General features: G+C 29.9%; 6 protein-coding genes, 1 non-coding gene and 1 pseudogene across 9 annotated transcripts; 4 read left to right on the top strand and 4 right to left on the bottom strand.

Moving 5' to 3' along the window:
- Positions 1–9,837: 9,837 nt before the first annotated feature.
- LOC114164385 (branched-chain-amino-acid aminotransferase 2, chloroplastic) lies at positions 9,838–16,374 on the bottom strand. Its single transcript, XM_028049036.1, has 10 exons — positions 16,088–16,374; positions 12,983–13,047; positions 12,690–12,861; positions 11,832–12,008; positions 11,597–11,728; positions 11,400–11,498; positions 11,080–11,196; positions 10,815–10,910; positions 10,277–10,389; positions 9,838–10,085 (listed from the first exon to the last, which is right to left on the bottom strand). The coding sequence occupies exons 1-10, from the start codon at positions 16,157–16,159 to the stop codon at positions 9,971–9,973; spliced, it is 1,158 nt and encodes a 385-aa protein (XP_027904837.1). The 5' UTR covers positions 16,160–16,374; the 3' UTR covers positions 9,838–9,970.
- A 17,389-nt stretch (positions 16,375–33,763) lies between these two features.
- LOC114164426 (homeobox-leucine zipper protein HAT22-like) lies at positions 33,764–36,610 on the top strand. Its single transcript, XM_028049095.2, has 3 exons — positions 33,764–34,350; positions 34,874–34,953; positions 35,951–36,610. Exons 1-3 carry the CDS (start codon positions 33,865–33,867, stop codon positions 36,273–36,275), a joined length of 891 nt encoding a protein of 296 aa, XP_027904896.1. The 5' UTR covers positions 33,764–33,864; the 3' UTR covers positions 36,276–36,610.
- Positions 36,611–38,600: 1,990 nt separating this feature from the next.
- Positions 38,601–42,355, bottom strand: LOC146883984 (endo-1,4-beta-xylanase 1-like). Its single transcript, XM_085666515.1, has 7 exons — positions 42,276–42,355; positions 42,022–42,122; positions 41,840–41,924; positions 41,140–41,465; positions 40,829–41,006; positions 40,113–40,649; positions 38,601–39,967 (listed from the first exon to the last, which is right to left on the bottom strand). The coding sequence occupies exons 3-7, from the start codon at positions 41,879–41,881 to the stop codon at positions 38,852–38,854; spliced, it is 2,199 nt and encodes a 732-aa protein (XP_085522641.1). The 5' UTR covers positions 41,882–41,924; positions 42,022–42,122; positions 42,276–42,355; the 3' UTR covers positions 38,601–38,851.
- A 1,836-nt stretch (positions 42,356–44,191) lies between these two features.
- Positions 44,192–47,761, bottom strand: LOC114163722 (endo-1,4-beta-xylanase 1-like). Its single transcript, XM_028048017.2, has 6 exons — positions 47,605–47,761; positions 47,423–47,507; positions 46,723–47,048; positions 46,413–46,590; positions 45,701–46,237; positions 44,192–45,555 (listed from the first exon to the last, which is right to left on the bottom strand). Exons 2-6 carry the CDS (start codon positions 47,462–47,464, stop codon positions 44,440–44,442), a joined length of 2,199 nt encoding a protein of 732 aa, XP_027903818.2. The 5' UTR covers positions 47,465–47,507; positions 47,605–47,761; the 3' UTR covers positions 44,192–44,439.
- Positions 47,762–52,330: 4,569 nt separating this feature from the next.
- On the top strand, positions 52,331–53,479 carry LOC114162255 (zinc finger CCCH domain-containing protein 23 pseudogene; annotated as a pseudogene).
- Positions 53,480–60,561: 7,082 nt separating this feature from the next.
- On the top strand, positions 60,562–65,499 carry LOC114163078 (protein EARLY FLOWERING 3-like). 3 transcript variants are annotated; one of them, XM_028047149.2, is made up of 6 exons: positions 60,563–60,942; positions 61,039–61,532; positions 61,738–62,190; positions 62,272–62,579; positions 64,131–64,182; positions 64,308–65,499. In XM_028047149.2, exons 2-6 carry the CDS (start codon positions 61,317–61,319, stop codon positions 65,325–65,327), a joined length of 2,049 nt encoding a protein of 682 aa, XP_027902950.2. In that variant the 5' UTR covers positions 60,563–60,942; positions 61,039–61,316; the 3' UTR covers positions 65,328–65,499. The 3 variants fall into 3 exon arrangements, with proteins under 3 accessions (XP_027902949.2, XP_027902950.2, XP_085523013.1); XM_085666887.1 differs by having other exon boundaries at positions 62,251–62,579; XM_028047148.2 differs by having other exon boundaries at positions 60,562–60,942; positions 61,738–62,579.
- Positions 65,500–65,997: 498 nt separating this feature from the next.
- On the top strand, positions 65,998–66,077 carry TRNAL-UAG (transfer RNA leucine (anticodon UAG)). The gene has a single exon. It is a non-coding gene; the product is annotated as a tRNA-Leu (tRNA).
- A 582-nt stretch (positions 66,078–66,659) lies between these two features.
- On the bottom strand, positions 66,660–71,431 carry LOC114164469 (protein neprosin-like). The gene is made up of 7 exons (XM_028049158.2): positions 71,242–71,431; positions 68,571–68,657; positions 68,013–68,252; positions 67,737–67,898; positions 67,575–67,628; positions 67,316–67,459; positions 66,660–67,241 (listed from the first exon to the last, which is right to left on the bottom strand). The coding sequence occupies exons 1-7, from the start codon at positions 71,395–71,397 to the stop codon at positions 66,855–66,857; spliced, it is 1,230 nt and encodes a 409-aa protein (XP_027904959.2). The 5' UTR covers positions 71,398–71,431; the 3' UTR covers positions 66,660–66,854.
- Between the last annotated feature and the right edge of the window lie 658 nt (positions 71,432–72,089).

Below are 72,089 nucleotides of genomic sequence, written 5' to 3'. Positions count from 1 at the left end.
CATAATATTAAAGTCATGAATATTAGAGTCATGAATTAAATCTTATTTTTACAAAGATTATTTATTGTTGAGTCTATTTATTGTTGAGTCTATTGTTTGGACTGTTACGAGACTATCATTAATATTTATTTCAACATGGATTCATATTTGTTTTGAAAATTCTGGTATTCGGTCTCATGTTAAATTATATATAGAATTTAATTGAAACACAGTTAACATATGTTCTAAGTGATTTTTCACATTTTTTATTGGAAAAATTGAATTTGAGTCTAACAATTGAGTTGAAATAATTTTAGCTAGCGTTTTTAGTCGGACCAAAAATTTATAAATAGTGTTAACTTGTTTTTATAATTAAATATTTATGTATAAATTGTATTAATTCAAAATCACTTAATCTCAATTAGTTTTGTAAAATCAGTTTCGTTGGAAGTTAATGTTGTCAAAACTCATCCACAACACACTAAATCTATCTACAATCACATTCAAACAATAATACACGTAACCTTCTTCAACTATTTAGATATGGGATTTATAGCATTGTTAAAAATTGTATTGTTTTCTTACATTCAGTACTTTCTTCAATTGTCTAACAGAAGAGAAGAAGGAAAGAGTTGAAACTTGTGAAAAGTTAGCATTCCAAACACTTGTGCGTGCGTGTGTTTTTCATCTTAGTAGTTAATGTTATCGCACATGCATGCCTTTCTTATAGGGTGAAAAAAAAAATTAGGGTATTCTTCCACTGGGAATCCCAGATGATATTACAAGATTCTGACATTTTCTTAAGAAATTATATCTCTCAACAAATTTTTTTTTTTTTCAGATGAGATGTTGAATAGTTAATCATACGCTTAAGACACAAAAATATCTATTTAATTAACGCACGTGCTTTGCACTAACATTTTGAACAAGAAAAAACAACACTTAAAAAAAAGTGAAAATAACTCTTAAGTTGTATTTGAAAAGAAAAAAACTACATTTTTTGTTTGGAAGTAATACTAGAAGAAATATAGATGTTAATTGTTGTTGTTCTTTGAAAGAGAAAGGCTTGACCGTAATTAATGATCAACTAATTTTGAAGTGCGGGTGCTTGGAAAAGGATACTATTAAGAGGGTAAAGTGGAGAGAAATTATTAGATAATGAATACCCAAGACAATCTATGCTTAGGAATTATGACATGATTTATTTTTTCATTTATAAAAAACAATAATCAAGATCATTATAGTATTATAAATAATATAAGTGTTCTATTACACTTTATAACTTTTTTTAATCTTTCTTATTTCATGGTTTAATAGCAAATATTTTCTGAAAAAAAAAACTTATTTTAAAAATAACTCTATATAAAATGTTATGTGCACATGTATATTAGCTAAATAATAAACTAAATGAATACAAGTTTATTTAAATAAAACTGTATTATATATGTTTATTTTAGCAAATGACAATGAAAATTAAGAGTAATTACAAAGTAAATTTATTTATAAAAATAAGTGAGAATGTACTTATCAAAAATTCAATATTTACAAAAAAAAAAGAAGGACAAGTTCTACATTTACTTAAAAATGAAGAAAGTTAAATAATATATAAGAAAAAAAAAAGACTAATAAATTTATTATTTACATATTTTGAGATAAAGTATCAAAGTTTTTGTTTAAGTCTCATTATTACCGAATCCCACTCAAAAATTATAAATACTACAAAATTGAGAAAGAGGATTAACATAATATTATAAGAAAGAGAGAGTAAATATTAAAAAAATATATATATTAACATATATATCACACTTAATTCATCATCATATTTGTAATTTTTCTTTTTCGCTTATTAGTTGATTATATCTACCACGGAACTTTAGGTTCACATTCAGCAATAGTTAATAAATTTGTAGGGTCTTGAACTCACTAAACTTCTCCGAAATGAGAAAATGAAAAGCAAGATGTTGAAAATTATGATGAAGTATGAAATCCATGTGCATTTTATAATTGAAAGGTTATAGAGTTTCTAGAAGGAAAGAAATGAGACCTTAGCGGCATTGAAAATATATGAAAAATCGTTGGTTTTGGGTTTTGGTTGGTGAACAAATGACCAACAAAGCAACAACATGAGGACCGAGGCAGAAGGTTGACCACATTCATTACACTCACTATCAAACATGCCAACGATTAAACTCAAAAATTAAACTTTATCTAATTTCTTACTGTTAACTTTTGAATAAATTACAATTTAAAGTTTTTTTTTTGCTATTATTTTTTCTCTTAAAAGTATCGTGAGGACATATTCAACATTTTCTTTCTCATCCTCTGTACTTTACTTTATATCTTTGTTATTTTTTCGATTAAATATGATTTTGTCCTTCAAGTTTAATTAAAATTTTTGATTAATTTTTTTTTAAAATTTTTGATTAATTTAATTTTTTATTTTTAAAAAAATGTAAACTTAGTCATTTTAATCAAATTTTGTTAAATTTGTTTGACATTTCAAGTACATTTTATGATATTATTTGAATTGTTTACACCCGTTTGACACATCTTCGCTTTAATACTAACTGAAATATTATCATAAAATACATTTAAAATGTCAAATAAACTTAACAAAATTTGGTAAGAAAAACTAAATCCCTAAATTCATACATTTATAAAAATGAAGGACTAAATTGGTATAAAATTTCAAAGAGAGACTGATTTCAAAATTCTGTTAAACTGGAGGGATCAAAAATATATTTAACATTGTTTTCTCTATCACATTAACAATAAATGTTGTTTACTTTCAACCCAAAGTTTGATTAATATGAATTCCATTAGGACTCATTATATTAAGTCTGAGAAGTTACAGCAACAGCCATGACTGGCACTTATTGCATTGTTTATTTTCAAGTGAAACTTTAACTAACCTGCACAAGGAATTACAGAGTCAACGAAGTGTTACCATATAAAAATAATTAAGATTTCGTTATACATAAGGAGAGACCTAACTAAAGCTAGGTCTATATGTATGATGAAGATGTTTTGAAATTGAATAAAAGAAAGATGCAGTCACTAGTGCAGAATTCTCATTTTACCTCGCCTTATATGCCTCGGTTGGCTAGGAACCGAAGCATATAATGGCGCGGTGGCATTTTTGCAATTACAGCCAAGTTTTAGGCCTCGGTTCTCCAAATACCTGAAGCCAAAGAAGGGTATAGGCCGCGGTTCGCTCAAAACCGGTGCCAAAGAGGTGTTTAGGCCTCGGTCCATCAGGACCCGAAGCCAAAAAGTGGCTGGAAGTCAGGGTATAGGCCTCGGTCCAAGGAGAACCGGTGCCAAAAGGGGTCAATGGCTTCGGTTCTTCTAACAACCGAAGCCATAGGGTTTATTTAGGGTTCGAAAATCGCGAACCCTCTTCTTCCTCCCCGCGCCAGCCTCTGCAACTCTCTCTCTCTCTCTGCTGCCTCTCTCCTCTGCACCACACCTTCCGACCAGTGCAACCACCACGCGACCTCCTCCTCCGGCCACCATTTTGTGTCTCTCTCTCGCGCGCTCTCTCTCTCGCGCGCTCTCTCTCTCGCGTGCTCTCTCTCTCTCTATTGTGGTTTCTATCGTTGGGACTTCCGGCAAGGGTGTTCCATTTTGATTTGATGCAGGAACGTTATGCAGGTTCGAATCTGGTGCTGCAATGGATTTGGTGCTGCAATGAATCTGGTTCACACGCGTTCATGGCGGTCCGGTGACAATGGCTGACGACATCAGGTTTCCTGGAGCTTTCATGGCTTTTTTTGCAGTGAGCGACTTCAAGAGCGGTGTTGTTTCGTTTCTAGTGCAGGGATGGCGTTGCGGCAACGAAGATGCTGGTGCGTGGTGCTGATTTGTGGAGGTTCGTTCATGGTGTTGCTCGTCGCTGTTGTGCGTTGCAGGTGCAGTGGCTATGGTGGCGGAGCTTCTCTTCTCCTCTGGTAGCTGCTGGTGCGCGAGTATAGAGGCGCTGTTGCAGTGTAGTGGTGCGTGGAGAGAAGATGGAGGTGCTGCTCACGAACGGTGGCTGCTTGCGACGTTGACGCTGCAGTGCGAGGCTGATGGCAGTGGGAGGCGCTGAAATGGTGGTCCGGCGATGTGGCTTGTGCAGGTGCGTGGTGGTCGTGACTAGTGGTGGCTGCCGGCGAGAAGGATGGAGGAGATGATGATGTGGCAATGTATGATTGGCCAGATTTAAAAAAAAGAAGCCCATATGGCCTCGGGTGGAACGTAAAACCGAGGCAGAAGGGGACTCTATGGCTTCGATTCTTAACCGAGGCAAAAAGCTATGACTTTTTGGCCTCGCCCCAATATGCTTCGGTTCCCGAACCGGTGCAGAATATTGAAAATAACCGCTACCAAAAACCCTTTCTGCACTGGTGAGTAAAAACAAAAGGTTGAAGAAAAGTGTAATGTATAATGGTAAATAAAGAATTGAAGTGTAACGACAGATGTTTGAGTTGATGAGTTGGATGATATAACGTTGTAATAATTTCCATGCTTGATTTGACATGCAAGTTTGAAAAATCAATCATTTTTTGACAATCTTGTTCCTTAGTAGTAAGTAATACAGCTGAAGCCAACTTTAGTTTTAGTGTATAATATTTCGACAAGACAAAAATAATGTTATTGGGTTAATTAATGGTCGTGTAGTATGATCAAGAAAAAGTGTTCCGAGGAGAAAGAGATGAACACTTAACTCGAGGTTACTTTACATCTGAAGTGGACTTTGTTTCATACAAAAGAGAGAATATAAAAAGAATTGAAATAAAAAATAATAAAATAAGGAAAAGTTAATGTAAAAATTTAGAAATATTTTATTAAAAGGAAATACAAAAACTTTAGAAAATAAAGCAAGAGGTAGTGAAAATACGTGAAAAGAAAGAGTATAATAAATTCTATTGTATAACTTAATTTTATTTATTATTTTCTTCTTTAATTCTCTCTTACCAAACGCATGGTGAATAAGTAAAACTTTCAATGCCATTCTTTCGTGTTTACATGGGGAAATGAAAAGAGGTGTATCCAAGAAGATTGTTTAACAAGTCAATATGAATCAAAGTCTATGAAATTTAGATATGAGATTAGGATATTTTATTTTTGAATCAGGATAAGCTTATAAATTTATATATATATATATATATATATATATATATATATATATATATATTTGACTTAATTAAGTTTCAAATTTTTGGTAAAATTTTGGATATTTTTAATTAGTTGTTGTTAAAAAAATTATATTTTTTAATTGAGTATTTATATTTTAATTTTTCCAATTAAGAATCTTGTGTGGTTGTTATATTATCTCACTATTCATATATTTGTCGGTGGATAATAAATGTTAGATTCCATATATAAAAAAGTATGGTAAAATGATAAAGTGATTTTTTTTCCTTTCGACTTCACTAAAATAAATAAAAATCATTTATCATTTTATATTAATCATAATATTATTTTATTTAATTACAAAGTCTCACATAGAGATAAGTACTAAAATAATAAAGTAAGATAACATTTCATGTCATCTAATTTAATAGAAAAATTAAACAAGGATATAAAATCAAATAAGAAATATAAAAATTTGGAATAGTTTGATAAAAAAAATTTAATATGAACTACACTGAAGACATTATAAACTTCTAAATAATATCGTTTGAAACATCATTCTAAACTTTTACATCTCAATATGCTGCCCTTCTAATAAATATTATAAATTTAATAAGCCTTTAGTAAAATAATAAGAATTATTTTAAAGATATGAAAATAAATTTTTTCACTTTCATTCCATTAAAAATATAATTGTTGTGTAATAAATAATTCATATTTTGAATTTTATTAAAATACACTAACACAAAAAAGCCTTTTAACGTCCGACATTTTCGACCTTTGACGTCTGCCCAAACACCGACGTCGTATCGGGTGACGTCAAAATAACGTCGGCAAAATAGCAGACGTCACTTGACATCGGTCCTTTTGGGAGTCCGACGTTATCCAACGTCGGGGCCAGTAATAGCAGAAGTCAAATTTTGCACCAGAAAGAGGGAAAAAACTGAGCAATTTAACGTCTGTCAGAGACTATCAGACGTTAAATAACGTCGGCCCTGCAACAGTCAGACGTTAAATTACGTCGGCCCTGGTACAGTCCGACGTTAAATTACGTCTGTCAGGGCACACCAGACGTCAAACTGCACCATTTTTTTTAAAAAATTTGGCTGTTTTTACAATATCCACACACCTGAAAATCAGAAAATTCCCAGAACAATTTCATAAAACTTTCAGCACAATTTTAGAGTTACAGTTATATATAATAGAACTAAAGTTTCAACATATATTCTAAACTAATATAAATAACAACAAACTAAAAGTTTCAACATGAAATTCTTGTACAATAAAGTTTTTAAAACGAGTTCTAATTCATGTGGTATCAATTCCATCTCTCCAATAGATATGCTGCCCATTCTTGTCTTAGTGTGTGGATAATGTCATCTGGTAGAGGTGATGGATTCTTGAATCGCTGAAAAAGTAATACAATTTCATTATGTATGAATATCATTCTTTAAAGTTTGATATGATTTATAATATGTGAAAGATATATATAATTACCTCTATCCATTCATCTTTAACTGCAGCTCGAATGATTGTTCTTATCCAAGACATGACATAATATCCACATTCCCATGAATCTTCTTGCTTGTTACACTGAACATTACAAATAAAATAAACACATCAAAGTCATAAGTTGACATACAGAAATTAATAACTTTAAGTTGACGTTAAAGGCCTTTTTTGTCTTTTATATAAAAGATTTAAATGTTAAGGAGTCATCAGAATGTAACTATTTTCCTTTTCACTAGAAAAATAATTTTGTCTCCAGAAAAATTATCAAAGGAAATAAAAGAAGAAGAAAAATTGTTAAAAGAAACATTCTTAAACTAGTTTAGAATGGGTTCGAGTAAGTTATTAACCTTCTATAATAAGGTTAGAGATAAAAAAAATTAAATATATTATCAAAGATCTCATGATATTTTTTTATGCTAAACTAAAAAATTACATATAAGAATAATTTATTTATCTTACATTAAGGCCATAAAGTATTCCAGAATAGAAAGTACTCTTTAAAATAGTAAAAAAGAATTGAAAAAAAAATACTAATTCAAATCAATTATATGTGCATGTGCATAGTTTTTTTTTTCTTGCTGTGTATGTTAAGTTTAAGTGCAAATCAATTGACATGAAATTGTTTTAGGTTAATAAGTGATATTATTATCAAATTTGAATTTTGAGTATAAAATTGTATTAAATATTAAAAATTTTCTTATAGTAATCATCCTACCTTGTCAAATAAAATAAAATAATGTTCAGGATTTTGTTTGGATTCCCAATTGTTTCATATCATTTAAAAGTAGAAGAGATAGTTTAAATGTTTGTTTTGCCTTCAATTATTTAAGGCGTTTTTTAAGAAAAAATAAAATTATGACATGAGTTTTATGTCTCAAACCCAACAATGTCTCGTATGTAATAATTAACTCTAATTATGAACTTGAAATATGGATGTTGTTTGTGGAAACAAAAACTCATTTTTCCCTTGACTAAGAGTTTATTTTGATATTCAAATAGTCCATGATTGGAGTTTGTTTCTGATATATAAATAGTTTCATATAACTTAGAATTTAAGTTTAAGGAAATTTGTAATTATCTTTTTCATTCAATTTTCTAAGATGTTTTTTAAAGATAAAACGTTGAGATAATTTTAGGATGTGTTTCTTTGAAAATATGGATTTGGAAGAGAATGTGAGGATGATTTGGATGGATATGCATAGATTTGGATGGATATGAACCAATTTGGTTCATCTCCAAATTAACCAAATTTAATTTTTATATTAAAATTTACTTTTTTTATTAAATATTTTTATATAATATATTAAAATTCACATTATTATAATTTTGATATAAAAATTAAATTTGGTCACATCTTCGATAAGGATAAAACTGATCAATTTTAAACAAAATTGGGACTAAATTGAACAAAAATAACAAATATAGAGAACAAATTGAATATAGAACATTGACTTTGATACGTGGCACACTACTGGATTGACACGTGGACATTTAAAACAAATTCAAAAAAACCACGAAGTGACACGTGGCAGTCAATGTTCATGGCCGTTAATGATTTAAATAGTGTTAACAAAAGATGACCTATTTGAACATAAAACCAAAATTAGAACTTATTTGACAAAACTTAACAAAAATCGGAACAAAAAGGTATTTTAACCTTAAACTTGAAAACAAAAAATACCTCAAAGCAATTATTAATCTTAACAATGTATTTTAAGGAATTTGAGGTCGGATTAAGATTTTAAAAAGTATGTTAATTATAATTTTGTAAATTTGGTAAAGCTTTCTTTGCTGCACTAGTCTACTTCTTGTGAAGAAATTAAGTATTCCCACTGGACGTAGGGGTTGCATTTGGTTAAAAAATAACGAAAAAACACACAATTGAACTTAAATAAAGAATATAGGTTTGGTTGATATAGGGTCATATTCAGCATTGAAGGAGAGAAAGAGGTATGGTTGTGATAAAGTGAATGAGGATTTGGAATATTGCAGAAGTTCCTCGTGGAAAACTTGTTGGCAGTGAAAAACGAGAACGAAGGGTTTGAATAGTCCTACAACTTGACTTTTTTCATGATATGATTGGATTGGTGCATTGAACAGTTACTACTATGCTATTTATACTACATGACGGCTTTGAATATAGATCTGCATGTAGGTCCTGTTTGGCTTATTTCGTTCATCACCACTCTGCATCAATCTTTACTCGGCCCACCTAAATATATAACTGTAGTCTCATCAATTTAGATCTTTTAAAAACATTAAATGTCAGAGTTAAATTAATCATTTTCGTTTCTGTTCTTATCGAAAAATTCAGATAGGATGTAAGATTTTTATGGTTACGATAAACCTAAATAAGATGCTTCTTAGGATTGAAATATTGAAATATAGAATAATATTTATGTGTAAAAGACTCTCTAACACTCAACTAAATAAGATAGTTAAGATCTTTTAATAAAAAAAATAAGTATAAAAGAAAAATTAAGGTGGTATTTATCAGATTTTTGGACTCAAGGATCCAAATGCTATAACTCATAAGTATAACATAATATCAAATAATATAGATAAAACAATAATTTACCTTAATTACGTTATAATCATAATAATACTGTGTCATCGTATCTCTTATATGAAGTATTATGTAAATATATTATATTAAGAAGTATTATAGTGTAATTAAACTACTCTAATTTGTCATAATTAATTATTATTAATACGAGGATATTAAATTTTGTGGAAGTATCTTCAGATACTTTTATATTATTGAGCTTAATATATTTTATTGAACAGTATTATCGGACATGGTACGTGCAATTTCTACTTATCTTAAATTAAAAGTTCCATTCATCTATTTTTCCACACAGAAAAATTTAAACAACATTTTAATTTGATGATCGCATATATTTGAGAACTCATTTTATATAAAAACTTTATGAATCAGCACACTTGTAAAAAAACTCATTTTATTTTCTATAGATATCTCATTTATCGTTAAAAAAAAACCTTAAAAAGCTCTTCCTTTTAAGTCACACAAATATAACATGTTCGTTTTCAAAGATCTAATGCATGTTTTGACTAGAACTACATTTGAAAATAAATATTTGAAAAAGTGATAAAAATACATTATTATTTAAAGATAAAGTAAATAAAGAGCGCAATTCATATGTTTAAAATTGATAATGACTTGTTTAGAAAAATTGACAATGATTTAATATTTTTGAGAGTGATAAGTTTTTATGAATATAGGAATATAACATTATTGGATAATGCGCATATACATACATAATATCCTTTTTCTAAAGGAAACAGCATTATATCTGCCATTTTTCATAGATTTAAAGTAAACAATCGTGAACACCCTTGCTTAATCTACTTCAATAATCCATCCCTTCTTATCTTCAATAGTACCAGTTTGAATTCCTGAAATGGTATCGTTCAACTCTTGACAAATGGTTCCAGAGCCCGTTATATATTCCATCCTGCATGTATACAACTTGATGTTTCAGCATCATTTTTAAAGATCCGGTGTGCCAACATTCAAAATGTAAAATAACATTTAAATCAGAATTTATTGAGGTTGCAATATATAGTTTTAGAACTTAATTTATCTCACTACCCTGCATTTATATTGTTTCTTAGTTAGGTGGATGTGGATGGCTTCGTATTTTACCTTTTATCCTGATATGTGATACTCCCAACAGGGGCAACACCTACAGCAGTTCCTGTGCAGAAAACTTCATCAGCCTCAATCAATTCATCCACACCAACAGCACGCTCTTCTACCTGAACCAAATTGGTCAATGTAACAACATATCTCAAATAACAGAAAGTCACAAAAACAATACAAAACTTTATAAAATCCATGATGTGTTAGCCAGTGTTTCGAATATCAGGCCAAAACAACTGTCTTGTGGTCATTTTTGAGCTTTTTAAATTTCATTGTCTCCGGCTAACTAGTTTTTTTTTATCACTGTTTGTATTATCTTTGAACCAACAAGATAGATAGATCAAACAGTAAATGTTCACGCCTTTCAAACTCAGTACTCATATACATAACTAGTATATAAGTAATAGTTTCAGCACTCACTTGAAGCACAATAGAGAGATAGATTAAGGACTCTTCAAAACTTTAAAGAGCATTAAGCAAGAAACAATTAAAGGATAAAAAGTTATCACGTAGAAGAGACATATATGTAATTATATAATACCTGATAGCCAAGATCACCCGCAATTTCAATGACACTTTTTCGGGTAATTCCGGAAAGAATAGTCCCATTGGTAGCAGGAGTAGCGATGCATTTTCCCTGTGAAGTAGAAGCAACTAGTTAAATCAGCCTGTTGTAAACGTATATGGCTGAAGATTTGTCCTTAGAGTAATTTTATTAAATCGTTTAAAATGTGCACAACTGAGAAAGTAACACTTTACCCAACTGCAATTACATTGAAGGGGAACATGAATAGTTGGAAGAATACCTTGGCAATAAAAATGTTACAAGAAGAGACCTCCTCCAGATTTTTCTTGGTGGCCGAATCAAGGTACAAAACATCTGAAAATCCTCTTTTCTTGGCTGTAGTTTGCGCCATCAAAACCTACACCTCAAGACGAAATGCAAAATTGAGCACTCTATTACAAGATCTCAACCCCTTGAAGTTCACATTTGATTAATTTAGCTTGTGTGTGATGGGTTTCCTAGTTAAATTAATCCAGGATCTACTGCTAAAGAAAAAATAATCCTCTATTATATACACGAATCGATTGACTTTTGCTTTTGAGTGAGACGTGAAACGCATACCGGTGCATAATTGGAAATGGTTTTAACGTTTCCAGTGCCGCGGCGAGAAGCACGGTCAAAGTTCTCCTCAACGTGCAAGTTGAGCGGAGCCGAACCCTCCTGTGGTACGCATAAAATAAAGCACTCCAAATGTTTGAGAAAAAGTTGAAGTAATTGTTATGTGTAGCACAGATAAAGAAAAGGAAGTTTTGAGAGACCTTGAAATAGTTGCGAACAGGGGAAGCGTATATGAGGAATGTGTATTCTGGTGCGGGAGCCAAACCCAAAACTGGACCCGTTCCCAAGAGCAGAGGCCTAAGGTACAAGGACCCTTTTCCCGGTGGAGGAATCTGTTTAGATTTTACAATTATCAGTTCAATTACACATTCTGTGCCTTCTATTTTTAGAATTGAAACTGGAAGTGATTAATAGTTGAATAATTAGTTGTCGTACCCAACGTTTATTAGCCAAGACAGTTTGTTTCAAAGCATGAACGAAATGGTCTATGGAAGGAGATGCCATGCACATTCTTTCTGCACCCATCTTCATTCGAATGGCATTTTGTTCCGGACGGAAGAGTAGCACGCGTCCATTTTCTTTTCTGTATGCTTTTGTTCCTTCAAATAATCCCTGTTTTCATATTTCAACAACAATTCCACCATTCCAACATAATATCAAAGAAAACTAAGAATGACTATATATATATATGGTCCACGTTCCATACCTAATTTTAGAAAAATCAAGTATTTATATTTATAGTCTATAAAGTAAATACAAAATTCCTATAAAAACAATATTTATCGGTACAGATACATATCTCATCTTTAAGAGAAAATATCGTAAGAAAATTTAAAACAATTTATCATGCGCTTGTTCATAATTCATGATAGAATTTGTTGAAATTTAAATGTGATAATTCATAATATCGCCTAGGCAGTAGGTGGAATTAATTGCATCTAGTCTATAAGTAAGGCTATATCGTACACGTGTCTATGGCCCAACTTAAGGTCTATGACCAAACTTAAAGTTTGGTTAACCCTTTATTTTTTTCGTGTATTACGGAAAGCTAAAGTTGGATAATTGCAGAGTCTTTAAAGTTTAACGAGCTAACTTGTTTAAATAAATGAATATAAATTGTACTTTTAAAATACTATTGTCATATTAAATTATATATCTATTTACTTTTAAATTGTTCATCCACAAACAGGTAAATATCCATATTGAAGTATCAAAAATGGCAACACATATATAAAGTTAAAACGTAAGTTTCTTAAGAAGAGAATAGCAGATAGAATTGGAAATGACACAGACCTGACCATAATTTAGGACTCCAGCAGCGGGGCTGAGTTCGATATTCCCATAACGGCTGAGTTGGCCTTCTCGAAAATGTTGTCCCTCACAACATTTAGTAATGTACATATAATCAGTAGCCATCAATCCAAATCCAAGGCTGTCCCAATCCACATCAGCATACTCATCATCACTGTGTTTGTTTTGTTTTTAATATAAACAACAACAAAGAGTTACTCAATAAACATTATTTCAGAAAATTATTCAAAATGAACCATTACTTATACTGGTAATACATGATATAGCTATTATACCTGTAAGAAGGGTTGGGACTCTCAAGAGGGTAGGGCTGAGAAGTAAACCAATTGTATGTTCCAATCTGTTACAAAACAACGTAAGATAACAATTCAAATAGATGTTTTAACCCACTTCACAATGATTCTACCCATACTCTTCATTTAAGTTCTTATTTAGGTTCGGGAGTAAAAGGTTGGTGCCCAATTTTCCATTTTTAAACAAACTTCCACCTTTTTTCTCATTTAATTGCACTTTTATCATTCTTTTAATTTGTATGTAGTTAGCTTGAATTTTCTTCATTGCTATTGTTCAGTTCTCTGATTTGTAGTAGTTGCTGTTAATTAATTTTTTATTCAAGAGTTAATAAAAATTACAGTAAAGGTATAAATTATGTTTAGGATTTTGTTTTTGAGATAGAATTTTCTTCAAGTTGTGAATAGAACGATTTGGATGCGTATTGAATTAAATGTGAACTAACCATATTTATATATAATAAATTGGTTTAGATTTTAAATAAGAATAATCAGCTAAACCAATTAAGAAAACTAATAGATTATTTAAAATGAATGAATTCCATTTGATAATCACTTAACTTGTTGAATAAAAAAGTAGAGAACGTGGCAGCAGAAACGTATAATTTGAGAACACTAAAAAGTGAGAAAAGAGAAAAGAAAAACAGAACACGAGAAACATCTTCTCCAAAAGGATAAGGGAGGTTGAAACATGTCCTCATGGGCATGCATTAATGGTAAGGAGCCAACTACAATTAAAAACATTATCTTCAATTTCATTTGTTGATGATAATAAACTTCATTTAATATTCTTAACTAGATTAATCATGCCGACAAAAAAATGTATAATTAAATTATATTTTTTTTTTTTAATTATTGTATAAAAATTTTAAAGAAACACAAATTAACTCAATACATTACCAAAAAAAACTGAATGTCGCAGGACAAAATTTTTAGAATAATGATTTAAAAAAAACAAAATAAAATTTCATTATATATATATATATATATATATCAAACTTTAATTATTAATATTAAATTGTCTGGTGAGAAATATAAATTATAAATATTAGTTTACAAATTTTACAGTATGAACCAAGCATTATCTTTAGAATGACTTTTAAAATAATTATTATAAAATTAAAAGAAAATCCTAGTGTATATAATAATTTATAAATACATGGAATAATATAAAACTTTCTTGATATATTCTTTATTGTTCATGAGACTCATCATCTAACTTGTTAATTAAAAAACAAACAAACAAATTATTAATTTAATAATAAAAGATAAAATGATAATTAAATTAATAAGAAACAATTTATTAATGATAATTATTGTTAGAGATGAAAAATAAATGTGTTCTATAAGTATTATTTGTTTCGATTATGATAAAAAAATCGTATTAACAGAATACAATTGACTTGATACAAGTATAAAAATTAATAATATTTAATTTATTTGGATTCGTTGACTATGAGCACAACCTTCAAAAAATTATATATTCACTACTTTAGCTTATCTTTAATTCTCAACTATGTTTATTTTACACAAAAATTTGTTTGATATATTATTTCTCTAAAGAAAAAATTATTCTCTCTCAGTAAGTTTACTTAGATATTCTTTCTCTCATTATAATTTTAATAAAAAAAATTTGTGATTTTATTCAACCAATATATTAGATTTCAAGAAATATTTTTTTTTTAAATTTCATTATAATATATAGTTTTTACAATATATATATATATATATATATATATATATATATATATATATATATTCATGTTAAATTCGATCGAACATTTATTAATATCATGTACATCGATTTTTATATTTTAAAATTTTATTTAATTAATATTTAATAAAAAGCAAGAGAATGAGAAAAACAATATGAAAAAATTTCTAATTGTTATTATAAAAAAAAAGTTAAAGTAATTTGTTTTTAATTAAAACTATTTTTTTTGTCTAAATTTAAAACTTAATGAATATAAGTTATTTTAAACTCAATTATTTTAATTTTTTTATTTGTCAAACCCAGACCTTGACTATTATCGAAGTTAAACGAGTTAAATTATATAAACAATAAACAACTCAAATGTTAGTAGGAAATATATTAAAAAAAATAATAAAATTGGGTTATGTTTATTTATTTTTAAAATTTATAAACCAAAATATATAAAAGTTTAAGATAAAAATAAATTTTAATTTTACATCAAAATTTAAAAATTAAAAATATATTTAACCTTAAAAAATATTTTATCAAATAAAATTTCAGAAAATAAATACATATTTAAACTTAAAAGAGAATTTTTTTATTCATCAAGTACAAGTAAGAGCTGTAAAAAAAGTGAAAATGGAAACATTAATTATCATTTTGATTGAATCTCCAAAGCACACAAACTTAAAGGGGAAGAATATTCCATTATCATTCATTTAACTGGAATTTCATATTAAAAAAATCCCATTCAGTGAAAAATACCCATATTATCCTTTTAATGTAAATAACAATAACATAATTATAAAATCTGCTTTAGTCTTTTATATTATTTAATTTTTATCCTATACTGTTCATTCAAAACAGAAAAACAAAATTCAATCCTAGTGTTCAAAACGACAACGAGTTTTTAGGCGCACTTGAAGATAATACACACAGTCGTCTTTATCTCTCTCTTTGTCAGATGAGCATCGGCAGAATTTGTACTGTGGTGCAGAGGGCACAATGGTCCATCAAATAATATCTTTGTATCTTTGTACTATTAAGAAAATTTACAACAGTCATGTGGTTTGTCTCTTCTTTACCCAATAGTGAGGTATAAACTTAGAATCATATATGTAACTAGTTAGATGCATTGTAGTGCATTTGAATTCAAATGTATTGTTTCAAGTCATACTTCTGATCATTATGCAATTGTCTGAAAAGATTATATGAACTACATATACATTAATGTATAACGAATGTTAATGTCATTCTACGGCATATGCTAAACTTGTTGTTTTCATAATAATCATCTTAAAAGCCTGTATCTGGAACAGTATACGATGAACCGCATTCTTAATAAAAGGAAAATTATGGTATGGATGCTAAAGATAACGTAGGAGAGTAAGACAGACCTTGGAGAACGCAGAAGCAGAAACACTCTGAGGAAGCAATTTCCTGAAACTGGGAAAGGATGTTCGAATCATTGTGGTGGCTACAATGGTGAGGGAATTAGGATCCGAAAATTAGCACTGGTGTGTGTGTTCGAAACACTGTGAAACTGAAACGCCCAAATTATTGAGAAAGAAAGAAGATATAATGGAAAAATTGGAGAGAGAAGAGGGGTAACAGGTATAGCCAACTCTGCAACCTAAAATACTATTATTTATACACACTCACGAGTTTCTTCTTTTGGTTTGACATTGCATGTGGAAAACATATTTTAAACTTTATATTAGAGATTGGACCACTCAGCTACTTCTCCTAAAACACGAGTAAGATTAATTAATTTTTAACTGTAATTTAATCCCTTGGTTATTTTCTTATATATTAATATAAAATGCTAATACAGTAGTTAAAATAATTGAAAATTTGAAGATAAGGATAATGAAAAGTTTACTATCTAATGTTGTGGTGTAAAAGGTAAAAGGATGAATCCTAGAAAGCCAGCTCCGATAGAGGTGGCTGTACGTATCCAAAATCCATTGCCCATTACATTACCCATATCCACGTGGATCCATATCCTCTTTAAGCTGTTAGTGGAAATTAATTATTCATAAATATCTGATAAAGTGGAGAAACACATCAAGCCAAATCCAATACTTCAATTTTATTTTTGATTTTATATTTTTAATTAATAATTTTTTTTTTTATATTTTCAGTGATTATATATATTTTTTACATATTGAGTTCCTATCTTTTCTAAAATCTGATTCAATGTAATTTATTCTATTAGATTTATTTTAGGCGTCAAAATTTAAGTAAATTCTATTTTGAGAAAAGTCATATGTCAAAATTATAAAATTTATAAAGAGAGACGTAACACTTTCTTCGAAACGATGTGAACATCAACCTAATTAAGTCTATTTTAAAAAAACATAGAGATTTAATAAAATGAAAAAATATAAAAATTAAAATAATCAAAAATTTAGATCAAATTAAAATTAGGTTATTTTAAAATAAACGCAAGCAATATTTTTTATCGGAATAATTTAATTAGAAAAAAAATATAATCTATATATAGAAACATGAAAATAAAATTAATATGCACTATGTACACTTTAAACATTTAAATATTTCATTTATTTTAGTCTAAAATTAAATTTATAATTTCTACAAAACAGTTTATTAATTGTCAATTTAAATACAGAAATTATTCATAAATAATTCATTTTAAGCTTGTAAAAAGTTTGACTGAATTCATTTAGTAGAGGATTAGTTTCTCATTCAAACTTTTTGATTTGCTTAAAAATACTTGAAAGAAAGTCAATTAGAATAGTTGAAAGTTCAATGTCAAAATAAAGAATCTTAATCCAATTTTAGTTTAGTAACCTTTAAAAAAGGAAGCAATTTTAAAATTTATTTTATCTTTTATATATATATATATATATATATATATATATATATATATATATATATATATATATATATATACTATTTATTCATACATTTCTAAGCCTTATTATCTTTTTAAAATACCTTTTTTTTTATTTTCTGATTTCTTATCATTAATATTTTAGAGTTGGCCTTCAACCTTTAGAGAATGTCACTAAGAGTGTAATAAGATTAAGATTAATTTTGACTAGTCAAAATTTCAATCAGAATAAATATTTATCTTTTTTTAGTATACAATCACAGCTTTCAAATAAAAACTATCAATCTCTTAAACAACCTTTACATGTCAGAATAGTAAATGTTATTTAAAAAGGGATATAATTTTAAAATAACATATTTTCAAAAATATAACTTTAAATTTTATAAGACAATTTATAAATGAGTGACATTATTATATACTAATTAAATTATTTATTTTTTTATAACTAATTTTGTTTAAGTTTAAGTTAGTATATTATTTTACTCTAAAATAAAGGAAAAAAATTACTAATGTATTCACATAAATGGGTAATATTTTTAAAATATAAAAAATATTAATTTAAAAGATAAAATAAATACAATGGTTATTTTATTAAAAAAACAAAATTATTTATTTTAAAGTATAAAATAATTGAATACCATTTTATAAGTTTTTACCACATAGATTTTTGTTTTTTCCTTTTGAAAGCTAGATGGCAGCATAAATGCAAGTGTAGGTGGATATTATAAGATAGGGTACCTGGTCACCCATATTTGGTCCAAACAATGATTCGAATTGATTTGAAATAAATTATTTTAAAGTTTAAATATTTATTTCTATTATTGCAAGTAACTCATTCTAAAATTATATATATATATATATATATATATATATATATATATATATATTTTAATGTATACACCATCACTTTAAATAAGTTGGTTGGGTTTGAAGAATATTGAAGGTTTATTTTTTCTTTATCAGAAAAGAATTAGAGGGTTTGAATTGCTTAGATGCATTTGAGTTTGGACATTTTTGGACCTTATGGACCTAGTTGACTGTAAAATTTTGGACTTGTGAGCCCAATTCTAAAATTGTAAACCCAGGGTTCGTCAATTCTGTTCATGCTTAGATTGAAGTATCATCAAAAGACAAATAAAAAGAAAAAAAAAAAGTTAAATATTTTTGTAGGAACTATAAAACATCTCATGAAAAAACATTTTCAAAACCTCTTACATTGTGTCTTATGTTAAAAAATCAGAGATTAATAAAATCAAAAGATCAAATAGTTACCCTTATTAAGATAAGGGAAAGTAGGAATTATATAACTCACTGAAAAAAACTTCAAAAGTAAAAAAAAAAAATAATAAATAAAAATTATCCAAATACTTAACACGATTATGATTGTTCTCCTAAATACAAATTTTTAAAATAAACAAATAATCTCTTTCAAATTTCATTTATATCAATAAACAAATAATCACAAGTCATATATCTGAAAAACTAAATCTTTGCAAATGAATAGTAATGTTTTAGGAACCACGGTGAATAATATAAAATTTTGGACATTTATATGTAAAAAATTGATTTAATTGCGACATGTGATTGGTGAACAAGTTTACTTATATGTAAATACGTTTAAAAAGCTTTATCTGTGTAATTTTTAAAGAAAATAGATTTATTTGAGAAAAAAAATTTCACAGTTACAATAAACAAGATAGTTCATTTATGGAAAAATATTAAAATAATTCAATATCACAAATCTAAAAATGTCAATTAACTAGAATAATTCAATTACATGTATTTAAACATTTTATTATAAAGAGTATTTAAGAAGTATGAAAAACTATTTCCTATTAGTTTAATTCTTAATATCTCATGTTTAAACTTTATAAATAAAAAATGTAATTAAAAAACTTATTAAAAAGGACCAGTCAATTTTATTTTAAAAAAAAAAAGGAACTTTCAATGTAATTAAATAATCCATTAACTTTAAGTTATTAGCATCCAACTCGAGAGTTTTGTTTAAATACCAAATTTATAAAAAACACACCCATAAATATATCTGTTCTAGTAATTGATTCAAAGTCTCTATTCTAAATTATACATTATTTTTGTGTTCTAATTTTCTAGACGGTTAAAATCAATATGGTCTTCTCATAAAAACATTGAATTCTACAAACGAATTCAAAATTTCATACTAACTTTATGTCCTATGAAATCTTTGAAAAATTTTCAAATTTCTATTCAGTCTGTCATTTCTAAACTTTCCTTTTTCAAACAAAGTAAAGCCATCAAATGAATGGGATAAAAAGAGAACTAACTAGATTTTAGGTAAATTAAATTTGATGAAGAAAATAAATTTAACTTAAAATAAAAACTTATTTTCATGAGATGATGTAAACATTTAAGTTCACTTTCATCGATAGTTTTAATAGAAGTGACGCATCTGAAGTTAGAAATGAGTTTAAAACCTAACTCAACCTTACAAAACTAATTTGTAAGATGAGATTTACACTTAACTTATATATTAATGAAATTATCTTATCTCTAGTTGATGTGAGACTTTCAACATCTAATTTGATTCTATGTATTCTGCATAATTTACTGCAAGTTTATATCAGAGCAAGTTTATACCAGAGGAACCAAGGTTAAGAATTATGCGTAGTATCATATGCCAATGATTAATGAAGCAAAACACTACCAACCTTAGTTAAAGCTAAACCTTTTCAACATGATTTTTTTTTCTGTATTTGACGTTCCAATATATATGACACGTATTTGTATCCCTTTTTTACTCAATGAATAGTGGGGTAATGGATCCAAAGAGAAAGAACGAGATGCTAGGTGATCAACGACAATAACGCACAAAGAGTACCGAAATGATTACGTAGATTGCAATCAAAACCAGAACTGTATTCATAGTGCAGACAAAAGTAATGACTTTGTTGACATGAACCATTGGTAATGAAGAAAAGAAAAAAGAAAAAAGAGAAAAAGAAGAAAGAAAAGGAAGAAGGATGTGGAAAAGCCATTTCTCAGTGGTTGATGGGCCTTAAAGCCCGGACCATATCTCAAACCTTATCTCCAACTGATGGGGAAAACAATAACAAACAATATACCAGAGAATGCAGCGGATATAATTTCCCCTAACTTGCAAGAATCTATGAGGAGCAATAATCAAAGAGCAGCAATAATAAACCACCAAAAGCACAAATAAAGGCACCAAGATTTTTAACGTGGAAAACCCCTCAAATCAAGGGTAAAAACCACGAGTCGTCCAGACCAAAGAAATAGCTTCACTATGATCAACAAGAGTACAAAAGAGTCTTAATCAATAGCACAAATTAGTGCCAACACCCAACCAAATAACAAAGCAACAAAGCTTTCAAATAGAGAAGAACAAGAGAGGAAAACCTCTACAAATCACTGCTGCAGTGCGAAATTAATATCTCCCAACTCAGACCTCGTATCAAAGATCCGACCGGTCAGAATGAAGAGCAATGAGTTCCGAACCTGCTGTAAAAATTTCAGCCCGATCCAACGGTGAACGAATCCGCAGCGCCGAATTTACTGCGACAGCTCTATGAAAAACGTGAACAGAATTTTCCCTCTACCTCTCCCTCTATGTGTTAGGGCTTTCAGTGTATTCTGACTCTATTGTTCTGCCTCTCTCTTTATTTTATAGCCTCCTCTCCACTAGGTTTAAGTGAGACATGGGCTTCTCAAATTTTGGGCCTTTTCTCCACATAGGAAGGGAGCCCAATACCCAACAAATCTCCCCCTCACAACTATGTGGAGATAACCGCCAAACCGGCGATCTCACAACAAACTTCAAACTTTCCTCTTGGCAATGCTTTAGTCATCATATCAGCACCATTATCATCTGTATGAACCTTTTTCAACTCCAACAACTTAGCATCCAAAGCATCACGTATCCAATGATACCTCACATCAATATGTTTGGATCTAGAATGAAAAGTTGGATTCTTACCAAGATGGATAGCACTTTGGCTATCAACAAACAATGAATAGTTATCTTGCCTAAAACCAAGCTCCTGCAAGAATTTCTTCAACCATAACACCTCCTTGCATGCTTCAGTAATAGCAATGAACTCTGCTTCTGTAGTAGACAACGCTACACACCTTTGTAGTCTTGATTGCCAAGCCACAGCTCCCCCTGCAAACTTTATCAAATAGCCCGAAGTGGACTTTCTGGAATCAATATCCCCAGCCAAATCTGAGTCTGAGTAACCCATCAAAGTAGGTTTATCACCTCCAAAACAAAGCTTCATATCAACTGTACCATGAAGATACCTCAAAATCCATTTCACAGCATTCCAATGCTCTCTACCTGGGTTTGACAAAAATCGACTAACTGTACCAACAGCATGTGCAATATCTGGTCTTGTACACACCATCGCATACATCAAACTGCCCACCGCAGATGCATAAGGAACTCTACTCATATTGGTCTTCTCAACTTCATTTGAAGGACTCTGTTTAACACTCAGTTTAAAATGAGTAGCAAGAGGAGTACTCACAGCTTTAGCATTTTCCATCTGGAATCTCTGCAACACCTTCCTAATGTATTGCTCTTGTGATAGATAAATCTTCTTTTCTCTCCTATCACGTGAGATATGTATGCCAAGAATCCTTTTAGCAGCTCCCAAGTCTTTCATGGCAAAAGACTCGCCAAGTGTCTTCTTTAACCTGTCAATTTTGGAAATATCTTTTCCAACAATAAGCATGTCATCAACATATAATAACAGGATAATAAAGTCATCATTAGAAAAACTTTTAACAAAGACACAATGATCAGAGGTAGTCTTCATGTAACCCTGCTCACACATAAAAGACTCAAACTTCTTATACCACTGCCTTGGAGCCTGCTTCAAACCGTATAGACTCTTCCTTAGTCTACACACATATTCTTCCTTGCCTTTAACAAGAAAACCATCAGGTTGCTTCATGTATATCTCTTCCTCCAAATTACCATGAAGGAAAGCTGTCTTCACATCCATCTGCTCAACCTCCAAATCAAGAGTAGCAGCTAAACTTAGCACAGTTCTGATGGATGACATTTTCACCACAGGTGAGAAAATCTCATTGAAATCAACACCCTTTTTCTGTCTGAAACCTTTCACCACTAATCTGGCCTTGTACCTTGGAAGTGTAGAATTTGAATCTTGTTTCACCCTGAAAATCCACCTAGTTTCCAATGCCCTTTTGCCCTTAGGCAATTTCACCAAGTCGTAAGTGTGATTATCATGCAAAGATTTCATCTCATCTTGCATTGCATCCAGCCACTGTTTCTTCTCTTCACTATCCAAAGCCTCTTCAAAACACTCAGGTTCTCCACCGTCAGTCAAGGTTATGTACTCATCACAGGAATACCTTGTAGAAGGTTGTTTTTGTCTATTAGACCTCCTGAGTTGGACTTGAGGTGATTCAGGTATATCACCAAGATCGTCATCATCATCATGTTCCTCTTGAGCATCATCAATTGGAACCTCTACTCCACTTCCAAACTGTTGATCATCAACATCACCATGTTGCTCATTGTCTTGAGCTTCCGTTTCAACATTCTCCAAATTGTGAGCGGGCAACCTCATCGGATTACCATCAGTGAGATTACTGTCTTTCTCGGGTGTGGTCTTCTTCACCTTATCAATGTCTTCAATGGTCTGATCTTCCATGAATTGTACATCACGGCTTCTAACAAGCTTCTTCTCAACAGGATCATAAAACCTGTAGCCAAATTCATCCTCACCATAGCCAATAAAGATACATTGCCTTGTCTTTTTATCTAACTTGGATCTTTCATCCTTAGGAACATGAACAAATGCCCTGCAACCAAAGACACGCAAATGATCATAGCTAACATTCTTACCAAACCAAATTTTGTCTGGCACCTCAGTATTCAAAGCAACTGCGGGACTGAGATTAATAACATGCACAACTGCAAGCAATGCCTCTCCCCAAAAGTGCTTAGGCAACTTTGCTTCTGAAAGCATACATGTAACCCTTTCAACCAAGGTCCTGTTCATCCTCTCCGCTAGACCATTCAACTGAGGAGTTTTAGGAGGAGTCTTCTCGTGTCTAATACCATGCTGCCTGCAATAAACATCAAAAGGTCCACGGTACTCACCACCATTATCACTACGGATGCATTTCAGCTTCTTGCCTGATTGTCTCTCAACCATAGCATGAAATTCCTTGAACTTTTCAAGTACTTGACCTTTCCGCTGAAGAGCATAGACCCATAGCTTCCTGGAACAATCATCAATAAAAGTAACAAAGTAAACTGCACCACTAAATGACTTTACCTTTAATGGGCCACAAACGTCAGAATGCACCAATTCAAGCAATTCTGACTTCCTTGAGGGTGGATGCTTCTTAAAAGATACTCTGGTTTGTTTACCAGCCATGCAATGAGAACATTTCTCCAATTCTGCATTTCTCAATCCCATAAGCACATCCTTTTTAGCTAAGCAGTTAAGCCCTTTCTCACTTATATGACCAAGCCTCCGGTGCCACAAAGATGCCTCCATATACATAGCATTCACACTGTCTTTAGCAACCAAAGCTTTAGTCCAATACAATTTAGATTGTTTCTCCCCTCTGGCCATAGCCAAGTTACCTTTAGTGAGCTTCCATTTACTAGAACCAAAGTGATTGTCATAACCACAATCATCAAGCAACTGCACAGAGATTAAATTAAAACGGACATCCGGAGCATGTTTGACTCCTTTAAGCAACAACTGCACTCCCATGTTGGTTTGCAGGCAAACATCACCAACACCAATCACTTTAGACTCACCATCATTACCCATCTTCAACACTCCAAAATCACCAGAAGTGTAAGATGTGAAGAACTCCTTCCTAGGTGTAACATGCAGTGTAGCACCACTATCAATAATCCACATGCTCTCATCAGATACAAGATTAACGGACTCAAAGTCACGAAGAAGAACAAGATCACCATCTGTAGCAGTAGTGACACGATCATCATCATCATGATCATTCTCTCTCTGTTTGCCCTTCTTGTCTTTGTTCTCCTTTTTCCACTTAAAACAGTATTTCTGAATGTGTCCAGTTTTATGACAAAAATGGCACTCTAAATTCTTGTATCTTGACTTGGACTTGCTCCTACTCTTCTCTCTACCACCTTTATGTTCCTTTTTCTGACTTCTCCCCCTAGCTTCTGTAACAAGCATCTCAGACTGAGATGAAGAACCATGTGCCTTCCTTCTCATCTCTTCATTAAGAGCACCGCTCTTTGCCATCTGAAAAGAAACAACACCATTCGAGGCAGAGTTCGTAATTGAAACCCGAAATACCTCCCAAGACTCTGGTAGAGTATTAAGCAACCATAATCCCATAACTTCGTCATCAAACTTTATGCCCATTCCTGACAATTGATCTAGGAGCCCTTGAAACTCATTTAAGTGATCAGAAATAGAAGAATTCTCCCTGTACCTCAAATTCATCAAGCAATTTAACAAATACAATTTATTATTGCCCGACTTAGAAGCATACAAAGACTCAATCTTCTCCCACAAAGCTCTGGCATGTGTCTCATTAGCAATATGATTATAAACATTATCTTCAACATATTGCCGAATAAAACCACATACCTGTTGGTGCTCAAAGTCCCATTCTTCTTCAGACATAGAATCTGGCTTCTGTGTAGCAAAGACCGGAAGATGCAATTTCTTGACAAATAATAAATCTTTCATCTTGCCCTTCCACAAATGATAATTTGTACCATTCAAAGCAACCATCTTTGCATTTGCCTCCATCATTCAAGCAAGTAAATATAGCCCAACCAAGAGCTCTGATGCCACTCTGATGGGGAAAACAATAACAAACAATATACCAGAGAATGCAGCGGATATAATTTCCCCTAACTTGCAAGAATCTATGAGGAGCAATAATCAAAGAGCAGCAATAATAAACCACCAAAAGCACAAATAAAGGCACCAAGATTTTTAACGTGGAAAACCCCTCAAATCAAGGGTAAAAACCACGAGTCGTCCAGACCAAAGAAATAGCTTCACTATGATCAACAAGAGTACAAAAGAGTCTTAATCAATAGCACAAATTAGTGCCAACACCCAACCAAATAACAAAGCAACAAAGCTTTCAAATAGAGAAGAACAAGAGAGGAAAACCTCTACAAATCACTGCTGCAGTGCGAAATTAATATCTCCCAACTCAGACCTCGTATCAAAGATCCGACCGGTCAGAATGAAGAGCAATGAGTTCCGAACCTGCTGTAAAAATTTCAGCCCGATCCAACGGTGAACGAATCCGCAGCGCCGAATTTACTGCGACAGCTCTATGAAAAACGTGAACAGAATTTTCCCTCTACCTCTCCCTCTATGTGTTAGGGCTTTCAGTGTATTCTGACTCTATTGTTCTGCCTCTCTCTTTATTTTATAGCCTCCTCTCCACTAGGTTTAAGTGAGACATGGGCTTCTCAAATTTTGGGCCTTTTCTCCACATAGGAAGGGAGCCCAATACCCAACACCAACATCCCATCTTCCTTGCAAAAATCAAAAGTTACAAAACATTCTTCAAGTTTGTTGGCATAGTTACTAACCACATTTTTCCTACTGTCTATCTTAATATTTCATGTCTTCTTCACATTGGTGTCAAATCATATGTTTCAGGGATTTTAAAAGGAATGAGTTTGTAGAGTTTTGGTATTAGATTCTTAATATAAGGGTTAAATATATTTTTTTTTTAATTTTTAAGTAAAAATTAGAATTAGTTATTTTTTGAAACTTTAATATAATTTTGTTTTTTAACTTTAGAAATGTCTGAATTTAGTCATTTTAACCAAAATTTGTTAAGTTTATTTGATATTTCAAATGTGTTCCATAATAGTATTTGAGTTGTTTATACCATTTGACACATTTTCGTTTAATGTTATATGTGAGAAACACGTTTCAAACGTCAAATAAACTTAACAAAATTTAGATAACATAATTAAATTCACATTTAAGAACCAAATTAGGTCAAAGTTTCAAATATAAACTAATTCTAATTTTCACTAAAATTAATAGACTAAATATATATTTAACTTTTTATATAAAATAGAATATATTTTTAATGGATTTAGAATTCGTTACAAAAAGATTATATATATATATATATATATATATATATATATATATATATATATATATATATATATATATATATATATATATATATATATATATATATCTCGATTTTATCGTATAAGGATCGGTAATGATCTAAACGATCATCAAAATAAATAATCGGTCCTAATTCTACTCAATATTTTTTAGTAGGTGTTATTAGTAAATGATTATATAAACATGATACGAGTGTAACTCGTGTAAAAAATTAATACTACTTTTAACTCAAAATATCAAAACAAAAATTTATAATTTTTTTTTACATAATATTTAACTTTATTATTTATATATAATATAAAACTTAAATTTAGATTAATTTTGGATATAATATCTTAGACATATATATATAAGAATATTGAATAACATTAATATTTTGATTAGTTCCTCCCACGTCATCGGCAACCTCTACGCACCATAGGCATCATCAATTCATCACCATAGTCTTAGTTTAGAATCAAATACCCAATCATGCGAAATTATTGGTTGGTCCACCCACTCCACCCTTTGCACCCGTGTCAACGTGGCACCGCTAATTCATTTCCATCTGTGAAACCAAAAACTAAGGAACAAGATGATGAGAAAATCAACATTTATTGGAGAACCAGCATCAATATACGACATCTATCCTTCATTTTTAAGCTATCCGTGTTTTTCTTTTCTCTATCTTTTTTGTGTCTATTCTAGTACATTTCGAGTATGAAACTCTTTTTTTGTCTAATCCCAATTATTCTCAATCATCATTTGGTTTAATTCATGCTTTTCATTCTCCCCACTGTGGTTAAGTCAATATCTATCTAATCTCACAAGACCCTTCTTGGTTTAGAGACTATTTATACATAATTAGTTATGTTCTCTCCTTTTTTTCTTTTTTTTTTTTGTCTTAAAAGTTTACCAAACTTATTTATAAAACTTTAATTCCATACAGAACTATCAAAGGTGAAGAAATTTCAAATAATTAAGGCTAGCTCGTGATTTCAATTTCAATCTGTGAATCATGATCCCTTCAATTAATTGATTCGTCGGTGATTCATATCAATCATCACCTTGCAATCATATTTTCTTAACCCCTGTTGTCTTTTTTCAACTAAATATATATACATTACTTCTCGTTAAATCATCATTTGAGCTCCGTTTTATTAAGCATTCAATTTGTTATCAACATGACATCCATTTTTTACAATAAAAGTATTATTGAATTATCTCAACCTATACATAAATTAATATGTAAAAAAAAAAGTAAAAAATATCCTAAAAAAAAAATTGTCATGACAGTAAACATCAACCTTATTCAAAGTTAAACTTTACATTATAATCAATTTCTCAGAAAAGTTCTAGTAGCACATCCAAAAGTATACCGGTCATAAACCATGATAACATTATTAGAAATTTGAGTGTGATTTTAAGTTACACATTATTTTGAAATGAGAAAATAGAGCATTATATAAGGATAAAGACTCATAAATCTATTGTCTTAAAGTTTTGGATTTAGAGTGGTGTCAATACCTTATGTGGTTGGGCTCAGGTTTTGTTGATGTTGTATTTCACCAGTAAAACCTTCTCTATAAACATAACAAGTAATATCAGAGTCGATGGTTAAAACTGGCTCAAACGAGTGCAGTATGGTTCTTATATCCACATTTCTTAAGATTTTGGCTTAGTTAATGAAATACTTTTTTTCTTCGCATTTACTGATTATAATTTATGTTTTATAATAGGATAGAAGCATAAACACGAATAGGTTTGATATGGCTTAGTCTTTGCTGATTTTTTACTTCAAACTTTTTGTTTCACGTCTCTTTTCCATATATAGTTTTAGTGTGTGACACTGAGACTTACCAAATAACTCATTATTAGAATAGTTCTGATGATCTCAAAATTCCATCTAATGGCTGTCATTTTCTAATCCTATAGAACTGAAAACAAATCACTAATCCAAAGTTGACTTTAATCTCACTCACAAGCAACTTAGCCGCATATAAAGAAGCGAATTTCGTAACAAAACATAAATTCAAAAATATTGTATTTGATTTTCATGATACACAAAATTAGTAAAATTAGTTAAATTAGAGTTAAAATAATAGCCTCCTCCCAAATAATGAAATCATGATGATGGTTCCCAACTATTGGATTCAAAGATTAAGAGTGAGAAGAAAAAAACGATTAATTAAAATGTTATATGAAAGCTTGAGAAACATGTTTGATAGTGGATGTTGCTTTCGTTTTTCACTTGTCATTACTTGCTTCCTTGATGGGCGCGTAGCACCTTTCAACTCTAACCACAACTCTTTGTCTTTTTTCTTCACTTTTCTCCATTATTTTCATAAATGAATGTTATGCAAATAACTGTTAAATATATCAAATTAATTAAGAATTCTTAAAAATAACCGATGTATAAAATCGGAGTAACATATGCTCATTTAGAGGCACGTGGTCCAAAATTTTAACTAATTAATAATAGAATAAATTTATGGATGGATATAGATTAGGGATGAAAATGCAGTGCCCTTCATTAAAACAGAAAATGCTTTATGCTTATCGTATCGACATGAGTATTTATTAACCTTGTATTCATGAATATCTATAGCTTATATAATAAGTATTTAAAAATATTTGTAAAATGTTTTAAAAAATAAAATAACAAATTTAAAATATATATTTATATTATATTAAAATGAATTTGTTAATGTCTTCTGGTTTTGAAACATAAATGTGGAAACACAATTTAGTTTACAAAAACAAACTTTACATATAATAAAAAATATTTATGTAATTTTTAAATTAAAAGGTGGATATATGTGTTAAGTTATGAAAATAATACGTTTTGAAAAGTTTCACCTAGTCTATAATAAGTCAAGGAGTAAGTGTTGGTGATCGTATAATGGACTATAAGTTCTCTGTATTTCATCCTCCACTAAAAAACATTTTAAGTTTCTATTTGACTTTTCTTACACTATTGTAATAGAGTGTTATTAGATTTGGTTAATTATTGCTTTGAAGAGTGTGAATGTACTTGGGGTCAAAGGCATGAGAGATAGTTTAGTACAAATTTTCATCTCATTATTCTCTAATTGTTATTAGAAAACGATCATGATTTTTTTTTTTTTATGTTGGAGTTTTCACGTCATATTCTTAAGTTCCTTGTTTTTATCTCATTTATATGTTAATAGGATAATTCTCAAATATAAAGATGATAACGTTTTTAATTGATTATATTTTTTCTCAATTAATATGAACATGTCTTACCTATTTAATATCTGGTTTACAAAACTCGTATTTTATATTATAATCGAATGAATTTGACCTTAAAATTATTGAAATCTTTTTAAATATGTATTTAGTTTGTAAGGATCACAGATAGATGAATTAGTTTACGAACCTGTCAAACTTTTTCCGAAAAAAAAATAATTATACATTTATTTTTCTTTAAACTTGTTAAACAAAAATTTATTAAAAGTAAAATCTATAGAAACATTAAAATAGTTTAAAAACTAAATCTCCTAAAGTTTAAATGATGTCTCAATATTCAGTGATATTAACAATAATATTTAATTTATTTAAATATTAAAAATATCACAATTTTTTATTTGTATCTATAGTGAGACATTTCCTGTAACATTTGAATAATTGTTGGATAGAACTTATATTTTTGTTTTACTATTAAAAATAAAAAGAAATTAAACTAAAATTGTATTAAACATAATTGCTTCAGTCTCAAACATGTTATTTTTTTATTCTCTAGTAGGAAAAACAATTTTATTTATAAGAAATTAAGTTGGGTATAAATACCAACCTATGTTATGAGATTAAGGAGTCCAAAGGTCATTTTGATCAACGCAGAAGCTACATTAGAATGTTTTCTCATAAAATTATTCATTCTCCAGAATTAGTTAATATTAAACACATAAAATATTTTGTTTCGTTTTTATGAGAAAGAAAAAGTTAGCAAAAAATATATAAAAAAAAGTTTAAACTTTTACTCAATATTCATTAATAATTAATCATAGATACTGATCATGTTGTTGTTTGGATGAAAATACGGAGTGTAAAGCTGTGAAGATAACAAAAATAGTGGTTAGCGGATTCCACTTCATTTAGATTTTTTAAGTTTCTTAACTTTCTATAATATAATCTGATTAATCTTTGTATATCATATATAAAAATAAATTATACCTTTCAGAAAAATTAAGTCTTACAACCAAAAATAGATATCGAATTTTGTTAATAATAAATTTTCGAGCTTATAAAATTATAAGTAGATTATTTTAAATTTTTTTCCACCAAAAATGGTTTATTTAACTCTTAATTCTATAAAAAATGTTTTTTTAAATAAAAAAAATATTGGAGTGGGACTTTTATAAATTTGAAAATTAAATAATAGCTACACCAGAAACTTATGTTATTGAGATTGGTATATTCGCAATTTGTACATTCGCATTTGTGTTGTGGACATGGTTATATGATTCTATATCTTATGCATTAAGCAATTTAATAGAAAAGTTTGAAGTGAATCAGAAAAACACTTTTGCTGATGATCTAATTGGAGCACGTGTCCTCTTGGTGAATCCACTATCCTTAAAAGACAACGTTGTTCTGTCACACACCTTCAGAAACAAAACAATATATGATGGCCAATAGATTATTCCTTTGGATTTAAAAAAAAATTTAAATTAATTTTTAATTATAATATGATGGAATGGAACTGTGTGTATCCTAATTATTTTGAACTTAAAAATTGATTTTCCATGTAAACAACATGGCCTTAATTATTCTTTTTGCTATAATTATAACTAATAATAACTATTTTGCTTAATAACCTTTAGTTTATAATTACACTTTAATGCAATTGCTGTATTAAAACTTTTTAATGAATAAATTAAATTTAGAAATTTTAAAATTATTTTATGCTTAATTAATACGTTTTAGTTTGATGTATATATAATGTTTTTTTAAAATATAAATAAATAGTTTCTAAATAACTATCGTGAAATCATATAAATAATGTTATTAAATGAAGTAATTTACTATTATTCACATAATTAATTACCTAGTACTCCCTTTGAATGGGATTTAATAAAAGAATAAATAACTTAGCACATATTTCACTACAAGCTATTAATATTCTAATATATTGAATATGTATTAAATGAAGACAAATTTTAAAAATTTCAAATAGTTATTATAAGGAAGGCGATAATTTCTATTCAAATAGGTAGTGTCTTCAAATTAAAACTGAACTTCAAATTCATACTGATTGTGGTTACAATAATACCATAGTTAAAAAATTATCATAACAAACAATTAAAAATAAAATACAATTAAGATTGAAATTAAAAATAAATAGTATTTGAAAGGAATAAAAACTCAAGAAAAGTTAAAAACAATTCTAAGAATACTCTCATTTAAAAGTAGAATGAGACTTTACAGGTAGATATGAAAGAATTATTTTTTTTATCAGTAAAGAATAAATTAAAAAATATAGAACACTTATGAATGAAGTACTTTAATATTTTTTTTGAAGAAAAAAACTTTTTTTTTTTTCAATTTCCCCATGAAAGTTTAGTTCCTAGAATTTTTTTCAAAATTAATTTCTCTTTCTTTTTTTCAATTTCTCCATCACTTCTGATCTATGTTCTCAAATTCTCTCAATCTTATTCTTTTTATTTGTAAAAAGTCAACACATCAAAGTTTACGACAATTCACCCATCTTCTTCAATCAACCAATTGAGATGACCCGATGAATGTATAATATTCCACTTAGCTTGCAAGAAGATAAAAAAATACTATATATTCCTTTCAATTCATTAATAAAAGCACCATACTTAATAGAAATTGTAAAAAAAAAAAAACACTTTACAATTTAACCTTCTAAATATTATAAATAAACTATTATCATATACATGGTTAAGTAAAATGAGTATTTAGTGCTTCGGGCAAAAAAACATAATTATAATGATTAAAGTAAAAGAACGTCATTTGACGAAAATCATGGATGGTAATCATTATTTCCTTAACATAAACACGATTAACTGCAAACGGGGTAAAATATCATGTGCAAAATAGAGTTCTTCTTTTCTGGCGACTACTTTCCACGTATACTAAATACCACATACAATGACACAGCCGCATAACTTTTGCAGAATTTGTTCTCTTACCAGAGACTTAAAATAAATAAATAAATTAATAATTATTAATGTTATTATCATTTAATAATTTAAAATTGTTATTCAATCCATAAAAGATTATGTTGGAGTTTAGTTAGATTTAACTTGACTGAAAAAAACTCAATTCAATATACTTAGACTAGATTAAATCGTGGAACGGTCTTTAATATAAATGACTCCTTTTAACGACATACTGTATTTTAATAATTAATGTGTGAATTTATTTAAATGATAAAAAATAATTAAACAAATTCTATTTATATAAATTATTTTAGTGAATTATGTTTTTACATTAAATTATTAATTCCATATTTATAATTAAAAAAATAAAGAAATAGTTTTATATTTGTAAAGAATAGTATGTTACAGAAGATACAAAATTCAATGAACTTTTCATGTCATGTAGATCTGTTTTATTAAAAAAAAAATTACGATGTTACATCTTAAAATTACATTAAAAATGCACTCGTGCATTTCGATTTCAGTAAATAGAAAAACATATAATCAAATTAGTCAAACAAAAATAATAACAATGACACGGCTTTGCAATTTATCATAAAACTGCCTTATGGAAAGTAACAAAATGTATAACTTTTTCTACTAAAATTATGATAAATACAGATAACATTAAATATTTTTTCATTAAACGTAATTTAAAGATGAATCCTTTTACAAAAGCTAAAAATAAACTTAGTGAAAAATAAGTATAGTTTAGTTTTGTTTTAATGCTTTTTTTAATCATTGCTTTTGATAAAAACTTTCTATCATAGGCAATATTAGTAATTTAAGACTTTGTATTTTCCTTGAATGCATTGATGAACAATAATAAAGGGTCCCCACCAAAAACCCACTCCACTATAAATTGTTCTCTTTGGACCATTCCACATCTCTCTCCATTCTTTCATCTTCTACCTCTCACTCATCTTTGCGCATTGCTGTAGACTGTTCATAAGATCACTGCATCAATTCAACTTTGTTCATTAGATCTTCTTTCTTAGAATATCATGGTCTTTGATATCTCCAACCCAGGGCTTCAACTAGGTCTTGGTCTTGGCCTCCATGATCAGTCACAAGAAACTTGCATGAAGAGCCATGAACGAAGGCGAAGACAAAGACAGAGCCAGAAAAAGAAGGAAGCGGATCCACGTAAGAACAAGACTCACCCATCACTTAGGTTAGGACCGCCCCATGATGATGATGCAAATAATAATCATCAAGTTACAAAGACTGATTCCGATGAATGTTGTGATGATTTTCACGGTCGTGCTTCTCCTCCGAGTGCAGTGTCTTCGTTTCTTAACTCATCAAGCATCATCAAGAGAGAGCGAGATCGTGAAGAAGTTGAGTTAGAGGTAGAGAAGTTTCCCTCAAACTTAAGAGTCGTGGATCTTCATGAATATGGTAATTACTCCAAGAAGAAGCTTAGACTCACCAAAGAACAATCTGCAGTCTTGGAAGATAGCTTCAAAGACCATTCTACTCTCACTCTGGTATATTTATTTTTCAACTCATCAATCACTAACTCTAATAACATCTTTTTACTACTTTTTGTCAAGAAAGATTAGAACCATTTTTATATATTTCTTTAAGGATTGATAGAAGATATATTCATGCTACCCACATAAATTTAATGACAGAGGTAGCACTGTTGTTTATTCATCATTTTAGGAATCAATTTTTTATTTCATGAATTTTTTATTCACAAGAACCCTTCTTGGTTTTTTGGCGTGCCTAATAAGCCTTTTTACTGATCCGAAAATAGTAAATGTATTAAAGTTCTTAGACTTTTCTGAATGCAGTATCTAACAATTATTATCAGTTATTAGTCATTTCTAGTGGATGTACTATTTCATTCATTTCACTTTAGGTGTAGTTTAAGTTTTTCTATGAATTTTTAAAGCAACTGTCATTTACTTCTTTTGTAATACATTAATTATAATTTTATTCCAAATAAATATTAAGACTAAATGGATCTTGATGTTTTAAAATGAGTATTTTTGACATTTTGTTCAGACACAGAAGCAAGAATTGGCAAAGAAACTGAATCTGCGGGCGAGACAAGTGGAGGTATGGTTTCAGAACAGAAGAGCGAGGTGAGTTATAATTTCTCTGATATTTGAACTGCATATTCACTCAAGTACAAATCTGCATGATGCTTCAAATCCACATTCCATTAACGTAGAAAATTGTTAGTAATATGAGTATGAGTCTGTATTTCACTCCCTATTTATAATTTTTAATAAATCTTAACTGAAACTATCAATGAAGCACTCATCTATAATATATAATGATTAAAAATATATAGATTGATTTATAATAAACCAGCTTTTCAATTCATAATCTTTAACAAATTATCCACATAAGAATTATACCATGATAAAAGATAATAAGCACTGTATAATTATAATATTTAATAAAATAGATTATTTTTCTAACTATTTTCTTTATCTTTACATTATTTCATAATTTAAACATACGTTTTAATAATATATTTTTTATTTTTATAATTGTTATTATAATGGTTTTTTTTAATATTATCATAAAAATGTTGATGTTTTTTTTGTTTCCACTAGTTATATATAAAGAAGATACAATGCTTTAATATACATATTTTATATATATATATATATATATTAGATTTTATTTTTTAACTACAAAAAATCACTATACTTCTGTTTCACAATCTTATTTTATTTAATCACTTATATAACTAACTATAAATCTTTCACTATTTATTATTTAACCAAGATCATTTACTATTTATTTTCTGCTTAAGCATGTAATTAACGAGATGTTTCTTATTTTACTATTGTTTATATAAACAATGTTATGTAAGTATGTACATAATATATATATATATATATATATATATATATATATATATATATATATACTTTTTTCAGGTCAAGAAAGAAACAGAAGAAAAACTAAAACAAATAAAACACTTTAATAGTTTTAGTATTAGAAGTATAAATTTTTTAAATCAATGATAGTAAGATCTTGAAATTTAAAAGAAACCATTCAATGGAGTTATAATGATACATGATAGATATATTATAATGATATTGAATGTGTGATGTGGTGTGGTAGGACAAAACTGAAGCAAACGGAAATGAACTGTGAGATACTGAAAAAGTGCTGCGAAAGTCTAACAGAGGAGAACAAGATGCTGCAAAAAGAGTTGGAAGAGCTTAAATTGATGAAAACAGCATTGCAGGGACCCATTTTTATGCAGCTTCCAGTGCCAACCCTTACGATATGCCCTTCCTGTCAGAGAATTTCCGGTGGCAGCGCCGCCACCACCACCGACAATGCCTCCTCTTCTACCACCACCACCACCTTGCTTGTGGGTCCAAAGCTCCCCCACTTCTATAAAAATAACTACACATTCACACAATCATCTGCAGCTTGCTAGCTAAATAATACAACTTAGTCAAATATTAATAAATTCAACTTTTTTTCTGTTAAAAATCATTTAAAATTATGATGAAAGTGTATTCGTATCACTTTCTTTCTTTTTTTATCATTTTTTCTAGTTTTAGTTTCTTATGTATATCACCTCTACCAATGATATACACAGTATATATAATCCTTCTGCAATTATTTTGGTGGAAATTTATCCTGTAATATTGTAAAAATGGTCGATCAACGTGCAGCTTAATTATTGTTAATGCATGTGATTTAGCTACAAGAAAGTGTATCAGTTTACTCGAATCTCATTGGTCATAGATTACTGAGTAAGATTATCCATTGAACTATTTTGAAATGTTAGTGCGGGTTTGGTACAACTGAAACTCTCATTTTTCTTTCGACTGAATTCGATTTTGTCTACCACAACTTTTTGTGCCCGGTAGACAATTCTCTTCACACAAATTCTTTGATTTCTAATTTAAAGTTGTTTGAATAATAAACCTTTCTCTTTATCACTCTTTGTGAAAGAACAATTTCCCGATAGTTCTATATGGATTAATGTTAGTAAGGTTGACTTGACTCCAATAATAAAATATATTAAAAAAAATTATATTAGTTTCATTCTCATGGGATTAGTACTGATTTGGATGAATCCAGTTATGAAATCATTCAAATATAAATCATTCAGTATTTTATAAGTTGGTAAATATTTTAAACATATTATTCAAATTTAAGAACTAATTTTACATTACAGCTATAGTTTTTAAACAATTTTTCAAATAAATGTTCAAAAGTAATATTTAGTTTTACGTAAATAAAAAATTAATAGAAGACATTAAACAATTTTGACCCATATGTAAAAAGAGTAAGCCTTAAGTACGTATAAATAGAATTTAACTTTTAACCATTAACAATATAAATATTTTTAGTTCCTTTAATTAAAAACCATATATTTTTAATTAACTAATGATGTATACGCATGTACAGTCCATTAACATAAAAGCTCTTTAAGTTGTGAATATACGTTATCATGAAGATAATATAGTGTTGATTTAAGAAAAAACAAAAATAGTGTGGGTGAGTGTAGGGATATAAAAAAAATCTGTCTCCACGAATATCTGCGGATAAAAACCCGCAAGGGGTAAGAAATAGATATTGTAAATGGATACAAACGAGCAATAGGTAACAATATTTTTATGCCTACATGTTAACGGGTGAGTACGGGTATCATAATATTCGTACATGTGAATACTCGTATCTACTATAAATTTAAATTAAAAAAAAAACATGATTAAAACATTAACATATTGATTTTGAATGAGTTATTTTTTATCAATTTTAAAAAAAATCTTCATCTCTTTATAAATTGTCATTCAATATTATTTAAATTGGTTATTTGCACGTTGTTTGAAATTTATGAATGTTATGCAATTATATTTTTATTTTAATCTATGGTTAAAATATGTTGTTAAATATTAAATTTTTGTTTTTGTAAATATCCGCTGATACATGTGGATATTAAAAAAATATACGGATACCCACATAACGAATACCCGCACAGATATTGATACGTGTACGAATTATCGCGGATAAGGTACGGGAGAGTTATTATCTGTATCGTACACATCCCATTAACATTCATGAGTGAGTCTGTATATAAAATGAACTAGTGTAAACTCTAGTAACAAATGTTATTTTATTACAATTTAACGAGTTATTTTTTATCAAATAGTAAAAAATTAAAATAATTTTTTTATAAATTAAAACTAACTTATTTATAAGTTAAGAAGAATTAAAAGGAGGATAGGATTTTTCTTTTTATAAATTAGATTGTGTATAAGTTAATTTAATGTTTAGAGAACTAGTTTTACTTTCTTTTCTTTTATTTATCTCTCTGAAAATAAACTTAAAAACTCGTTAGAACAAGTGTTAATAAGTTTTTTACTTACTACGCTAGTATACTTTAATTAATACAATTAAATTGGTGATACTTCTCAATAAAAATACAAAATTATTAAATAATTCTAAATCACTATTTATATTGATTTTCGCATAACTAATAATTAAATGTGATTAATGCTTTTAGAATTAAAAAACTTAGATACGCATGGTATAAATTTCCTGAGACTATAAACAAACGAATTAATGTTTTATTCAATAGTGGATATTTCGTAATTCTATATTCATTTCATTTTTTTTTATTCTTCACATTCCCACTATCCCATTATTAAATATCTCCTTCCTTTTTGAGACGGAAGAATGAAGCTGAAAAAGAAAGCCAAAATAGTAAAAGAATAATAGTAGCAGTTATGATTATTGAAATCTAGTAGAGACATAAATGAAACAACTTAGTTGAAATGAATATGGTACAATGTCTAGTTGCGACATAACACAAAGGTTTACATCAGTACATAATATTTCTTTTCCACAATGGCAACAATCAAACATAAACATTAACATTAACATTGCATAACCAAGGTTGTATTCAGCGAACCGCACAAAAAGTTAAAAAAAATGTTAGAAAATCAGAAGACTAGATAAAACAAACCAAGAATACAAATTCGAAGGTGAAGAAGACGCTTATAAATCGATTGATACCACTATTGAGGAGTCACCCTTATCAACAACGAATGTCTTAGAAACTTTCTTTGCTAAGGTGACCACTTCGACGTTGTATGTTCCACTGAAGCCTCTGAAGCTGAATTCCCCTTGCGCATCAGCATAACCATGGCTGTGAGACAACCACTCTTGTTTGAGAGTAAGGAATCTTTTTCCAGCTTCGTTGAGTTCTCCTTCTGCACTCACCAGGTGTGAATTTTCCCGGCTCATAAACAACTCCCAAAATCCCCATAGCATTACACCGTCTATGGCAGCGTGTGCCATAGCTTCCCGCAGCATAACTTCTAGATCATCAGCTCTGACATATTCATTGATGGAAGACACATCAAGCTCAGTAAACCAGATTGGTATACCAAGAGTGCCCAATTTATCAAGGGCAGAACAAACAATAGGCCCCACAGGACTATCTATGTGACCTTGAATTCCTATTCCCCCAACTGGGGCACCTTGCTGCTGCAAATCAAGAATATGTTGAATGTACTTTTCTGGGGATGATCTGGTGTCACATCCATCTTCAACATGATAGTCATTCACAAAAAGAGTAGCAGATGGATCTAATTGGTGTGCTGTCTTGAACATGTTTGCCCTTATATCCTTACCTAGTTTGTCCTGATAGAACGAACCGTGCAACATTTCGTTGTTCACATCATAGTGTCTGAACTTACCGTTGTAGCGAGTCAATAAGTCATTCATGCGATTTTGGACAGCTTTCATCAAATCAGTTTTATTCAGTGATTTGATCCATTGCTGAACAGTGCTGTCTACTTCCCAGAAGATACAATGGCCTCGAGTGTCTATCTTGTTTTTCTGACATAAGTCAAGCATTTCATCAGCATCCTTGTAATTCAGCTTCCCCTGTTGTGGCTCAGTCCAGAACCACTTCAACTCATTGCCAAAAACTGCCCAGTTAAAATGTTTCACAAAGAAGTCCACAAAATCTTCATTGTCAATATTGCTTCTGCTAATGCACGTTCCTATGGGAAAATCATTTTGTATTTGTCTGACTCTCACCAAGGTTCCAAGATTTCCAATTGAATCCAGCCCAGAGAATTTTAGAGTAATATCACGCTTACGGATCTGCATGGAAGCAAGTGCGAAAAAGTTTAATCATATGAAAACTAAAATCAATCATTCTTTTAGAATTATAACAAAATGTAATCATATTTTCATGATTAGAAACATGTTTAAGTCTGATAAGATATAAAATGCACATATATTTTACCTTTTCTGTTTGCCTCCTCAAATACTTAAACCTTGCTTGTCTATCAACAGCAAAAATTTGAAGTCCAGCAATCATTAAATCAACACCAGAAGCAGGTCCTTGAATAGAAACCATAACCTTAGATGCCTGCTTTTCGATTCTAAAAGACCCACCAATTTCGTGCCACCTGCCATCAGCAATCTCAACTTGTCCTACATTGACCCACTGGTTATCAACGTTAAGCGCAACATTAACATTCTGAGGCCCATTTGATCCAGAACCGATCCTCACCCAAGCAGATACTTGATAAGTTAGAAAGAGTTTCAATTTCTCAGTGATGATCTGAGTAGGACCCATCCATATTTGTGTGCGATTGGTTACATGGATGTAGTGCCCGCTCAAAGATTCATGAGGCCCAAGAGATTCTCTTGCCATTGATGGAATTATACGCGGTGAACCACTCCCAACGCTCAGAGTACAACTCCCAAGTGGAAACCATCCATTAGTGCCATCATCCAGATTACTGTTTTCAATTATGTTAACACCAAAAGCAGCAATCTGCAAAAGCAAAAATAATCTCAGGTGCTTAAAACATTCATAGTTGATCATTCAACAAAACTCGACCAATATGCGTAGAAACTATAGTCACAAACTTTTTATTTAAACAAGGAATAAGCGCTAAAAAATTCCAGCAATTGCTAATTTAACATATGAAAGTAACAATTTGAAAGCCCAACCTCACAATCTGGTGGTGTTGATGGTGGTGTTTTAGCTGCATGTTTTACAACCAAATTATTGACAAGGATGTCAGTTCCTGGAGAGGGACCTTCTAAATAAACTACTACTTTTGATGGAGAACCATTTAGGAGGAATTTTCCCTGCATTTGGACCCAATCTTTATCTGTTGCCTGCACACTTTTAATATACAGAACTTTTAATCCAATTAAAGAAGCATTCTGATGTCAATTATAGATCAAATAATATTGCACCAAATTCTTTTAGAGCCTATTGAAGAAACGATGTAATAAAGCATTGAGATGGAACTAACTTGGCAATGCCTATATACTGCTCCCGAAGATCTTGTTCTTGAACCCACAAAGTAGTCCTTACATCAGAAGTGGTGACATTGTTACCAAATATCCGAACTAATGCAGTAACCTCATAGGCAAGCTTGCGCTGCACTCTTCCTGTGATCTCCTGCTGAATCCCGTTCCAGCTTTGGGTACGTTCTGTTGCAGATGCAAAGAATTTACCAGACTTGGGAAGAATCTTTCCATCTCCCACGGAGTCATGTACGGCAATCTTGCAGCCTCTTCCAGACCAATTATTCAGGCCATCATCAAAATGGGGATTTATTATGATGTTTTCATCATCCTAATTGTGAAATAAGGAAAAACACATCACATGTTACTGTTTGTGAAAATCTAGATTTCATGGAACCAAATAGAAATGAAATGGCACATCACACTTATTGGAATTTTAATCCAGCATCCGTCAGGTTATTTTGTTAGTGAATAGGTTTTTCTATATATGAAAGAAGAGTAACACATTATATTGACAAGGAATTGTTAGTACCTTAGTTCTAGATGAACCCTATTCTATAAGCTATTATCTGCTATAATTTCCTATTCAAACAACGTAACATTTCAATGTGGTAAACACAGGGCTCTCCTTTTCAGCAAATGAAAAAGGAAAAGCAACAGAACAATTTGAAAACAAGCTGAATATAGAGAAATAAAAGTGCATGCCTCGGAGTGGTTTCCTTCATTGATCTTCGGTAAGTTTTCCATAGCTTTTTCAGACTTCTAACCCAATAAAAATCAACCAGAAGACCTTCAATTAGGAAAAAAGAAAAAGAACAACAAAATCAGTTCATAGTTAAACAATTTTGACTCACTAACAACACTGGTGGTGAAGACATTTTTCTTACAGTAAAAGCGAAAGTTGGAGGCTCTGGTTGTGAATGCAAAGGGTTATAACTTCTTCCATATATATACACACAGAGTGACTCAGCAAATTTGAGAGTGAAGGCTACGAAAAGTGTGGGGCCAAGCAGCGAAACTCATCAACAGGAATCCCATTGTGGGAAAATGCAGATAGATTTTCCACAATTGATTGTTATTAAATATCCTCTGAAGTAATCCAAAAAAGGGGAGAGAAATGAGAAGAGAGTAAAAGAATTACCTTTCTGATTCTGCTTATATTTTTCTTTCCCTGTTTCTTTGTAAGCAATGCTTGAATTGGTGGACATGGCTGTTCCATCGGTTTATTATATTCCAATACACTATCAAATTCTTAGTACTAAAACTAACATATACTCCTTTTGATATTATGTTAGGTAAACCTGTGCCGCGCGGACCTTTTTTAAATATAATTTTTTTTTATTATTTACCCGTGCAACGTGCGGGCCTTTTTTAAATATAATTTTTTTGATTATTATAAAGTAATTTAAGTTTTTAATACAATAGAAAAAACGAATAACTAATGATAAACCTTTTGTTATTATATTCTTCTTCCTTTTTACAGAAAATATTTGCTTTTTCTATTTTTAATATAGTTTTAGATAGGTTATTTATTACGCTATTAACAATAAGCTTTTAACATATATGCATTATCCCCACGTATATGATAATATATATATATATATATATATATATATATATATATATATATATATATATATATATATATATATATATTGTTTGTTTAAAAGTAGATGATATGTCCGTATTTCTCTGTAAATTTGTATAGAAGAAAAAAAAAACATAACCTAATTTATAAGAGTTGTTTCGTATAATTTATTTTATTTTGTTCTTAATATAATTTTAACTTATACAAGAATCATTTCATTGTTTTCTTGAAATTACTTATAGAAAATCTTATTCAAATAATATATCCATATTTTTTATGAGAAACAAAAGTGTCCATTCATAAAATAATGAGATAAAACGTAAATTTAAATCTATTAATATAAACTTAATTAAAATATTTATATTTTTTTAACTATTTATGTGTATTTTCTAAATATGTTGTATTAAAAAAAGACATTATTTTAATAAGAACTCAATTAAAATTACTTTACTTTATTATACACTTAAAACTTAAATAAAATTTGTAAAGATAAACATTTAAAAAATATAATTTAAAAATGGGAAACATAATAAATAAATGAGTATGGCATAAATTTTAATATTAATATTAGTAATTAATTTTATAAGTAATTTTTAATAATAAATATTAAATATGGATCATTAACTTATAAATGATAAATATTAATATAATATTTTTGTAAAAATGTGTTATTTTTAATAATTTAATTTTTTTCTAAAAACATAAATTTATACGATTTTAAAACTTTGTACGATAATTTTAGTATTATATGTTAGATTATACGTATGATATAATAAGATTTTACGATTTAAATCTTAATTATGACTGCCTTCTTACTACACTAGTATACTTTAATACAATTAAATTAAATTGATAATACTTCTCTATAAAAACACAAAATTATTAAATAGTTGTAAATCAATAGTTATATTGATTTTCGTATAACTAATAATTAAATGTGATTAATGTTTTTAGAATCAGAAAACTTAGATACGATACGCATGGTATAAATTTTCTGAGAGTAGAAACAAATAAATTAATGCTTTATTCGAATGGAGGATAATTATTCTACATTCATTTCATATTTTTTATATTCTTCACATATCCCATTATTAAACATCTCCTTCCTTGTTAATCTTAGAGAAGGAAGAATGAAGCTGAAAAAAAAGAAGCCAAAATAGCAGAAGAATAATAGTAGCTACTATGAAATATGGCTTTCTCTCATTGCCCATTTCTTATCTCTATTCATCTCCTTAAATAATATATACTTTCTTATCTTTATTCATCTCCTTAAATAATATATAGCATTTATCATTAGTAATGATAATTGATCCTAATTTAATTTATTTTTTATAACCTAAATAAGGAACCTAAATATAAGTAATTATTAAACTAAAGAAAATAAATATGCATATAAGAGATATTTAGAAAACTAATAATGATCCAGTGGACTCGTTGCCTAACAGCAGCTATGATGTAATGAAATGTAGTAGACATAAATGAAAAAACTTAGTTGAATTGAATATGGTACAATGTTTAGTTGCGAAATAACACAAACAAAGGTTTAAATCAGTACATAGTATTTCCTTTCCACAATGGCAACAATCAAACATAGACATAAAACATGCATAACCAAGTTGGTATTCAGCGAACAGCACAAAGAGTTAAAAAAATGTTGAAAATCAGAATACTAGATAAAACAAACCAAGAAATACAAATTCCAAGGTGAAAAAGACGCTTATAAATCTATTGATACCACCGTTGAGGAGTCACCCTTGTCAACAACGAATGTCTTAGAAACTTTCTTTGCTAAGGTGACAACTTCGACGATGTATGTTCCACTGAAGCCTCTGAAGCTGAATTCCCCTTGCGCATCAGCATAACCATGGCTGTGAGACAACCACTCTTGTTTGAGAGCAAGGAATCTTTTCCCAGCTTCGTTGAGTTCTCCTTCTGCATTCACCAGGTGTGAATTTTCCCGACTCATAAACAACTCCCAAAATCCCCATAGCATTACACCGTCTATGGCAGGGTGTGCCATAGCTTCCCGCAGCATAACTTCTAGATCATCAGCTCTGACATATTCATTGATGGAAGAAACATCAAGCTCAGTAAACCAGATTGGTATACCAAGAGTGCCCAATTTATCAAGGGCAGAACAAACAATAGGCCCCACAGGACTATCTATGTGACCTTGAATTCCTATTCCCCCAACTGGGGCACCCTGCTGCTGCAAATCAAGAATATGTTGAATGTACTTTTCTGGGGATGATCTGGTGTCACATCCATCTTCAACATGATAGTCATTCAAAAAAAGAGTAGCAGATGGATCTAATTGGTGTGCTGTCTTGAACATGTTTGCCCTTATATCCTTACCTAGTTTGTCCTGATAGAACGAACCGTGCAACATTTCGTTGTTCACATCATAGTGTCTGAACTTACCCTTGTAGCGAGTCAATAAATCATTCATGCGATTTTGGACAGCTTTCATCAAATCAGTTTTATTCAGTGATTTGATCCATTGCTGAACATTGCTGTCTACTTCCCAGAAGATACAATGGCCTCGAGTGTCTATCTTGTTTTTCTGACATAAGTCGAGCATTTCATCAGCATCCTTGTAATTCAGCTTCCCTTGTTGTGGCTCAGTCCAGTACCACTTCAACTCATTGCCAAACACTGCCCAGTTAAAATGTTTCACAAAGAAGTCCACAAAATCTTCGTTGTCAATATTGCTTCTGTTAATGCACGTTCCTATGGGAAAATCATTTTGTATTTGTCTGACTCTCACCAAGGTTCCAAGATTTCCAATTGAATCCAGCCCAGAGAATTTTAGAGTAATATCACGCTTACGGATCTGCATGGAAGCAAGTGCGAAATAGTTTAATCATATAAAAACAAAAATCAATCATTTTTTAAGAATTATAACAAAATGTAATCATATTTTCATGATTAGAAACATGTTTAAGTATGATAAGATATAAAATGCACATATATTTTACCTTTTCTGTCTGCCTCCTCAAATACTTAAACCTTGCTTGTCTATCAACACCAAAAATTTGAAGTCCAGCAATCATTAAATCAACACCAGAAGCAGGTCCTTGAATATAAACCATAACCTTAGATGCCTGCTTCTCGATTCTAAAAGACCCACCAATCTCGTGCCACCTGCCATCAGCAATCTCAACTTGCCCTCCATTGACCCACTGGTTATCAACGCTAAGCGCAACATTAACATTCTGAGGCCCGGTTGAACTGGAACCGACCCTGACCCAAGCAGATACTTGATAAGTTAGAAAGAGTTTCAATTTCTCAGTTATCATCTGAGCAGGACCCATCCATGTTTGTGTGCGATTGGTCACAAGGAGGTAGCGCCCGCTCAAGGATTCATGAGGCCCAAGAGAGTCTCTTGCCATTGATGGAATTATACGCGGTGAACCACTCCCAACGCTCAGAGTACAACTCCCAAGTGGAAACCATCCATTAGTGCCATCACCCAGATTACTGTTTTCAATTATGTTAACACCAAAAGCAGCAATCTGCAAAATCAAAATTAATCTCAAGTATTTAAAACATACGTAGTTAATCATTAAACAAAACTCTACCAATATGCGTAGAAAGTATAGTAACACTTTTATTTAAACAAGGAATGAGCACTAAAAAGTTCAGCAATTGTTAATTTGATATATGAAAGTAACAATTTGAAAGCCCAACCTCACACTCTGGTGGTGTTGATGGTGGTGTTTTAGGTGCATGTTTTATAACCAAAGTATTGACAAGAATGTCAGTGCCTGGAGGGGGACCTTCTAAATAAACCACTACTTTTGCTGGAGAACCATTTAGAAGGAACTTTCCCTGCATTTGGACCCAATCTTTATCTGTTGCCTGCACACTTTTAATATACAGAACTTTTAATCCAATTAAAGAAGCACTATGATATGTAAATTTTGATCAAATAATATTGCACCAAATTCTTTTAGAACCCATGAGAAACGATGTAATAAAGCATTGAGATGGAACTAACTTGGCAATGCCTATATACTGCTCCCGAAGATCTGGTGCTTGAACCCACAAAGTAGTCCTTACATCAGAAGTGGTGACATTGTTACCAAATATCCGAACTAATGCAGTAACCTCATAGGCAAGCTTGCGCTGCACTCTTCCTGTGATCTCCTGCTGAATCCCGTTCCAGCTTTGGGTACGTTCTGTTGCAGATGCAAAGAATTTACCAGACTTGGGAAGAATCTTTCCATCTCCCACGGAGTCATGTACGGCAATCTTGCAGCCTCTTCCAGACCAATTATTCAGGCCATCATCAAAATGGGGATTTATTATGATGTTTTCATCATCCTAATTGTGAAATAAGGAAAAACACATCACATGTTACTGTTTGTGAAAATCTAGATTTCATGGAACCAAATAGAAATGAAATGGCACATCACACTTATTGGAATTTTAATCCAGCATCCGTCAGGTTATTTTGTTAGTGAATAGGTTTTTCTATATATGAAAGAAGAGTAACACATTATATTGACAAGGAATTGTTAGTACCTTAGTTCTAGATGAACCCTATTCTATAAGCTATTATCTGCTATAATTTCCTATTCAAACAACGTAACATTTCAATGTGGTAAACACAGGGCTCTCCTTTTCAGCAAATGAAAAAGGAAAAGCAACAGAACAATTTGAAAACAAGCTGAATATAGAGAAATAAAAGTGCATGCCTCGGAGTGGTTTCCTTCATTGATCTTCGGTAAGTTTTCCATAGCTTTTTCAGACTTCTAACCCAATAAAAATCAACCAGAAGACCTTCAATTAGGAAAAAAGAAAAAGAACAACAAAATCAGTTCATAGTTAAACAATTTTGACTCACTAACAACACTGGTGGTGAAGACATTTTTCTTACAGTAAAAGCGAAAGTTGGAGGCTCTGGTTGTGAATGCAAAGGGTTATAACTTCTTCCATATATATACACACAGAGTGACTCAGCAAATTTGAGAGTGAAGGCTACGAAAAGTGTGGGGCCAAGCAGCGAAACTCATCAACAAGAACCCCATTGTGGGAATGCAGATAGATTTTCGTCTTAAATGAAATACATAATTGAATGTTATTAAATATCCTCTGAAGTAATCCCAAAAGAAGGAAGAGAAATGAAAAGAGAGTAAAAAAGTTAGCTTTCTGATTCTGCTTATATTTTTCTTTCCCTGTTGCTTTGTCCTTCAGACAAGCAATGCTTGAATTGGAATGGAAGCCTAAGGCGCCTAGGTCGAGGAACAACGCTTGGTTCCTTAATTTAACATTACCACTCATTCATTCGCACCAGACTTCAAGGTTTTGCCACAGTTTGGTGGACATGGCTGTTCCATCGGTTTATTATATTCCAATACACTATCAAATTCCTAGTGTTAGGACTAACACATACTCCTTTTTGTTATTATATTCTTCTTCCTTTTTACAGAAAATATTTGTTTTTTGTATTTTTAATATAGTTTTAGATAGGTTATTTATTAGGCTATTAATGATAAGCTTTAACATATATGCAATATCCTAACGTATAATATATATATTTTTTGTTTGTTAAAAAGTAGATGATATAAACTTAATTAAAATATGTATTTTTTTAACTATTTATGTGTATTTTCTAAATATTTTGTATTGAAAAAAGACATTATTTTAATAAGAATTCAATTAAAATTATTTAAATTTATTATACACTTAAAACTTAAATAAAATTTTTAAAGATAAACATTTAAAAAATATAATTTTTAAATGGGAAAAATAATAAATAAATGAGTATGGCGTAAAATTCTTCTGGAAGGGAAACCAATCAAATTATCATTCTGCTTTAAACTTGCAAACAACAAAAATATCGAATTGAGATAAACGAAAATGAAATGCTGAATTTGAGTGTTATGCGAAATATGAGAAAATATTCCTTGTAAGTAAGGAGAACCAAATGCTAGTAATTATTCCTTCTTTGAAACTTTCAGTTATTAGCTACTAATTGATTATCCCTGTAATTGGTTATTAGAAACAAATTCTATCACTTATTCAATTTCATCTCATCGTATTTTATTCATCTTATATTTAATGAGTAAATTACAATATTAAATCATTCATAATAATATTAAAGAAATGTACAGGAATAATAAAATAAAATAAAAAACACACTAAATGCTCTGATTTTAGAGTCTCTGGACTAGAATATATAATTTGTTAAATATGATTGGATTGGATTAACCAAAACACAATTGTTGTTTTTGATTCAACAATATACTAATTATTAGAGTGGAAGAAGGAGAAATAAATAAAATCAAAACTGATATAATTGAGGAGGAGAAAGAATAATGAAGTGATTTTTCTTTGAATAATAAAGTAATTTACTGGATATGATGTTGGAAATTCAATGTAAACAAGGTTTCTGGCATCAGCTTGTGATAGAAGATGGGAGACGCCACATGATCTATGAGTTTTCATTTTCTGGACTTTTTATCCTTTTCTAGTAGTGATATGGACAAATAAGCCCATGCCAATCATCACATTAAAATAAAAACTTTACAATTTAAAGAATATGTCTCATCATCACACTCTATCTTCAAATTAAAAAATTCACTCACATTTTTATTTATCTTCATATACTATTTAATGATATAAAAATTGTGTCACATCTTCCTCTTGTTAAAAACGGATATACTTTATTCATATTATAAAACACATGGCATATATGTTTACTTTTTTTATAATAATAAAAAGGCTTACAGTCACGATTGTGAAACCAAAATTATATGATAAGATTTGCTTATACTACTTATTTTAACAATTATATATCGAAGAACTTGCAACACTTCAAATATATCATATGAAAAGTTTTTCGACATCTCTACTCAACTAAAAAATTTATTTATGATGTTTGCATCACAACTCGTAATCGATGATGCGATAAAACATACCAAGTTGAATTTAGTTCAAGTTATTGTTGTTTAATTTGTTTACAACGGATCTAATTATATTATGTTTGGTCTATATTTATCTATAACTATATATATATATATGATTCTTATTTTTGTGTACACATTTTATAATTCTAACTTTATCTTTTATGACATAAATATTTGTTAAATTTGTTTTAAAAATAACGGTTAGTTTTATAAGTTTTTATAAAAAGTTTTACTTATCTCCTTCCTCTTTTTTTTCCTATTCATCAATAGTTATTTTCTCTATACATTTTATTTTATTTTTTGATAAATATAATTTTATTTTATTTATTAACTTAATAACATTACAATATCATTTATTATTAATATAATTTTATGTATATTTAAAAAATAAGTACATACAAACATGATAACGTTTGTATTTACGTTAATATGCAATATATTTATTTAACATTTGTCCATAATCAAGTTGAAATAGGTGTGCTTTGCATGGGTAACAAAACGGGTTAGTTTCAGTCTGGTCCACTCTAGGGACATTCATTTCTGCACCCCTATTTTTTCTTGCATCTAATAACCCTATGAAATAACTTAAATACCCTTAGTTAAAATATTATTTTAAATCCTAATATTTCACTTCTTATTGGGAGCGGTGCCACACCTCCTTTAAGCCCCTGCATTACTATTCTTCTCCCACAAAGCATTAATTAATGATATTGTCCAAGATGCACCATTCTTCTTCCAGGATTCCGAACACATCTTTGTCCATAATTTAAAATTGCATTAATTAATGACTATGTAATTCAAGATACATTTTACATTTTTTATTGTTTTTCAAATTTATACTATACATTTTACATTTTTTAATTGTTTTCCAAATTTATACTATGAATTATTCATAAATGTAATTTATATTCTAAATTATCTTTTAAATCTATTTTAAAGATTTTATAATTTATAATAGAATTTTGTATTATAAATTATTTGATTTAAAATATTTATTTTAAAACTATTATTTTAACTAGAATTTTTTAAAAATATATAGGATAAAAATATTTATTTTTACCCTTCCCCGCCAAAAATAATTTGTCTGAACTCACTTATCACAAAAAAACGGGTTAAAAATAATAACTTGTTTCATCACAAGTAGACTGCTATTTATTTTATCTTTTTTAATTTTTTAATTTTTAAAATTTGTTTTTATAGAAACTTATAAATAAATATTAAAAATATATTTAATCATATAAATTTTTATAAATTTTTAATTGATTAATTAACGTATTTAACTGAATAAATTAAAATAATTATTATATTTATGTATTAAATTATTTTATTATAGTTAATAAATGAAACTTGATTTTTAAGTATTAATAATTTAAATTATAGTATTATTATATGTTTATATTTTTATTTTTAATTTTAAAAAAATTCAGTAAGTTGGGACGAAGTAGTCCATATTTGATTTGCCACTTTTACGAAGTTAGGTAAACCGAACAAAACTGACTCACAAATTAAAATATTTCAAGCCAAAACCTATTTTTACTACAAATGTGTCGACCAAATAAAAATAATACATTTTCACTTAATAAAGATATTTTATTACATTTCACCAAAAGTTTTATTTGCGGTAGATTAAATTTAACCAAACAAATAATATATTAATTTGTGTTATAACTTTCCTTTAAAGATATTTAATATGAATTTATATCATATTTTGTAAATTATATTTAGGTTTAGTTTTACTTATTGCAACTAAAATGAATAATACTTATTTTTTCTTTGTTCCAACAATGTATTACTTAAAATGATTCTTATATTATTTCAATACTTTTTATAAAATTTATTAACAAGATATTTATTTAAACATCACTCAATTATTTTAATTCATAATATTTTTTTCATTAAAGTATTGTTGTCCAATAACTTAATTGATCTTGATGGGTAAAATATTGTTTTGTAATTGATATTTCAATATAACATTTTGTATTTATTATATTTATGTATATGAAGTTGTTTTCATTTCATTACTAAAAAAATATAAATATAAATATTTTTAATTTTAAACTACTACTTCAAAATTTTAATTCATTTTTTTTCAAAATCATAACATTCATTTTTAAATTGTATAATGCATAATCCTAATGTAATATAATTTTAAACATATTTCATTAGTTTTACAAATTTTTTATATCAGATTCCTTTTATTTTATCATTTAAATGGTTTTATATTGAATTAACACAAAATATAAGTATATATTTTTATTAATTTTTTTACATATTCTTCAAACTCTTTATTTTCTAAATTTAAAAAAATAAAAAGTAAAAGACCAACTAAAATTCGGTTAGCCAAAAATCAAACACGAACGGGTTCTTTGATGGCGTGGATTATTAGCTATGAGAATTTGGTTCCTCCAAAAATTGAATTTCTGAACACTAATAATAAACAGATTTAATTACGTAAATAAAGTTACAACAATTTATCATAGAGATCATAAAAAAAATATTTATGGGTTGTATTCAAAGGGTGGTAACTCCATTTTTCTGATGGATAGCGAGAAAGAGAAGAAAGGTTAACACCAAACTCTTACAATAACTATAACAAAGCCATGTGGAAACTGTACACGTCATCATCATAAAACTACAGATATTTTTATGTTCCTTATTATTGACTCAACCTTTGTTAAACAAAGCAAAACCGCATGTCCCTTTTCCCCGCCTTATATATTTACTCTCACTCACCCAAACCAAATCAAATCACCAACACATGATACCCAACGTTCAAATACCGCTCTGGGACTCCGCCGCCGCAGACGGAGGACCACTATCCCCGTTCTCGCCCATTGCGCCCGACACCGCCACCTTCTCCGGCGATCATTTCCGCATGTTCCACTTCAAGGTCCTCACCTGTCCACGTGGCAGGGCCCACGACTGGACCGAGTGTCCCTACGCCCACCCCGCCGAGAAGGCTCGCCGCCGGGACCCCCGCAAGTTCCTCTACTCCGCCACGGCATGCCCTGATTACCGGAAGGGGAACTGCAAGAGGGGTGACACGTGTCAGTTCGCGCACGGCGTCTTCGAGTGCTGGCTCCACCCTTCTCGCTACAGAACCCACCTCTGTAAAGACGGCACTAACTGCCGCCGCAGAGTTTGCTTCTTCGCTCACACCAACGACCAGCTCCGCCTCCTACCCGAATCGTCCTCTCTTTCCTCTCCCACTTCCGTTATGGGCTCTTCCTTCTTCGATTCACCACCATCTTCTCCTTACGTCCACAACATACAAGACATAGTTAGCTCAATGCGGAATGTTCAACTGGAGGATGGGCTTTTTTCCGGTTTGACCCGCTGCGTGTTCGGGTCGCCAAGTGGCGGTATTTTAAGTGGCAATGGGTGTGACGAAGAAGAGCCTGTTATGGAGAGAGTGGAATCTGGGAGAGACATTAGGGCGAGAATCTACGCAAAGCTTAGCAGGGAGAATTCCATTGCAGGTTCCCAACCGGTGAATGGATTCCGGGGCCTTTGATTTCTCTCTCTACTGTTAACCTCGTACCATGCAATGTCAAATAAAATAAAATTTCATGTACATAGTTGTTGAGTTCTGAAGAGAGTGTTGGGTGTCTCTGCTTTGTACTTCCCGAGAATGGCTTCGCTACCAATTGATTGTATAATATCAATTGTTTATTTTCGACCATAGTTTTCAGTTACCACACCACCTATGTTTCAGGAATGTCAGAAATCAGAAGATTGAACAATGGTGTCTGGTGTCTTTCTTTTTTTATGTGCCAAGAGCAGTTATGTAATGTAATTCATATGTTTGATTCCCGGCTTCCAACAAAGCGAAAATTTTCACCACATGCAATTGCTTCATTGCCTCATTTTCTATATTTATGTATGATAACTAGTTCTGAATCTTTGATTCTTCAAGCACTCTCTTTCTCGTTCTGCTGGATAGTTTTGCAATGCTCTTCTCCATTTTCTCTGATTTGGATCATTCTGATTGTGCTAGCAGACAAAGGGGAAAAGTAGAAACCAAAGTAAAAAGCAGACATTGTTTATCTTCTTCTATAAAACAGCTATTGTTTGAAATCTGTGTGTTGCAATGGCTTCTCCTGTTTACAGAAGGTATGTAGTAAACGACATGAGACAATGATGGTGACATTTAATTGTTTTCATGATTCGAATGTAAACAATTTGCAGGTTGTTATCTAATACAGGTTAATGCTTGGTTGAGTTAACTTGGGGTCCAACTACTGTAATGGAAGATCTTGGATGAGCACTCAGTTTAATAATTGAAATTTATGAAGCTTCTTGGTGAATATCAACACAAATGATATTATCTCACTTTTTAATACACAATTTCAAACATGCATCGTGCATTGTACCTGATAAATATTGCTTTATATGATTAAAAAAAAATTATAATATATAAGCATTTTCATTACAAGAATCGTATTTTAACTTTGTAATAAATATATATATATATATATATATATATATATAAGATTATTTTTATTTATTAGGTGGCATGCACTATTAAGAAATGAAAAATGAAATATATAATAAGTGTGACTTAACTATAGGAAACAATAATAATAATTAGTATCATTATTATACGTGAGAAATATAATTATTAACTATAACTCTATCAAATATATATGTCACCATCATCATTGACTTTTAAAGTAACTATAAACAATTAATTATAAAAAATAGTATAATTATATTTGACCTCGTTTTTTTAATACGACTAGAATATACTATATAAAAAATTATACTATCAAGAAATCCTAAATTGTTCTATTATTCAAAATTATTGAGTTGTTTATAAGTCACACTTATTTTATTAAAAAATTGACACTCTTATTTTATTAATATTTTCATTTAGATTTTTTCCTTGTAGAAATCAGTAAAATACGAGCATGGATATTAAATAAAAGGTGCATTATGAAAGCGATAACATAGTTAGCAAGTGTATTTGAATATATTATATATAAATAATTATCCTAGAAGAATAATATAATATAACTAGGTGATTGGCAATGAAGAAATAATAGAATATTGTGAAAACTAAAAAAGGCAATAGGTTTGATCTTAAGCAAGATTAGATAGGGGATGTGGATGGTGATGCTGACAAAGCGAAGCTTATCTTGTATTCTAAGACGAATCTTAAAGTTTATCCACTTGGTGCCACTTGGTGTTGCTACTTGTCTCTTTATTTATTGTATCCCATGTTGTTGTTGTTGATAATATCCACTCATGTGAAAATCTGAGAGTTGGAAGAGACAAGATGTGGTCAAGGATGCAGCATTTGCAATGGAGGGGCCCTTTAAGTTCAAACAAAGCAAATGTGGTTGTTTCAGTTTTAAGTAATAAGAGATAAATAGAAAACAGAGTACGTTGATTCCTATGTGTAAGCAAGTGTATAAATCAAAAACAAAACAAAATGGACGGTGCTTTCTGAATTCCATCCAAATACGACCACGTTTTCTGAATTTTTAGGAAACGACAAAAGCTGTTGTGGCGTGCTGCGTGGAACAATGCCATCGAGATTATCCATCAACAATCACAATCCACACACTCGTCTAAAAGATCCATCTTTAGGATAGTTTGGTGGTTGAGATTAATAGGTAATTATTTACTTTTCCACGTATTATATAATGCTCGAAAAAAATAGAGAAAAATACGTTTTTATCTCTCTAAGTTTCACCTAAAACGGATTTTGTAGTTAATGGATGAAATTTGTGTTAAAAACAATATAAATAAAAATATAATTTTTATTGTCTACACAGTGAACAACACATTTACATATCTAATAACTACGTGTAATTTGTTGGGTTATGTTTTGTATATGGGTTATAGTTGTTGTAGTTTTAGATATATATATAACATTAATTTTACAAATATATAATATTTAACACCACTTTTAATAAAAAATCTTAAATCAATGAGATTATAGGTCCATCATTTTATATTTTATATAATGTTTAACTTTATCTTTTTTATCTAATATAAAATTTTAACTCTTACTTAATTATTCCAAACATAATTCATCATCTACGTAGGTTAAGGATGCGCTACTTTCATGTTAAATGGATGGAACCTTTTTTTTCCAAACGAGATTTGTTTTAAACTCAAAAAGGTGTGAAATAAAAAAGTTGATAAAGTAAACCTATATTTAGGGCTAATTCAATTTTATTTCTTATAGTATCGAGGAAAATTGTTTTATCTTCTTCGGATTTTATTTTTTTCCATGTTTTAGTTAGTTTGTTTACTTATAAGTTTGCCACCATATTTTATTGTTATGAGCTGAAGAATTTATTAAACAATTAGATTAAGGCGAGGTGTTTGATATGCTCCCAACTATCCACTTAGCCCAAGAGAAGTAGAAAACCTTGAGGCCTAAAATAAAAGTGTAAGGCCCAACCCAATTTAAATCCACTGGATAAAAGTTAAAAGTAAACCCATACTTGAGCAGAAAATTTAGGAAACCTTAAGGCCCAACCCAATTTAAATCCACTAGATAAAAACTAAAAGTAAGCTCATACTTAAACAGAAAATTCCAACATCTCACTACATTAGATGAATTTTACTTAAATAAATTCACTTAATTCCAATCAGTGAACACTAAACATAGCTTTTGAATACCAAAAATCTGAAGGAAAAAATAAAAATACCAGTAAAGACGTGATCCTAAAAAGCACAATCTAACTACTAAGTTTGGGAATTTATTCATGTCAATTAGGGATGGCAACGGGGCGGGACGGGTACGGGTATCATGATTCCATCCCCATCCCTATAATAAAAATTCATCCTCATCCCCATCCCCAAACCCAACGGGTATACAACTTTTGACCCATCCCCATCCCCACCGGGTAACGGGTATTTTCTTATACCCATACCCATTTTTTTATTGTTCCATATATCAATTAAATATTTTTTATAAAAAAAATTTAAAAATCACACCAACGGAATCATGATACTATCAAAATATTCAATATTAAAATAACATACTCTTTTTTATTTTTATGATGTCAAATATTAAGAAAAATATTATAATAGTATAAATCTCAAATTAAAGTATCAAATAACAACTAAATAAAATTCAAATAATTATATAAAAGCTAAAAAATTACACATTACTAAAATTTTATAATAACCAAAATATTTATTAATTTTACAAATGATCAGTGGTTTCATTTGCATTCGATCCACCTACACATAGAAAAAAAATGAAAAATTAGATATGATATAATAATTGAAATTGAAAATTTTAATTACTAGAATATAATGTACCTTCTTCATCAGATTCATTTTCACTCATGAGAACATCTTTTCCTTTTAATTTTTTAACACCTACAAACACCAAATGTAGAATATTAGATGAGAATTCACAAAAAATACTAACAAAAAATATTAATAAATTTGAGTAACTTACCTAGATGGTTTGAGTTCCATATCCAACTTCTTGTACACATCAAAGCCTCTATAGTAATATGATGAAGTCGACTACGGTGAGAAGTTAATATCTGACCACCAGTACTAAAAGCAAATTCAGAAGCTACAGTTGTTATTGGAATAGCTAAAACATCCCTTGCAATTGCTTGAAGGATTGGAAACTTTAACCCATTTATTTTCCACCATGATAGGATATCAAATTCTTGTGTAACCGGCAAATTATCTTCTTCCAAGTAATAATCCAACTCTGTTTTCATAACTGTAGTTCTAGATTTTTTCTTTTTTGCCATAAACTCTAAAAATTCATTCGCATCATTATCAACATCCTTTCCCAACTCTAATGATGTAGCTCTATAAGAAGAAGTTTCATTCTTTTTTGATTGATATTCCAAAACCAAATCATAGCACATTTGACGAATCCTACTAAGTTTCAGATCAAAATCATTACCATACAATTTATAAAAATAATATTCTAACATGTCCATCTTGTACCTTGGATCTAAAACTGAAGCAATTGCCAATATGTTATATAACAAAAAACAAAGAGAATGAGAAATATGTTATATATATATATATATATATATATATATTATATTATATTATATATTATATTACTATGTATATATATATATTATATGTGTGGATATCTTATGTTTATATATATATATATATATATATATATATAATTATTTATATATATTATATTATATTATATATTATATTATTATTACTATGTATATATATTATATGTGTGGATATCTTATGTTTATATATATATATATATATATATATATATATATATATATATATATATATTTATAGATATATATTTATTTTAAGTATATATTATATTATATTATATAATAATATAAATATAATAATATATATTATATTATTATGTATATATATTATATGTATATGCGTAGATATTTTATGCTTATATATATATATATTTCTTTTAAATTTTTATAAATTTGTAATGTTATAAATTTGTTTATAAAAGATCTCATTAGTTAAATGATTAATTTGTTTTATACGTATATATTATATATATTATATTATATTATTATGTATATATATTATATGTATATTATATTATATTATATTACATGTATACGTGTAAATATATATATATATATATATATATATATATATAAAAGTATATTTTATTTATATGTATATATACTATACTATATTATATTATATTATATTATATTTTATGTGTAAATATATTATTTATTTATATATATTTTTTAGATTATTTAATAAATTATAAATAGTTTAGTAATTTAAGCGGGGACGGGTATTTGGGCGGGTATATATATATCTCTATCCCCATCTCCATCTCCAGTTGAAAATTTCGGATATTACCCATACCCATACCCATACCCAGTCAAAGCGGAAATTTTCTGTCAAAACAGGGACAGATTCGAGTGATACCTACGGACACGGATTTATTTGCCATCTCTAATGTCAATCAATAAAGTCCAATGTCTGGTTCGTTATGCATAGTTTCTTCCTTAATTACAACACAGTGTATGTGTACGACATCACACGGAATATAACCATAGAGTTGTCTCGTCGCGAATAAAATATATTATAAATTAATAATAATGTCCCTCTCATCTGGTTGTCATTCACAACCTCCTTGGGTTGATCCATATGTCAATTCTTTTATCACAGAAAGAAATATTACGAATAAAATTAATTTATTAATATTTTTCAAGAAAGAGAGTCATTATGAATAAAAAGAATTACAAAAATGAAAAAAAAGGATAATTATTGTCATCGGACATATTTGATTAATAAAACCGTCATGAAGTTTTCTGATGTCTCTCTGAATACTGTAGGTGTTGATGCTGTGAAGTTTTATTTACGCTTTAAAACGTGCACCCAAACAATTATACCAAATCTGGGAACCACAGTTAACCAATATATATACATGATAAAATTATTCTTGGATGATTTTTTTTATTTAAATTTTAAATATGCACTTAACAAATATTTAAATAATAATTTTATTGTCATAATAACTTTACTTAAATATACTTGTGTGAAATAAACCGGTGGTAGTAATATCTAACAAAAAAGTAAGCCTTCATTTATGTTATCTAATAAGACGGTTTCATTTGAACACAATATTTTTTAATTATAAAAAGTTATACCTTTTGTTATTTATTTAAAACCTAACGATAATTATTTTTTTCCTTTCATTTCTTTTATTCTCACTAGCGCTGTCGCGTTTGTGTATCTATTTTTTAAATATATGTGATATTATATTAATAGATAATAATATTAAAATGTTATTAAGTTAACATATAAATTAAAATTATATTTATTAAAAATAAAGTAAAATATATAAAAACAGACGAAAGAATAATCATTGATAAATAAAGAAGAAGAGAAAAAATAAAGACATCCAATTTTATAAAAAAACTTATAAAAATAACAATCAATTTTTAAAAATTTAATAAATTATTATATTTAAAGGATAAAATTGATATTTTAAAATGTATAAGGAGAATCCATTTTATATATTGTTATAGATTACCCAGACTACAAAACTTTTAAAAGTAACATAAAATATTATGCTTTTATATATATATATATATATATATATATATATATAAAATCTAAAGGTTTCATGCAAAACTCAAACCTTTATGTTTAAGATTTGTTTTTTAATTTGCAATAAAGTCTCTTGTAAGATTTATAACTTAAATATAACCAAAATACTACGAGAAAAAGTTTTTAATCTTACAGTTATATTAAAACCACTTTTACAATCACAAAATTTTATATCCTCCTTTTAGGAATTTAAGTATTTTTTAATTTTAATAAATATAAATTTACTTTTGCAAATATGATTAAGAAGGAATATTACAACAAAGGCAATAAATTAAATTTTGTAATAAAATCAATTAGCAACGAAGTCAATAGATATTATATATTTATAACTGTATATATTTGACTTGGTAGAAATAAGAAAATATAAGTCATGAATGCAACCTATATATTTTATTGCAATTTAACCAGTATTGTGAATAGAAATGATTGAAAACGGCCAACACAAGTTTTTTTGGATGATGTTGGATAAAAGGTCATAATTATTATGAAATATTGATATTTTTGAAATATATTTAAATATATTTAATGAAGTTACAAAAAATAAAAGTAGATTAAATTCCACGTACCTTAGATTCTTTTCTGTAGGAGCAGAGCAGATAACATCCATTTGCAGTGACGACTGCGGATTTCATGGAATCTGCCTTATTTGGTGCTTTTCACAGTCTGTCATTTTTTAAGATTCCAATGCAGCCAAAAGGGAAAAAGCCCACGATGACGTGCAACAATCACAGCCCCACACGTGGATTTACACTATTCTCCATGATTCTTTATTACATGACATTGAAAATATCTTAAAAAATGAACGAAAACTCTCCCATCTGAAAATAGAAGAAACAGAAAGGAAGCAGAAAAGTGTTGTGTGTATTGGAAAGTAATTGCCATGTAAGTATATCCATGAATGTTATGCAAAGAGAAAAGAGAAGATTAGAAAAAGAAAATCCAGTTAAAAAATTTAGTGCATTAGGGAGGTTCTAGTTCTATCCAAAAAATGGGGCCCACATTGTTTGCACTTTTCTTTCTTTTTCCCTTTCTAAGATGATGATCCATTCTTTCTCCTTTTCTTCTTCTCGAATTTGTTCCCTCACTTCTGTCCCCTCCCACCATCACTCCTTCTTGTTCCTAAATTCTCGCCTTCTCTGCCAATTCCCGCCATTACTTTTTCTCACATCAACTACTTCTGCTCTCACCCGCTTCCCAACCCAAACGCTCCTTCCATATTACAAACTTCTTCGGTAATCATTCGCAATTTTACTTTCATTGCTTTTTTTTTTTTTTTTTCTTTTCGCCTTCTTTCGAGTTCGGTTCTGAAAATTTGTATTCTTGCATAGGTTCCCTGGGTACCCAATTGAGAAAGATTGAGATTTGACTTCACATCGAGAAGTGGGTAGATTCAATATCCACAAATTCAGCTCCTACCGTCATCAAATTACTAGCTTGTTTGGAGTTTCATGGTTGTGTGTTAATCTGACGTTAATTGTGCTGTCGGTGAGAGGTTGTTTTGGATTTGTGGATAAGAGAAACATGTATTGCAAAATTTGACATAAAAGGACAAGAAAGAAAGGTAAGGTATTGTATACTGTTAGGTGTAAGATTAGAAAGTATAAGAATGAAGAGAGGGAAGGATGATGAGAAGGTGATGGGGCCAATGTTCCCTAGGCTACATGTCAATGATACAGAAAAGGGAGGACCAAGAGCACCACCTAGGAATAAGATGGCCCTCTATGAGCAGTTTAGTATTCCCTCTCAAAGGTTCAATTCAGGTGTTCTGCCACTCAACCCAAATATTTCCAGTAATACTGCTCCCCCTGCATCCTCAAGTCAGGTACTAATATTTGGATTCTGTTTCTGTGGCCATGCCTATGGTTCTCATTGTTATTGATATGATTTCGTGTGTATGTTTAGCATGAGAGTAGTTTATTTTGCCAATTAGTGATTCTGTTCTTGTGTATGTTCTTACTATTTTGTGCAAGAGATGGCTGTCTTTCTTTCTGAATGTTTGGATTGGAATTGGATTTACCTATTTGCAGGGGACTGTCCCTGAGAGGAATCATGTCTTTCCGGTTCATTTGCCATCGCAGAAACCTATTCGTCCAGTAGAAAAATGTCACTCTCGCCAATCAGAAGGGGCAAATTTGACTTCTTCTCTTGAACAGAGAAAGAAGGTATATGAAGAAGACTTTAGGGTTCCTGTATACGTTCATTCAAGGGTTAGTCATGGTCAGTGTAATGATAAAAGTGTTGAGAGTTTCGACAGGAAAAAAATCACTCATACAGGCACTAGGTATTTCGGTTGTTCAGTTGCAGGGCAAAGTGAGTATGAAAGGGTTCCCAAACAGTTTGCGTCCTCACATGTCAGGAAAGATGCGCGAGGTGAGACTGATGGTCTTCCACAAGTAAGTACAAGTAAAGACCAGCCATTAATGTCCGTCCGAAGCATATCAACGAGAGAAAATATTGACACCATAGTAAGGCAAGCCAAGGTAACTCCGAATCAAGAGTTTCAAGATTGTCATGTATCAAAAGTTAACAGATTTAGACAGGGTGATGCTTGCTTACGGCAGGACTGTGGAGTGGGGTCCCAATCCAATGACATTGGACATAGTGGTTCTCTTGTTCAGTCTTCAAGGAAGATTGGTAATGGAAATGCCGCCACAGCAAACCAAACCAATCCAGCTGAGGCAATCAATGACACTGGACATCATGATGCCAGGACGGGCAGTCTGATACAGGGTAGAAAACTAAATGGAAGTGACAATGCTTCAAAGATCTCCTCGGTAGACAATCTGTCAACATTGAAAATTTCACCAGATGATGTTGTTGGAATAATAGGTCAAAAGCAATTCTGGAAAGCTAGAAGAGCAATTGCCCAGTAAGTCATGTTCCCTATAGGTTGCATTGGCTGTTCCTATAACGGTCTTAAAGAAGTCTATTTTCCTTGTGAAATATTTTTTTGTCATATAAATCGTAAACTCTTCTAATTGATTGGACCTGACAATATCTTAATTGTTGACTATTGTGGACAAGGAAAACCGTACAGATTTAGATTACAAAACCCAAAAGCTCTATTTTTGGTGGAAGTTTGATATGTCCTCTGATTTTAGGAAACTGTTCATCACTGATTGTTGGTTTCTCCTTTTATGCATCTTTAGTTATATATACTACTCTATGCATGTGGACTGGATATTTTCATTTCAATTAAGGAGTTATATATGTTGTTTTCAAGAAAGAAAATTTGCTAGTCCTGAGGCACCTTCTATTTTTGAATTTTGTATATGTTCAAAGTCATTAGTGGGACATGACTATTGTTGTTTTTGTTGATGTTGTTGATGTTGTTGTTGTAAAATCAAAGTCCTTAATAGTGTTTTAATGGTGGATACTGGTTACAACAGGGCAGTGAGCAGTCTTAATATTATACTATGTTGGAGGGCACCCTTGTGACAGCATATCATCTCATGATTCACTGTCTTCTAGCCACGTTTCCTCTTGCTTGGTTCTCCATGTCACCACTGGGGCAAGTTTCCTTACACTACACTGAAGGACTTGAACTAAGAAGGGGACCAAGTAAGGCAGGATGACCCTTGATGTATGGTAGGGACACTTGGAGAGTTCGTGAACTGAGATTTTTATGATAAGGGGACTTTCGCCCTTTTTCTGTAACTTATCCAGTGTCTTCTTTTTCTACTTTTGAGAATTTTGGGTTGGGACTTATACACACTTTTGTTAGTCAGGTCGTCTTGCCATCTATAGCTTGGATAAATTTCGTATCGTATAGATATTTTTTGCATGAATTTGATGTATATGTGCTTATCTCCAGCCCCAGAAAAGAAGTTTAAAGTGAAGTTTTACATTTTTTCTAGAGTAGTTGATTTATTGTGACTGTTGAATGCTAATGTTCCCACAATTTGTTGTGTGCTCCAATGCTCCTTGTTATCCAGTCCTTATTCTGAATAGAGACAAAGAAATTGTTCAAATATTTATTTTGAATTATATAATGTTTTTTCTATGGTAATTTTAAATGGCCTTAGATACAAGTCTTTACTGTCTTTTAAACCATGTCAAAGGCTTTTCATGACACTACGATGGCATGTTAAATTTGTGAACCGGGTATGGTTATCATATTTATATCTTGTTAATAATATGTTTGGTCCTCCCGAAGACTTGTACGATTATATCATATAGATATGATTTTGATGTACATGGTGCGTAACCCATATAAATTGTTAACGGGAAGATATTTTTCTTAACCAGTTACCTAATGTGATTGGATATCCTTTGATTTGGTAGTTAGTTCTACGCCAGTGCATCCTATTAGCTTCAATAGCTTCATTTTCTGTTATTTCAATTCTAGATGTTTCAAATCCTTATTAGATAGATGAGTATTGTGCAATTTTCTTGATCCAACTCTTGTTCCTCTCTACAGTCAACAGAGAGTTTTTGCTGTCCAAGTGTTTGAGCTGCACAGATTGATAAAGGTAAATTATCTCTGCTACTGTTCAGCATCATGTGTTGGTCGAAAATGGGAAGCTTATTAGCTTCTCTTTCACGCACACTCTTGGAGTTTGTTCGTACTAATGAAGTCTTTTTTATGTTTAAACAGGTCCAACAACTAATTGCTGGATCACCAGAGGTTTTGCTTGAAGACGGCACTTTTCTGGGAAAGTCTCCTCCAAAGGGATCCACTCGGAAGAAACTTTCACTGGAATATGTTGTAAAACCTTGGCAACAAAACCTTAAGCGCAAAGATGATTCTGAAAAGTTAAATCATAAAATGGAATGTTCTGCAGAGAATGCAGTTGGCAAGACATCTCTGTCATCAGTGAAAAACGATAGCCACCTTTCAAACTACACCCCATTTCCAAGAAATCCACAACAGGCAAATGTGGGTGCTGACAGTGGAATGGGCCCTTGGTGTTTCCATCAGTCAGCTGGGCACCAATGGTTAGTTCCTGTTATGACTCCTTCCGAAGGGCTTGTCTACAAGCCATATCCCAGGCCTGGATTCACAGGAACAGATGGTGGAGGATGTGGGCCTGCTCCTTTTGGTGGTAATTTTATGAATCCAGCCTATGCAATCCCAACTTCTCATCAAGGAGTTGGGGTTTCACCACAAACACCTCCAGGAAGTCTTGCTTACTTCCCTCCATATGGCATGACAGTTATGAATGCAACCATGTCAGAGTCAGCTGTTGATCAGGGGAACCAGTTCTCTTCACTGGGTTCTCACAGGTATAATAATGGTCATTTACCTGGAGGAGAAGCTGATCATATCACAAACAATCAAAGCTCTTGTAATTTACCAACTCCCACAAATGGAGCATTATCACATGTCCTGAAATATCAGACATCTAAGGATTTTGAGTTGCAGGGGAGTACTGCAAGTAGTCCTGGTGAAATGGGACTGGGATTAAGCACAGGGCAAGTTGCAGAAGGAAGGGATGTTCTTCCTCTTTTCCCTATGGTTCCGGCAGAACCAGAGTCTATTCCTCGCTCTCTTGAAACCGGACAACCAACTCGAGTAATCAAAGTCGTGCCGCACAACCGTATATCAGCAACTGCTTCAGCAGCTAGAATTTTTCAATCAATTCAGGAAGAGAGGAAACAGTATGACTCAGTCTAGTAGTGATGGTTCAACCAGTTTATATCTAGTTTCTGTTCTTTCTTGAGTATTATGTCATGAAACAAGCTGTTTTATTGCATACTTTTTATCTTAGTTTTGACCTTGTTACAGCACATTGGTATGTAGATACACGTGGCATTTCAGAAATGGTCAAAATGTAATATTTATTGTATCTTGTTTCCATACATGTTCGTTCTACGCATAGGTGCTATTTTTCTTCTCTGTTTCGGGGGACGTTTTTTACCCTTATATTGCATTCTTTGAACTCGTAATCGTCATAGAAATATTACTTGTTAATCTACTTGATTTTTTTGGTCTAATGGATCAGCCAGTGGAAATGTTACTCGATTTTCATGTGATAACTTTGAGACCATTTTCTTCTCATGGGTAGGCATGCACGCCATTCCAATTGTCAGGGGATCTCTCTCTTTTCCTGTGTCTTGAACACAGGAGGGAACTGACTCAAACCCAATAATGTTGATGCATTTGAAAACAATTTCTACATAAACCTCTGATAAACTTGCTGGAATTCCGGAATCGAGATCGGAGTAGCCACTAGAGGAGCAACATCAAACAATGCACGTAGCCTCAACATCAATGTCCAGTTTATACTCACCACCGTTGCATGTGTTGGCGTTATTTATAAAATTGTGTGATTGTTTAATCATCTGACAGTTTGGCCGAGTGGTCTAAGGCGCCAGATTTAGGCTCTGGTCCGAAAGGGCGTGGGTTCAAATCCCACAGCTGTCATATTTTCATTTTTTTAATTAAAACTTTTATTAATTTTTATTTTTTAATTAAAACTTTTATTATTTTTTATTTTTTAATTAAAACTTTTATTATTTTTGCCATTGAATTTTTAGAACAATTTTTGCATATATTTTTTAACAATTTTTGCATATATTTTTTTTATATATTATTTTGTCTCTAAATTAAAATTTCGTTGTTTTTATTTCTTTATATGCGACTTTTGACATAATTACCAACTATTTTAAATTCACAGTAAGTTGCAGAGATAGTGATACAAGGCCTTTAAGGCTTATTTCACAGTTTTGAAATTTTAGAACAATTTTTGCATATATTTTTTTTATATATTATTTTGTCTCTAAATTAAAATTTCGTTGTTTTTATTTCTTTATATGCGACTTTTGACAAAATTAACAACTATTTTAAATTCACAGTAAGTTGCAGAGATGGTGGTACAAGGCCTTTAAGGCTTATTTCACAGTTTTCACTGCATTTTTCTATTTATATTACGTTAAGTTCCACGATAGTTCAAAGCACTTATAATGAATTGGTTCTCCTTCAAGTGTTTTTTCCAGGTCACAGTCGTTGCCAAGCTCCAGTGAATTAAAATTACAACCAACACGATGCCAAAAATCGAGTACAGAAAGGAAAAGAGAGTACGAATTGCATTGACAAAAGCTGGTGATTTGTGGGTTAACATACACAACCTTATTTAAAAGGAAAAACAGAGTGGTTTGAAAGATTGATGATGATGATGCAGTAATTGATATTATTTATGGATCAGGGACAGTAGGGTAGGTCTCGACCGGGCCCTCCAAAATAAAACATAGGTTCGACCCCTGGTCTGGCGGCATTTACGGCACTGTAACAAAAGGGCTCTTGAGCCACTGGACTTACATCTCTGGGATACTTGAGCTTAAGTGAATAATCCATAATCTTTATGTTCTGCATGAAGCATGCTTGCTGATATCGACCATTTCCGAACTCTCCACTACCCATTTGTGTTGTCGTGTGAGGCCTTTTCTTTCTTATGTTCGTGCTCGATACTTGTCCCCCCCACTCCACCGATGTCGCACTGTGTCTCAATAACCCCACAATTTCAGCTGGCCAATAACCCACTGGCACATTGTTCTTCAATTTCAGATACCAATTTCCCGAGTTTGGCTCCTAAAACATATGTACCACGTTAATCCTTTTACCATCAATTTTAACGTACTAATAATAATTCAACATTATCTCACCTGGAAGATTCCAACGTTAAGGACATACTGTTTTCCATAAAATGATGATATAGGTCCTATGCTAGCACCAAGCGCTACCTGCCCTGTTTGCACAAATCCTGAACATGTAAGATCGAAGCACCCAGTTGATCTGTATGAATCCCTCTGCAACACACACCCCCACCAAATCAAAAATCCCGAAATTACACCAATTTTTTACTTTCTCCTTTGCAAAATTACTAATATTTCATCCAAGATATACTTATATGTATACACTTACAGTCCAGTAGACGAAAAATCGGGTGGCCCCGTCACCATATAGCTTGGGATTCACCTGAATCAATAGCGGTGAGAAAGCATTTTTGGTGTTTGTGTTATTTACCAAGTGAGGGTTGTGATGCAATAGAGATGTAGAATACAGTAGTTTGTGAGGGGAACTCACCGTCCACCCTGATTCAACGCTGGCAAAATAGGGACCGTTGCTGTTCTTGAGCCAAATTTGAGCTGTGGTGAACTCGTCTGTCTGAGCAACCCTTGGAGTCCAAAGGTTGATGTCTGCTTGTGCTCCAATGTAGTTGAATCCCACTGTCAGAAGAAATGCTGACTGCATAACAATGTAACCTTAGCATCAGTTCTATCTACTACTAAAATTTAGGTTGCAGTAATCGATTTACCCTAACAGAATAAAAATTGGTCACATAGTGTTTGAGAAAATTACCGAGCGAGTTGGAGGAACATATCCATCTTCTTCGCCTGTTGAATTATCGTAGTGCTGTGGGAATTGCTGGCCAAAGATGTCCAGAGAAGTAGCTCTGAGTAAATCTTCCTTTACAATTCTGCGGATAGGGATGGTTCCTTTTGGACAACTTCCACTTTTCTGCCATGTCTGATATATCTGTGACTCTGAATCTTCTTCTGTGGTTGAATTTTCCAATTGTAGCAAATTATCAGGCATCATCTGCAAAATCCAATCGTTAAATGCTATTACTTACTATAAATTAGGATCATGATATCAAGAAAGACATCGATCATGATTACCACCACATCAACTTATTAATACAAAAGAAGTTGCTACGCTTCATTATAGTTATAAAATTGAAATATTATTATTTAAATTGTCTTTTTAATTTTGTAAATTTTATATGATTTTTTATGAATGCTATGAAGTTTTTAATTAAATATGTAGTTTAAGTGCCAATCTTTTATCTAAGAATTATAATTCAATATTATTATTTTTATTATAAAAATCAACTAAGAAGAAGACGAGTAAGACGACCTTGATAGTGTGGTTTTTTAAGGCTGGATGATCAAAAGCAGGTTGGTCATAAATGTTGACACAGTCAATAATATCTCCATCCTCACTCTGCAAAAAAAAAAAAAACAATGATAATAATAATAAATTTTATAACTACATAACATATAATAAAGCCTTTCTAATTTGTTATTACTTAGATTAGATATCATATGCACTGAACAAGTATTTTTAAATATTCAAAGCAGCATTGAAAGATATCTCTAACAACATATAGTAAAACTATTTAAATAGCATAATTTTTCATGAATTAGACTTTTAGAAATGAAATGCTAAATGAGATATTTCAGTCTCTATACAACTAAATTATAACTGATTAATTTTCCAAATAATCGTAATATTTTGCAGAGACTAGCAACAGTTGCCTACATTAAAACATTAATCACATATATTTTATGCCTCTATATAAAATTAGATTTCAAGAAAAATAAAATGCTCAAGTATTTCGTCTCTTATTATAGCAAATAACTAGCAACAGTTACTTACACTTTTTGCATTCAAATTCTTATTATAATATTTCCTTTATTTTTAGTTCTTATAATTCTATTTTGTGTCCATTTCACACCTCTACAAAATTAACGAGGACTAAAATTTTAATAAAATATTCACATAAAAAATAAAACAGAAAATATTTAGATATAAACACTAAACAAAATGACGCAAATATATAATTACTTAAATTATTTATATTTATTATCATCAAAGTTACTTTATATTTTATACAATAACAAAGCTCTCAAAATACATTTATTACGTTCCTTTTAATTGTCATATTTTTTATTTAAATTTTATTATTTTTAGAGCTCAGAACTATATTAGTTATAATTTTATCGATTAAACTCTTCAGTTTTTTAATTTCAAGATAAATAAAAACGTTTCATATTTCTTTTTAAGAAAAAAACGTAAAAACTAATACTTTATTTTAAAAAGAAAATATAAATTATTTCATGGTAAGAGAAAAAATTAATACTTTATTACAAATATAAAATTTATTACTCCGGCTAAATTTTTATGCCAAAAATATACAAATAAATTAAAAATTTGATTAAAAACTATGGCAATTAATAATTTTATTAATTAATTTGTAACCAAACTTTACATTTTGGACATTAAGAAGACAAATACTTTCTAAAATATTGAATGGAACTTAAAAACAATTTCAATGTGTCAGACCATACTTAATTATATATAATTATATGTGATGCATTCATTCTTCAACTCTTTTTTTTTTATACTTATCATAAAAATACTTAATTTATAAAATATTGATATTTCGATCATGACAATAATTTATAATATTTATATCGATAACTATAATATATATTATTTTAATTTATATATATGTATATATATATATATATATATCATATTATATTTTATCCGTTTCAAAATAAGTATATTAATATATCTAATATGTGTCGTATGTCTGATAATATTTATGCACCACAATTAAAGTCACTTTAAAAATTTATTTTAAAACTAGACACTTTAATAACTTCTATATTGTATTAAATAATTTCACTATTTAATGACTTTTTGTCGGGAAAAGTCATGTAACTTCGATTCATTAACTTTTAGGAAAGAAATAATAATAAGAAACAAATAAAAATAACTAAAATTAGTGACTTTTTCCCTCCAAAAAAATTAATGAATTTGCTCGTGTTTCAAATTGGAGCTTTGTCATGATTAGCGCTAATCTCTTTTACTTTTTTTAATAGAGATACGCTAGTTTTCAGGGCTATAACTTTTTTTATCAATTTTTAACTGTTTTTTATTGAGTTAAATATGTTTTTGTTTCTTAACTTTTAGTTAAAAATAGAATTAGTTTTTTTTCAAATCTTTTATTTAATTTAGTCTCATAATTTTAGAATTGTATAAATTTAGTTATTTTAATTAAATTTTGTTAAGTTTATTTAACGTTTCAAACACGACTCATAATAACATTTGAGTTATTTACATTGTGTTGAACATATTTCAGCTTCAATGTTAGTTAAGAAACTATCATGAAACGTGTTTGAAACGTCAAATAAATTTAACAAAATTTGGTTAAAATGATTAAATTTACAAAGTTTTAAAATTTGAAAACTAAATTGAGCCAAAGTTTTAAAGATAGACTAATTTCAATTTTTACGGTAAGTTAAATGACCAAAAACATATTTATCTCTTTTTTATTTTGTACTTTTGAAATATATTACTTTTTATATTTATTTTTTTAATATATTTTGAAAACATCGAAGAAGATAATAAAAAAAATAGTAGAAAATTCAAATTTTAGTCTTAGATGAGAAATTTAGTTTTCTAAAAAGCATTAATATTAATATTTGATTTATCTATACTATTATATAAAGAGCATTTGATATATGGTGAAAATATTTTTTTTCAATTTTATCTTTTAACTAGTAATTTTTTATTAATTTTACTTTATTTTATAATTTTATCGTTTTAATAAAATATTATTTCTAGATAAAACTATTTACAATAAAATTATAATTTTATATTCATCTTCATAATTATAATTTTATTATTAAAAAATAAAAAAGGTGAGCACATAGCTTGAAAATAAAGAATTTGAGAGAATTAAAATCTGAAAAAAAAAATGTAACAAAAAGAGTGAGAGAATGATGTAATTGCAAACCTTGATGGTTTTCACAGCAGGTTTGTTGAGTTGCTTCAATTTGGCCTCAATTTGTTTTTCTACAAATGATGATGGCTTTGCGTCAACGTTGAATGTGATGATACACAATGCAAAAAATACCCAAAGGAACAAAATTGTAGCCTTTGCCTCTCTCATTTCACTATTTTTTTTTCTCTCCGCTTACGTGCTAACCTACACAAATCTACAACTTAAACTTGCATTCCTGTGAAGTTTAAATATCAACCACTCATTTATTCATGCATTTATTACCAAGTTATTCTTTTGACTTTTATACCTTTCCACCTATATATTCTTTATTATAAAAATAAGTTATATACACGTATATTTATTTTTTGAGTTAAATATTTTTTTAAGTCTCCAAATTTTAATATTTAAAATTAAAATTCATCATTTATTTCAAATTTTTTAAAATTTTAATTATGAATTTTAAAAATAAATAAATAAAATTCTTCTAAATTTTATTTCCTTCGTTGTCGTTTGATTTCTTCTTTCCATTTGTGCTGACCCACAAGATAACATATTTCTACAACTTAAACTTTTGCATACGTTTGAAGAATAAATATTAATCACTCATTTATTTATATAGTTATTACAAACTTAGTTCTTTTGTACTTTTATACCTCTTTCCCGTTAATTCTATTGATTTATTTATTATTATTATCATTGCGTCAGAAAAAAAGTTTAATGCAAAAATTATTAATTACAGTTCCTCTTTCCCTTTTTCATTCCCAGTTTCTTCATTCAAATTTGTACTGTTTATACTTGTTGTAGGTTTAAAAGTAAATTAATTATTATTTTACTCATTATATAATTATCTTAGAAAATAT

This window comes from Vigna unguiculata, chromosome 9, assembly GCF_037176805.1.
Source record: "Vigna unguiculata cultivar grain cowpea cultivar isolate G323 ecotype 2 chromosome 9, ASM3717680v1, whole genome shotgun sequence".
Classification (NCBI taxonomy): Eukaryota; Viridiplantae; Streptophyta; class Magnoliopsida; order Fabales; family Fabaceae; genus Vigna; species Vigna unguiculata.
The sequence above is the reverse complement of the archived record's forward strand: the minus strand, read 5'-3'. Positions and strand labels throughout refer to the sequence as shown.

What these genes read in the sequence shown, in the direction of transcription:
- LOC114164385 (XM_028049036.1), bottom strand. Translation starts at nt 16,159, where the DNA reads ATGATTCGAACATCCTTTCCCAGTTTCAGGAAATTGCTTCCTCAGAGT. An exon ending in CTGTTCGCAACTATTTCAAG is followed by an intron (nt 11,499 to 11,596) that starts GTCTCTCAAAAC and finishes TGCGTACCACAG; the next exon opens with GAGGGTTCGGCTCCGCTCAA. An exon ending in GTAACATTTTTATTGCCAAG is followed by an intron (nt 10,911 to 11,079) that starts GTATTCTTCCAA and finishes TCTACTTCACAG; the next exon opens with GGAAAATGCATCGCTACTCC.
- LOC114164426 (XM_028049095.2), top strand. Translation starts at nt 33,865, where the DNA reads ATGGTCTTTGATATCTCCAACCCAGGGCTTCAACTAGGTCTTGGTCTT. An exon ending in ACCATTCTACTCTCACTCTG is followed by an intron (nt 34,351 to 34,873) that starts GTATATTTATTT and finishes CATTTTGTTCAG; the next exon opens with ACACAGAAGCAAGAATTGGC. An exon ending in TTTCAGAACAGAAGAGCGAG is followed by an intron (nt 34,954 to 35,950) that starts GTGAGTTATAAT and finishes GTGGTGTGGTAG; the next exon opens with GACAAAACTGAAGCAAACGG.
- LOC146883984 (XM_085666515.1), bottom strand. Translation starts at nt 41,881, where the DNA reads ATGGAAAACTTACCGAAGATCAATGAAGGAAACCACTCCGAG. An exon ending in CAGTATATAGGCATTGCCAA is followed by an intron (nt 41,007 to 41,139) that starts GTTAGTTCCATC and finishes GTATATTAAAAG; the next exon opens with TGTGCAGGCAACAGATAAAG. An exon ending in TGAGGAGGCAAACAGAAAAG is followed by an intron (nt 39,968 to 40,112) that starts GTAAAATATATG and finishes GCTTCCATGCAG; the next exon opens with ATCCGTAAGCGTGATATTAC.
- LOC114163722 (XM_028048017.2), bottom strand. Translation starts at nt 47,464, where the DNA reads ATGGAAAACTTACCGAAGATCAATGAAGGAAACCACTCCGAG. An exon ending in ATGAAGGAAACCACTCCGAG is followed by an intron (nt 47,049 to 47,422) that starts GCATGCACTTTT and finishes TTTCACAATTAG; the next exon opens with GATGATGAAAACATCATAAT. An exon ending in CAGTATATAGGCATTGCCAA is followed by an intron (nt 46,591 to 46,722) that starts GTTAGTTCCATC and finishes GTATATTAAAAG; the next exon opens with TGTGCAGGCAACAGATAAAG.
- LOC114163078 (XM_028047148.2), top strand. Translation starts at nt 61,317, where the DNA reads ATGAAGAGAGGGAAGGATGATGAGAAGGTGATGGGGCCAATGTTCCCT. An exon ending in GCTAGAAGAGCAATTGCCCA is followed by an intron (nt 62,580 to 64,130) that starts GTAAGTCATGTT and finishes TCCTCTCTACAG; the next exon opens with TCAACAGAGAGTTTTTGCTG. An exon ending in AGCTGCACAGATTGATAAAG is followed by an intron (nt 64,183 to 64,307) that starts GTAAATTATCTC and finishes ATGTTTAAACAG; the next exon opens with GTCCAACAACTAATTGCTGG.
- LOC114164469 (XM_028049158.2), bottom strand. Translation starts at nt 71,397, where the DNA reads ATGAGAGAGGCAAAGGCTACAATTTTGTTCCTTTGGGTATTTTTTGCA. An exon ending in CTGCTGTGAAAACCATCAAG is followed by an intron (nt 68,658 to 71,241) that starts GTTTGCAATTAC and finishes TTTTTTTTGCAG; the next exon opens with AGTGAGGATGGAGATATTAT. An exon ending in TAAAAAACCACACTATCAAG is followed by an intron (nt 68,253 to 68,570) that starts GTCGTCTTACTC and finishes TGGATTTTGCAG; the next exon opens with ATGATGCCTGATAATTTGCT.